The sequence below is a fragment of the Dipteris shenzhenensis genome, chromosome 1 (assembly GCF_047967505.1).
Source record: "Dipteris shenzhenensis isolate YYH24624 ecotype China chromosome 1, Dip_SZ_1.0, whole genome shotgun sequence".
In the NCBI taxonomy this organism is placed as follows: domain Eukaryota; kingdom Viridiplantae; phylum Streptophyta; class Polypodiopsida; order Gleicheniales; family Dipteridaceae; genus Dipteris; species Dipteris shenzhenensis.
In genome coordinates this window covers 16,127,752-16,185,343 of record NC_141596.1, presented here as the reverse complement: position 1 = coordinate 16,185,343, position 57,592 = coordinate 16,127,752, and the positions used below count along the sequence as shown (strand labels likewise).

Here is a 57,592-nt window from a genome sequence, read left to right as displayed (position 1 = left end):
CCCCATGGCATATGTGGCCTCACAAGGGGCCATAAGTGGGCCCGAAACCGTTCGAAGATAAAACCTTAACTACAACCAGTACTGAACTCGTGCTTTGCACGGGCAAAGATGCATGACCATCCTCAACCACTGCCCATCTGAAGGTGGATCTTTGATTCTTAAATTTTGGCTAAGTCTCTCACATCTCCTCCTTTCATTCCATGAACCTTCCATCTCCTCCATTGCATTGACCTTCGATCTCCTCCTTGCCCCTAAAGCTGCTTGTTGTCTTTCCACCTCCTCCCCTCTTCAAGCCTCCATCCAAGAGCACCTTCTTTGTGATACGTGGCAAGCTTTTCTCCTCCAAGCTGCCAGATGTCCTCTCCTTTTTTTTTTGGGTGTCCGTGGTTAATAGGTTAAAGATAAAAGCAGCCTTTCCAAAAGCAATGACTTTGTACACCACAAGTGCTCTAGCATGAGACTACTATCTCTACCTTACTCCTAATGCCATCCCCATCCTGCCTTTCCTGTCAGCATGAAGCCCCCCATCTACTCCATGCAAGATGTAGTCACTAGCAAACAAGGCCGACCTGCAAGGCTGAAATGATATTGCATTCTCACCACCCACTGCATCTTAGTTACACATCTTATGCTTTTCATCTTGCACTCAATGCTAGCCGGCATGGTAATATTACTATCTAGGAATATGAGTGTGAACTAAAAAAACTCAATTGCTTTTGAGCTTTTAGCGCCTCCCAAGGGAGATAAGGTATTTCCTCTTTCCTTCCTCCATTGCCCACATGAAAGCCCGAAAGCACCTTTCAATTTCTCCCCATTGGGATTTTTTGAAGTTCCATACAATTGCCACATTGGTCGTCGAAGCAGATAGGACATGCTTGACCACCAATGCTCTAGCATTCCAACCCAAGTCCAAACCATACCAATTCTTCAACTTGGATTTGATTTTCTCTTTAAACCATACACACCTTTTGCTGCACAATTAGCCCAAACCTAAGGTGGCACCCATATATCTGATTACCTCCCCACGAGGCATCCATTGGACCGGCATGTTCTTCAGGCTTGCAAGCAATGCATCTACTAATGTTCTCAACCCATAGGACTTTTGCCAACTACAAACTGGCATCCTTGCAGTCTTGCATAAATTGGGGTTTGGAGATATATTTTATCAGATGGTTGCCATGCTCTTTGGGAACACCTCTGCAACACTTTGCATTAATGATGGGGTGGTAGGGTGTTTCCAGCTGTTAACACATTCCATCCCACAAGACTGCCCAATTGCACCTTCATTATTAGCCATTGGTTCGGTCCTACTGCTTAATATGCTCAAGAAGGCTCAAATTCTTGGTGATTTGCATGGAGTAAACCTACCTTCAGGAAAGGCAGGTAAGTTCTCAAATGTTCATTGATGACCTTATGACGTTTTGCAACTTGTACAATGTATTGAACATGGTGATTGGTCTCCAATCCCCACTATCAATCTATTCTGCCTCTCGGGGAACAATTTAACCAAACCAGTATTGACATCTATTAAAGAATAGCCCTTGTTTACAGAGGCATTAGCCATTTCAACTAGATCCATTCCCATCAAATCCCAAAACCCAAGATAAAATTATGTAGTCAATCCATCAGAGCCAATCCTTTTTCATTACCTTGAGCACTGACTCCAGGTCCTCTAGGACAATCTTATGCATCTACGATTCAAAAACATGGGTCTAGAGACTATCTAATGCATCCAGCAAAGCATTAGACCAGGTGTCATCTTGACTAATAGGAGCACCCACCAAACCAATGAAATGATTCAAAAAAATAGATGCAATGTGCCAAAACTCAGTTTCAACCCTATCATCAGGGCCTTGAATTCTATCAATAGATTCTCTGTGGATCTTCCATATCAATGATTGGAAGAATAGCTTGGAGGGACAATCCCCTATCTCCAACCAAGTAATTCTAATCCTAATTTTGACCATTTCAGCTTCAGACATTTCTCTAGATTGTAGCTCTTGTTCAACCTCGAAAATTAGAGCGACTAAAACTAAATCATTTGGTGAATATCTCTCAATGAACCTCTAAGCATGGCTAGGTCCTCGAGCTTCCACTTAGATCCTGATTCTTTTGCCCAACCTTGTGATTCTTTTACCATTTTCCTAATTGTAGTGTCCCAATGAACATGGGGATCTTCAATTCCCCTTTGGGACAGTTGCCAAGCCTCTCTTATTCTTCTACAAAAGGCTTTTGACATCAAATACCTTTTGCTGAACTTAAATAAAGCATCATACAATCTGCCAGTAACACGAGGGATGTTGAACTGCCAAAAGACTAGAATATGATCATACACACAAGTTCTTACCACATACCCACCCTTCATAGGAGGGGACACCTAGGCTTTTGACATCAAATACCTTTTGCTGAACTTAAATGGAGCATCATACGATCTGCTAGTAACACGAGGGATGCTGAATTGCCAAAAGAATGGAATATGATCAAACATACTAGTTCTTACCACATACCCACCCTTCATAGGAGGGGACATATACCACCCTTCATCGGATGCTTAAACTCGATCTAACTAACCATCCCGGAAGTCTTCTCCCTTCCTACAATCGCACCATGAAAACCCCTCTAGACCCTTTGGATCAAGTTCTGCACAATCCATTAGGCCAAAGTCAAGGCATAGCTCATCCCATGCTCCCTGCTCAGACATCACAAACCTCACCGGATGAGATCTATTTTTGAAATCTTAAATAAAGTTATAGTCACCTCCCATAATCCACTTCTCTTCCAACAAGTTATCCCTCAAAAGTTGTCAAATCTGACGAAGAATTTGGAGCATATACACATTGACCACATTGAACACAAAGCTATCCTTATCGAAGTTGCAATAGACCAGCATTAAGGGTGCCTAAAGACTTCATGCCACACCAAATGGTCTTTTGAAACTATTGTTGAGCCTCCTTTTCATTGTTCAAGGCAATTGACTAACACTACATAACCCAAAGCACATAAAGAAAACCAAAACAGGCCTTCCTCCTTGCATTTTACTTCTTGCAATAGAAGAATATCAAATCCCATATGACTAATTACCGAGGTGCATCCTTTCTGCTTAATAGGAGAGCAGTTGTCCCTCAAATTGCAAAAGATAATACAAATAGATTGCACACAAGAGACCTCAGCACGACCCCTCACATCATTATCTCGACAAAACTTTACAGGCAACTTTGAGGAAATTAAACCTATTTTCTTCACCATGCCCAACATTGTGAGCCACATCTTTGAGTCTCTTTGAGATCTACCTTTGCGAAGTCTACCCTCCCTGTTGCTTACTCAAATCGATAATCTTTTTCTCTACCTGATGGCCTTCCAGGAGCCATTTGTGATGGTAGGCCTCCAATAACTCTTCATCGTTGGCTTTTCCTGCATGCCAATCTGCTTGGTCATCCAGTAAGATTTGCATGTCAGTGATTTCATAGCCATCCTACAAATGGATACCTTGTCGCATGTTGAGTTGCTTCTACTCTTTCCACATACGTCTGTTCGCAACCACAACATTATCATAACTGTTAGAACGGGGAGGTATGTTTTCCTATGAGATTTCTTTTGTCTTCCCTTTTTTTCGGATGACCTTCTATAGCCCATCATCTCATTTTGACCCAGAAGGTGCATCACCTATGGGAACAATCTTCTCGAGGGTAGGAGGAGTCCTCTTCTATTTTTATGTGCTACAGCTTTGCGCCTTCAGTTCCTTCATGTGATCCTTCCTCTAGAATAGGACCAATCTCAAACTGATCACCACATGCCAGTTGAGTATTACTTGTCCTCTTGGGACAATTCCATACAAAATGCATAGTATCACAGCAAATGTAGCACATGTTGGGGAAAGCCCCAAAATGCGCCTACGGTGCCACCATCAAGCCATCTAGTAGTTTGATATCCACGTATTTTCGTAGATCAAAACCCCAATCCCATAAGATCCATGCCCATCGAAGATTAGAAAGTGATTTAGACGAGGGGGAACCATAAGATCTTGGCCCAATAAAATAGCAATCCATTCCATAGAATCAGCCAAAAAAGTAGGAATATTCGTAGCTCAACCCATACTGGGCACTCGTGGTAGAGAAATTCATCAATATTGAACAAGGGAGACCACAATAGCCCTCGAAAATAGAAAGGATCTCCCCCCCATTTCATCACACAGAAGCTCTGTGACGATGTGACCCAATCTCCTCGCCAAGATTTCAACGAAAGAAGGAGGGGCCTGATCGGCTCCTACAAAGCGTCTAATCCCTTAGCATCAGAATATTGCTCTTTGGGAGAGGAGGAAATTCTTTGATCTTCTCACTAGTTTCACCACCTTTCCCCTTGAAATGCTCATCACTCTCACAACCTTTTACCTCTGACATGACCTCGCACTCGTCTATCTCATCACTCTAGTGTAATGCCCAAGACAATCTACACAGCTAGAAAGTCACCTACACTTGGGCATTAATTGATACCACCAATAATCTAATTCCAAGTTGTGATAGGCTTGAATGGAAAACCCATTCATGTTATAATTGGGAGCAACATGGCAATGTAGGCACAATATTTTATAAGGAGTGCACCCCTGCATCTAAATGTTATTAATTGCATTTTCTTTATTATGGTAAAATCGCATGCTACTTCAACCCCACAACTTGAATAATGCCCAAGGATTTACTCTGAATTCTATACTAACTAGATGCATCTCTATCTCTATATATCTTAAGGACAGGGTGGCTCGGGGGAGGCTCGATCTAGGCTCGGGGAGCTTTGGGAGGCTTGAGAGATTCCCAGCCGTTCGATCAACTAGCACTGTACCACGTGGCGCGAGTCCCAATCACAAGCGCGGGTTTTGGAGTCAAAGCTGGCATGTGTGGTGCGAGCTGTAGTCCAAGGTACCAACCATAGTCTGTGTGCAGGCTACAGTGCTGACACGTGGCAAACATCATCACTTGCACTCTGCTTTGGAATCTCCGCACACGAGCTGCACTACTGACTACCAACACGTGAGAGAAGCGGTGCAAAGCGTTCCAAACTGCACATTGTAGATAGCATAACGGTGATCAATCAAAGCCGTCTTCGATGATGTGGCATTATGTGATCGCCATGTGGTGCCCCAAGATTCCAGTGGACTATACTCCAGAGGCAACTGCTGCACAGCGTGGGTCCTAAAAACCCATGACGTGGCACAGCAGAGACCAATGACAGTGAGGGTTCGAGAGACCCGTGACGTGGCCCAATAGACGATCCATGATGTGGGGCACAGTCGGACCATAACAAATGACAGATGTGGCACGGCAAATATATTTATAATAAATATAGATATAAATATAAATATATTTATTTATATTTATATAAATTTAATGACTATATACATATATATATTTTTTATACATACACACACACACACACACACACACACACACACACACACACACACACACACACACACATATATATATGTATGTATTTATATTTATATATAATACATAAAATTAATAAATATGGACATGGATATAAATATATTTGCTCTGAATATTTATTTATCTTTATATATGACTATATAAACATATATATTTATAGGCACCGTGCGGCAAGGTGGAGAATAAGATAGAGAGAAAGAGAGAGAATTATGTGTATGTGTGTGTGTGTGTGTGTGTATGTGTGTGTGTGTGAGAGAGAGAGAGACAGAGAGAGAGAGAGAGAGAGAGAGAGAAGTGTGTATGTGTGTGTGTGTGAGAGAGCGAGAGAGAGGCCACACACACACACATATTGTCCTCTTTTTTCCTCTTGAACATACTAATTACTTTTCTTCTCTTTATAATCCCTTGTAAACCCTTGTATATTGCCTTTCCCCCCTTCTCCCTCTCTTTAGATTTTTTCCGTCACTCTCTCTCTATTCTTTTCTCTACTCTCTTTCTCTTAAACTCCCTTAAAACCTCTCAGTTTACCCCACTCTAGCACCTTTTCTCTTAATTTTTTCTATTCTCCCCTATTTTCCCCTAATACTTCCTATATTTTTTCCTAATTTCGCTAATTATTTCCTAATTCTCCCTATTATCTCAATTATTTTTAAATTTCTTTACTTTTTAATTTTTTCCTAGATAGTATTCTAAAATTTTCTTAATTTTTGCCAATTTTTTTCCTACATTCTCTCTCTCTCTCTCTACTTTTCTAAATTCTTCAAATAAAATTTTAATTATTTACCCCCTTCTTGTACCTTAGTTTTCCTTATTTTTCTCAAATTTCCTAAAAAATTGTTTAGTATATTTCTCTTATTTTTCTTTATTTGCCAAAAAATTTCCATTTTGGTTTCTTATTTTCCTAATTTATCACTACACCACCTAATTTTTCCTCATTTTCCCCTTTGCTTTCCACTAAATGTTCTCATTTTCTCTTTTGTCCTTGCAATTTACTTTTCTTTCCTTTGAAAAACCTTTTTTACCTTCCCCCCTCCCTCTCTTAAAAAATGTGTTCCCCCCTCCCCACCCTCTGTCTACTCTTCTTCCTCCTCTTTCCCCTAATTTCCCCTCCCTTTCCCAACCTATCCCCTCTCTTTTCCCTACTCTAGCTCCTTACATTCCCCTTAATTTCCTTAATTTTTTATAACTTTCTCCTAATTTTTTCTATTCTCCCTTATGTTTTCATAATTTTCTTTTATATGTTCATATTTTTTTATTTTTTTATAATTTCCTATTTCCCCTAATTATTTCCTAATTTTCCCTATTTGTTGGTATTTTTTCACTTATCTCCCTAACCTAATTTCTTTTTTATTTTTCCTTTTAATCCTTTTTAGTCTCCTTTCTTTTCCACCTTTAAAAAAAAAACCCTTCTTTTTTATGTTTTTCTTTTTTTTAAATTTCCTTTTTAGTTTCCTTTTGACTTCATTTTCCCAAAATTTTCCCTTAATGTTTTCCTTTTTTCCTTAATATTTTTCTTATTCCTATTTTTCTTACTATTTTCTTAATTCCCCTTACTAATTTTTCTTTTCTTGTTTGATTTTTCCAATTCTACTTAATTTCTCATGTATATATTTTTTATTTTTAAAAATTTCCTATCGTTAAGGACCCCCTCCCCGCGTTAACCATCGACCCACCTTTCTATACCCTCCCCGCGTTTACCATCGGCCCGTCCGCCATTCCGTATGCATGGCCTTTTATCTTCCCCGCACATTTCCCCCTCCCTAGCTCTCTATATTCCCCCGACTCCCCGGCTACCCTCACTCCTACCTATTTAATACCTACTCTCGTTCTATTCTACCCACCTATAAACTCATCGCCTCTTCTGGTCTACATAGCACCTCGCTTTTGGCACCTGCAAGCCCCCGTGTGTTCTCTGAACCTATCACCTCTGATCTTTTGCGCCTATAAAGTTTGCACGACTGCGGATACAATTGTTGCCCAGCTCCCGCATCATGACTTAGTGTACCCCCTCCACCTGTACACTTCTACATGCCTCGATACGAACCATCGGCTGCCTTCCATGCATTATTGGATGCACATGTTCTATTATATTTCATGTTTGTCAACCCCCATTTCACTATTTTCTATCTAGCTCTTAAATTTCGTACTCCTAATTATTAATCCTCATTTTACCTCATTGTTTTTCTAATTAAATAATTTCCTTGTCCTTGTTATTAATTCTCTATTTATAGTTCCTTATACTTGTTCTTTAAATTAAAAAAAAGGACTTATTTCTTTAAAGTCCTAATATCCTTTTCTTCCTACCTTCTTTTTATACCCATGTGCTTGTAACTATATCGACAATCCTTCCCCCCCCTCCCTTTTCTTACTTTCTACTCTAAAAACTTCCCTTTCTACTCTCTTCCCAATTATTTACTCTCCTTATTAAATCTCTATTTATAGTTGTTTTATTTAAAAGAATGAATTTATTTAAAGATTATTTTTTCCCCTCCAACCTTTTATTTATTAATTTTAATTTTCTAAACCTTACATACCTTCCCTTATGTTCTAATAATTAAAGTTGATTTTTTCTTTCATTAAATTCATCTCAATGATTACTTGGGAATGCTCATGTTAATTGTTCTATTCCAACCCCCCTTCTTTTTCTACATTAGAAAACTCTCACACACCTACTTATCTAACTTATAAACCCTTTTTCCATTTTTTACCCTCCCTTTAAAAAAATCCCCTCCATATTAACTCATTATATTCTACACCCTTTCCCTAAAAAGCTCATCCTCTTTCATTACCAAATTTACATTGAGCTATTTAAGTTTGTGACCCCGATAACAAGGGAGGGGTGTTTATGACACCTGTCTTCCCAACCAAGGTTGAAGCGGGTTCTCACCACGTTTTTCTTGTTGGATGGTGGTAGGTAAGCAGACTCCCCTCTTCAATAAAAGTTGCTTGCCCCCAGGACTTATCCAAGCTCAACTTCTATATAGTTTCCAGAAAGTCATTTCTACAAAATGGCCCACTGCTGGTTTCCTTCATAAACACGGATTCACCGACTTGTACAAACTTTCTGTTAATACAGTTAGTTCTATTCCATTGTCTAGCTTCGCTCTTTTGGCTTTTCACTATGCAAAGGGGTGTTGTCAAGTCTTCCCCCCCCCCCCCCCCCCCCCACACACACACACACGGAGAAGTGTGTGTGTGCGTGCGTGTGCACGCGCGCGAGAGAGAGAGAGAGAGAGAGAGAGAGAGAGAGAGAGAGAGAGAGAGAGAGAGAGAGAGAGAGAAGACACACACACACACACACACACACACACACAGAGGAACAACAAAGGGAAGATATACATATATACATAGAGAGAGAGAGAGATTCACAAAACTACCCAAAAAGGATCTCCAATGATAAATGATTACTAATTGCTCAAATGATGCCCGAGCCTTGGGCTTGATCTTTCATGGATTGAAGGAATTGTGCAGGTGAAGGGGATGATTACCACTGACAAAGACCAAAAGAAAGAAGGAAGGAGATCCTACAAAGGCGATGGGCACATCAAAAGAAAGTTTGGACCTTAGCAGATCCCAATAATGACTTAGAAATTATTAGTGAACAAGAAGATAGGAGGCAGACAGGCAAGTCACAAAAAGTGAGGGGGAAGTATATGCAACAATTAGGGAAGAGTCCATGCAAGAGAGGATGAGAGGCAACCCCATTCAAGCTTATAGTTTAATTGACTTTAATTTGCCATTATTTGCCCTTAAAATTATGTGCATATATTAGATGATCTCTAAAGTTTCAATGCAACTATAAGTTGATTCTTTTTCTAACCAAGGCTCTTCGAGTTAAGTTTGCAAGATCCAATGTCTATGTGCAAGAGGAGATATGATGTGAGAGATCTATTAAACAAGCCAAAGCTTGTGGACGTTCATTCTAAAGCTTGGACGCTAGGTGAGAAATATAAGATCTACCCATTTGGTGATCCTATATAGGTAGACTGTGGAGCAGCTCATTTTGTTCCTTAAAATTAAACATAACCTTGGATCCCAACCTTAAGACTGATTTCAAGGTAACCTTAGATCCCCATTTTCAAACCTAATGGAGGCAAGCTTCAATCTTGTCGTAGATGAGTCATGTAGCTTGTGTCAAGAAAGGGAGGGGGTGTTTGTTTCATATCCAAGGGGAATATGCTTACTTTTCAAGCAATACCTATATCCAAGGGGAATATGTTGGATTTTCAAATCCAAGGGGAATATGCTTGATTTTCAAGCAATACCTTTATATTTGAAAGGGACATCCCATATATAGGTTGCTTTTCTCTAAGGTCCAAGCATGCACGAACTAGGGTCACAGAGTGATTGAGCGAGAGAGAGAGAGAGAGAGAGAGAGAGAGAGAGAGAGAGGGGGGGGGGGGAGGCAGGGAGAGAGAGACAGAGAGAGCCTTTCATTTGGAGAGAGTAGATTTTCTTCGTGGTGTCTTGTTCCATAGTTTGCTAGTTTCTTGTTTGGGTTTTCCCTTTTATTTGGAATTCTTTTTTAGCTCTTTAGCTTCCAAGTGTGTTATTCATTTTAGTTTTTAATGTTCACTTTTTATATTATTACTATTATTATATATTTGTGTTTTTTCATTGCAATGCTGCTATTGTGGTTTTTCTTTAGGCCTTCGGAGGTTAGTTTTAACTTGTTTTGTTTCTTTTGATTAATTCATTTTTCATTGTCTTTTTGTAATTTGTCCACTCATTTTTTAGTTTTGTTTTAAGTTTTATTATTGTTTCTAGGAATTTTTCCTTTTTTATGTCTCTGTTATGTCTCAAAGTGGTTACTATTTTCAATTTCAACCTTCTTTCCTTGTCCTTTCTTTTTAGCTTAATTCAAGCTTTGAATTATTAAAAACCCACACCATTAAATTGCATAACTAAGCAAAAACATGTCCAGAGTATACAACTCTGATCTCCCATAGTGATGAGATTAATAGTATCAAATTTATAGTGGAGAGAATGACTTTGGATAATGTGCAATTGATGACTCATAAAGGTTAATAAAAAAGATGACCATAATACGTGACATATAAATTTGTAAAAATTGTTTAGCAAGTTGTGACAAGGGTAACAAGTGGGGAAGTGTGCTTTAAACCTTCCTACCCTATTGCTAAACAAACTGTTATGTCAATGGTATTCGGTTATCACTTCCCTTTCAACTTATGCGATTCATAGATACTCTTGGACTAATGGTATTTCTGAGTGTAGGCCTACATTTTTTGTAAAACTTAGAATACATCAAGTTTTTATTCACAACTAAATTTGTTTAGCGAGAAAGTAAGCATTGTATTACATTACTTTATCAAGCAATATCTTATATTATTAAGCAAAATTTTACAAAGTCTTTCATTTTGACACATACTTTAAGCTTTTAGACTTCATAGAGCTATCCTCAAATGGTCTTAAGACAAATCATGCTTTTGAAAAAGTCATAAAATCCCTCACACACTAATATGAAATGTCACATACACAATGCTATAGATGGCATGGAGAGCTAGTGTGCTTGGGATACCTCTACCAGCCCCTTCCACTACCATCAAGTCCTTCATGGTCATCATTAGCTATATATAAACTCTCAAGAAATTCTAACTTACAAGAAAGTTTAAGAGCTAAACTTAGACTCAATTAGGAATCATTACGAGCCTCCTCTACTGCTATTAACATAATAATAGAAGATTGGTACAAGTTATTGCACCTAAATCAAAAAGACAAAAAAGCAACAATGAATGAGCTTTCAAAAATACAAGATACACTCCAAGATCTAGTCATTCAACATGAAAAAATGTGAGAGCATTTTTATTCAACACACGCAAGATAGATTTTTTTTAATACAAGAGGTAGAGGAATACCCACAACACACAAAATATATGGAGACACACCATCAAGCACCTTAAACAACCATGACTTAATATTTCTTGAAGCATTTTCTCAAGAGGAGGCCAACCCTTACCCCTAGCCACCACTTCCAATCTAAATGCCGCGTTGTGTTCGGGTTGTGGGGTGATCACCTCTTCAAGGACTATCCAATAGGTGAGCCCCAAAAACGACCTCAGATCTTAAGACCAGCATTAACCTACTAAGCATCGAGAGGGGTAAAGTTTCTTCGGTATCGTTGAATGTGATCACTAGGGCACACGCTAGAGCCATGAGCAAGGAACTTAGAAACAAGCTCAATGAGATAAAGAGGCTTCGACCTAGTTAGGTGCAATCAAAATAGGGAAGGGATCAGATAAGGTTATCATCCACAGAGCGGGTCCGATGAGGACATCACCACCATATCCACTTCCATCTCATTGGAAGGCACCTAATTGGTGCTGGACCATGCCCACCCTTGGTTTGCATAAAAGGGTGATGTAAGAGGGGCACAGTCACATAGGCAAAACTTAAACTCAAGTGGGCATAGTGAATACCCCGACTCAGCAATCGAGAAGCAACACCTAGTAGAGGAACAACAATTGGTCCGTGATTGCCAAGAAAAATTTGAGGAAAGAATCAGGAGTAGCAAGGTCATGGATACCACACACCCAAGCTACCAGGCCCAAAACACAGCCCCTAAGGCTGCCCCTTCCTTCGAAAAGGTTGTTGGGGAAGGCTCAGAAGGAACTTTGGTAGAACGGTCGCTCCCAAGACACTCCTAAGACACAAGATGTTCGAGGAGGTCCCCAAATGGCACCAGGCTACAGAAGAGGACCCTATGTCCTTTTATGGTTTTGAAGAACCATAGTCATAAGGCCGAGAACCCATCACCCAACCTCGAGATGTGATAGGGCTCGCCGCATTCCTATCCACAAAGGTAAACATGCCTATAGTAGCCCTGTTAAGAGGGAACTGCATCCTATGAAGAGACCTCTCTCACTAGATGAATGGACAAATTGTCACTCCTGAGGAAGTGGCCATCCAAGTAATCGAGAGAATCTTTTAAAGCTTTTGATCAACAAACTAGGTCAATACTTTGAGAGCGATGATATAAATGCTATGCTTCCAATTACCTACCAAAGCAAGAATGCGATGGCAATCTTGGATGGAGAAACAGGTGTTAGCATTATCACTTACAATGTTGGACTAATTAGGGAAGGCCTGAGATTGAAGGCCCCAACCTGGTTGTCAAACTAGCTGATGGAGCAATGGCCCAAATGGTAGGGGTTTTAAGGGGCATTAAGATTAAAACCTTTGAGCTCACCTACCATGTCTGGTTTGCTATAATGGATTTCCATTGGTAGCCAGATGGGCACGATGTTATTTTGGGAAGACCCTTCATGTCTGCCATAGATGACTGCTCCTCAAATAGGATTTATTTGCGCAAGAATGAACAAATTGTGAGGGTTGACCTCTAGAAGTGAAAAGCCCACCCAATGACCTGCAACTTATTTTTTGTTGTTGCCGACTCAAATACTACACAAAGGACCACTTCTCTAAATGTATTCCAAGCATGCAATGAGGACATGGGAGAGTACCGAGATGAACACTAGTATGCTTCGTTGCGAGAACCCGATTCTCCCAAAACTGAATGCATGTTCTTGCGACCATAAATGGGGTCAAGAGGATAGAGATGAAGATGACGGCCTACAACACCAAGGTGCTTAAGAACATAGTTCCCTTAAACATGATTAATATCTCAAGGGCACTAGAAGATGGCCAGGGGTATGAAAGGTAAAGTCGAATCTTCACTGGTTGAGATATGTGTGTGCTGTTTCCGTACACCATGAGTTCTCGACAAATTGGGGAACTAGGTTGGATAGGATCTCTCAGGGTAGAGGAGCCCCCTCTAGCTACGACTACGGCCCCCCGATAGCTAATTCATCACAGAAGAGCAAGGCTCCAAAACCTAAAGCATGATGGTCCAACTAACGTCAAGGAAGTGGACCTTGCCTCAGATGGCGAAGACCCTAAAGCGGTCTATATAGTCGATGATCTCACCCTCGAGCAAGAAAAGGCTCTTACTACATTGCTTCACTTGGAAGCATACTAATATGAAGGGCGTGCCACCAGAGGTCATACAACACACCATCCACATGATGGATGACATTAGACCGGTGTGGCTAAGACCCTACCTGATGAATCCAAAGTATGCGAGGCTTGTATGGGAAGGCATATAGAAATTAATCGATGCAAGGTTCATCAATGAGATTAGCATACGGATTGGGTATCCCCCATTGTCATAGTGTTAAAAAAGAATGGCAAGATCAGAGTATGCATAGATCTCAAAAAGGTAGACGCTGCGACTCATAAACACCATTATCTGCTGCCCTTTATGGAACATGTTCTAGAGTTGCTAGCAAGGAAGCTTATAGCTTCCAAGATGGGTTCTCTCAATATAATCAAGTGTCTATAGCACCAGAGGCTCAACACAATTGTTTTGCCATAGGATGGGGATTTTACGCCTCCAAAATAGCACCGGAGGATATAATCAAGTGTCTTTAGCGTCAGAGGATTAGCACAAGATTGTGTTTGCCACAAGATGGGGATTTTAGGCCAAGGTGATGCTCTTTGGATTTGCTAATGCTCTCACAATATTCCAAAGGATGGTGATCATGGCTTTCAAGGAATATCTTAGGGATTTTCTAGAGGTTTCCTAGATGACCTATGTGTTCATTACAAATGGGATGATCACCTTAAGTACTTGAGACTTGTGTTTGAAAGATGTAGTCTCTACCGGATCTCCCTCAATCCTTTGAAATGCCAATTCTAAGTTAAACACCGAGTTATCCTTAGACATGTGGTGTCCAAAAATGGGATCTCCATGGATTATAATAAAATCAACTTATTTAGGAATTACCCCCACCTACCAATACAAAGGGCATACAAAGGTTCATTGGACACATGGCATCTATCATAGATCATCTACAACTATGTTGAGATTGCCCACTGATTGTACAAATTATTGATCATTTTCTATTGGACAAAGGAGTGCTAAACCTCCTATGAGACCCTCAAACTCATCCATGCTTCAGCCACAATTTTGTGAGCACCTAATTGGGACAATATTTCATGTCCACATTGATGCCTCTAAGTTTGCAATAGGGTGCGTATTGGCACAATCAGGTGAGTATAACGTAGATTACCCGATATATTTTCCACGCCGCCAACCAAATGATGCAAAAATGAACTATACCACGACTACGTGAGACGGACCTGCCATGGTATATGCCATAAAAAGACATTACTTGCTAGCAAACAGAATTGCCTTCTTTGTTGATCAATAGACCCTCCTCTATTTAGTCAATAAACCATGTATGATGGGACACATCACACGATGGATGCTCATCCTTTTAGAGTTTGATTTCACCACCTTGTTGTAAGGAAGGGATGTACGCACTTTATGGCTGATCATTGTCTTGCATTCCCAACGGAGACCTGGCGTGCAGTAGGAGTGGAAGATGATCTTCCAGATGCTGTGCTATTCCTTGTGGATCTAATCTTGGATTGGGCTCCGGAGATCGAATACTTCTTAGCCAATGGATTTCCTTAGGACAAGGCCCTTAATAAAGACCGGGCCACGAAACTTATTCAAGACGCAGTACCATATCAATTGATAATCAGCCAACTTTATCGCATGAGCAAGCATGGTATAATGCACTGCTATGTCCGTGAGAATGAATTTTTGGAGTTCTTGGATGAAGCCAATTTGCGCATCATAACTGGTCACTTCGCTAGAGAGCTTCTGACTCGTAAAGGATTATGGTGTCCACCTCTCTTTCCCGATGTGACCAAATTCATTAAGCACTGTGACCCCTTCCAATGAGCCTTCATCCCCGACAACCAAGACAATATGCCCCCAACAAGAGTCCTTACAAATCAATGCTTTGAAAAGTGGGGTATTGATTTTGTAGGACCCATTAACTCGACAACTAAAGTGATTCAAGCTTGATACATTATCGTGGCCACACATTATTTTACCAAGTGGACACAAGCCAACGCCACCAAGAAGGAGGATGCGAGGACAACCACTAAGTTCTTGTATAAGAACGTAATATCACGCTTTGGCCTCCCACTAAAAATTGCGAGTGAGCGAGGAACCCATTTTATTAATGATATAATTTGCATCCTAGAGAATTCCTCATCATTCATAGGACATCCACACCCTATTACCCTAGAGCAAATGGCCAAGCCAAGAGATTGAATAAGGCCTTGTGCTGCACAATGACATGCATAATAGAGGCCAGTTGTAATGACTAGGAACGTAAACTCACCGCAACACCTTGGGCTACCGAACGGCGTATAAGATCGCCACCAACTCCACGCTCTTTATGCCTGGCGTTTGGGGTTGAAGCAGTCATGCCTATAGTCCCAAGCCTCACAGTTGCAATTAGGGATAGATTATCCAAAGAGGCGATTCCAAAAAAGCTAATCAAGCTTGAAAAGCTTGATGAGATGAGGTTGAGAGTGGCAGATGACGTAAAGGTAAAAAAACTATGCCACAAAAGTGGTTTGACCGCAACCTTCGGGATAAGGAACTAAAAGAAGATGACCTTGCGCTACTTTCCTCCTTTAGCCTCCTATTAGTTTGCTTTCAGAAGGATAGACTACTGAGCCTTCAAGAAACTAAACAACACTCTAAAATCCGTGTGTTCTTCTATTCATGACAAGGTGAAGTTAATAAATCTCACAATCCATCGTTGCTTGACAAAGAGGTGGGCCCCATATCAAAGGTCTCTAAAAATCTATCAAGCTCCTTTAACCAGACATATCTCATTTCCCAAGCTCCTTTGACCAGACATATCTCATTTTCAGAAGTACAAATTTTTGAATCATTGTGATCTCCATTAAAAAAATGCAGACTGAGTTAGTGTGCCCTGACTAAGAAGTGGACACCTTACAATCAACCTATAAATGTGAAAATTTTCTCCACCTATAAGTGTCTCTTGTCTGATTGCCATAGATATGGAAAAGGGTTTAAATACATATAAGAACCCACCATTCCACAGCTGTTTCTTATCAACTTGCACATATGGGGTTCCCTTGAATAAGTAGTGCCAAGCTTTGAAGAGTGCTTGGGTTGAACATGGAGTTAGACTCTAACAAAATTGAAATTCATAGGAATGCTGCTCTTCATATGATCTGAGTCTCCAAAATAAGATGACTGAAGAAGGGATCTAATACTATTCTACAACATAAAGCCACAAAAAGTGAAGTTTATTGGCAAACGACCCTAAATCCCTCTACATAGGTGCTTGCATCTTCTTTCTGATCCAGTAAAACCCTGCCCAAAAAAGACGACAGAGATATTTTTAACATTTGCACAAGCAACAAACCTACTTTCCTATGAAGATAAATAGGAAAAAAAGTTTTGGAGAATAAGAATGTACAAAATCCCAATCAATCCAAGAAGTGGACCTGCCCACTGTAAAGCAATCTCTGTCCCGAATACAGTGTATGTCCTTTTAGGACTGAATGGGCACCTCCTCTGCCTTCAATTTCTGGTTTATAGATATATACACAAGTGTGGTCAGTGCACTTAAGTGTCTCTCTCTCTCTCTCGTGGGAACTTTCCATTTTTCAGATTCAAGTTGTTCCAATTTGTGTTCAGACCCAGTTGGTATCATAAATCTTAAAAATCTCTTACAGACATTAATAGAGTTGCAAAGATAGATATTTTGAAACATGTCAATGTTGCAAACTGGAGTTTGGGGTTTTTCAATAATTTACTGCAACATTAAGAGATCGCTAAAAACAGACGGCATTGAAGAAATGATGTTATCAAATACACATCCATTTGATGCCTCCACATAACATAGTCCACCGATAGAACAAAGCAGACAGAGTAAGGTAGTATCTTCATGACTGGTTTATAGCAACCTTGAGATAATGATCATGAAACACAATAGTGGACCGTATGGCAAAATATAATGTTCAAACTGAAAATAGAACCTTCTGTCATTCATAGTAAAAGGTCATTGTAGAAAGAAATGAAGTCAGCTATCTACTGGAACATTGACAAATTAGTAGTAGCCTCTAGGGAAAAAGCTGTTTTTTATGTATCTTAGTTTCAAATTTTGTATTTCCTGGTTTGACATTGGCTCACTGGGAGGTGCCGACTGCACTGTCTTCTAATAGTTCAAACCCTTTTCTAAAATTCACAGCTAAACTGAAGAGGTTCTTCACTAATCAACATTTCCATTTTGCACTTGTTCAATCTTTTTCTAGGAAGCTTCACACACGCCTTTTTCTGCAGTCTACCGCGTCAACTGAGGTAATCTTCGTTGCTCCAATATGTGATAGAATAAACTAAGTGGATTACATATTGCGACACTGCTTATCTAGTAGTAAATGAATATTAACTATATGAAACTTATTACCGTTTCTTAAACATGGCTTTATTTGTTTCCCATTGCCTCACTGTGAGATGAAAAATACACTCTCTTCTAGGAGTTGCAACTTGTAAGTCCCTTTTCTACATCTTTGTTCAATGATCAATCCTCTTCTAGGTAGCTGCCTTCTTTTTAAATTTCACATGGTAGTCCCTCTCCAATATGGTGCTTGCAGAAATCAACTACAGTTATTCCTATATTTTAAAGGTCATTTTGGGGGGCGTGCAAGACAGGGTGACAAGGGGAGGGAGGTGAGTGACATATGCCATTGTAGCACCCCCAACTGACCATGGTGGGGTTCAACTCCCAGCCGGAGTCCTCAAAACAGCGGGACAATCCCGCATAACAATCCATAGGGATTCAAGCTAGCAGCTCACCTCCCAGCTGTAGGCTTAGTACGTCGAGCCAACCCGAGCCTAAAGGTCTAGACCATTGCAAGAGCTAGCCAGCCTCACGGTCAATGCATGTGCCCATAACACGTGCCCCTTCATCTAGCTGGTACTCCCAAGCCAACAGGTCTACATCCAGAGGAGGCACAAACTCCTCGAACCCCAAATACTCAGCCCCTGGCTCATACTTATAGGCCTAGCCTTTAGCAGTCAGCCCTAACATTAGGTTTAATGCACAAAGAGCTTCACTTACTTAAAGCGGTGCTTTTACCTAATTAGCTCTGCTAATCCTAGAATGGTCATGCTTTCATGGCATCTAAACCTCATCCACGCTAGCTCTAGTCTCAACCCTAGGTTAATCCAAATCCAGGTTAGACTATGCCCTAACCCTAATCCAATCCAAGATCATAGGTTAGCTTGGCCGTGACCTTAAGTCAGGCCAGTCTTGGTTAGGCCCTAGTTAGTCCAGTTATCGACATAACAGCCCTGGTGGGAGAGGATGGGCCAAGCTGGTGGAAGGCTATGACTCCCAACCAACATTATCCTTTTATCTCTTCTCTTTTCCTTCGGCTGTCTTAGAGGTTTCTAGATTCTCATGCTTGAATTTCCATATGACATAATTGGCTCCTTCCAATTTGGCATTCTTCAGTAGGGGATATTCACTGGTTCGACTTATTGTGACTACCAAATGCATCATAGATGCATGTTGTGTGTGCTTTAACTAGAGAAACTCATTAATTGATTTATGTAATACACCTAAGATTAGATGTCTCTTGCAGGTTTTGCTTCTGCTAACTTTGATACCTGCACGAGTTTATTGCTTCCTTCAAAGGTCCCAACATTGGCACCTAGCTTTGATACCACAAAGAAAATAGGAGAAGCTCACTATAAAATGCATAGGTACAATCTCTCTCTCTCTCTCTCTCTCTCTCTCTCAGTCACACACACACAATGAACTGTTGCAAGAGAAATGCCAATAGCTAGCTACAATTCAAGAGCTAAAAAAATGCAGCAACTAAGCTGCTCACATGATGAATATCTGCAATAGAAATGACAATCACTACTACAATATGCAAGCTGAAAAATGCAGCAACCAAGTTGCTCACACTATGAATCCACAATATGTAACTAAACCCTAAACTAATGGGTGAGGAAGTGTGAGGGTGAAGCTACCTTGGCTTCATGTAAAAGCCAGGGCTTTAACCTGTCATAGGTTGTGCAATTAAATCTCTCGGTCTGTTAGGATGCCTTAGCTGCATACATTACTGCACTTCCACTTGAAGGAAAAAGGAGGTAGCTGAAACTACACAGAGGGAGTCTAATGTACGAACACGCATGCATGCATGAACTCTCATGCTGCCCTAGAGAGTGTGAGTGGTGAGTGCATCTCCACGTGACGTGGCAAAGCCACCTGAGACTGAACAATAGAATTGTGCGATGTGGCACCCCATCCGCTGCATCCATGGTGGATGTGTGTGAGGTATGACACTTCATTTGGGTGGTCTAGCCTATGCCCTAAGGTCTAACCTACCACTTTAGACATGAGATTCCTCAAAATGGTCATGCCATCTGCGTAATATAGCCAAGTGATTTGGTTGCCTTGCAAGTTATGATGAGGCAGGCCAACATACTCACACTCTCACAAACTTGCTACTAAAAATTACGTCATCCCTTGGCAAAATAATATTTGAAAGCATTACAAATTAGCTCTGAGGATGCAAGCATGCAAATTGCAATAGTTATAAAAAGACAGCTTAGCGATATAGTCTAGAAAGAAAGAAAGAAAGAAAGTTTATTAAAGTCTTCGGAAGACTGATGGGTCTATGAGACTGTGAAAATCCTGATACAACAAGCTGTGGTAGTGGAGCTACTAAACGAGCATCCATACCAATGCAAAATGCAAAAATGCAGAATAACAGTACTCAGTCCTAAGTACAACATAGTCATGTTGATGGTCGACTATATATCAGTCTCAGCATCGTCATCAATATCATCATCATCATTGGCAGCAGCAAGATATCAGGATGGATGGGGCAGTGGAGGCATGAAGTCAGTAATAGAGTGTTGTCGGCCACTTAGAGGTGCGGTCCTGGCACGTCTCTTGGTCGTAGCTCTGCATTTGACCAAGGCTACTGTGACCCCCGTTGGTCGGGCTCTAACTCTAAAGAAGGAGGGGATGCCCTTGAGTGTGATCTGTGTGTCGACCCTGCTGTCTGAGCTGTCGGGTCACAGGCTCCGGGTCACGGTCATGTCGAGGCCTCGTCTCGTGGGGGTCCATGTGATCTAGCTGAAAGAACTCCATGATAGAGCTCTGAGAGGTTTTGATTGTAAATGATAATTTAATCATTCAAAGACTTGCTAGATTACTCGACCATGCATCGCGAGAAGAGACCAACCTGAACTGATTCTTAACAGTTTATCCCATTCATAGGACAACTTACAAACTTAGTAATCGGAATGATACAATCCTAATACCAGAGAGTAGAAAGCAACATCAAAAGCCCAGATTCAGTCTCAAACCTGATTACAATAAGAATTTGAAATCGCAACATGATCGTAAAGGTCATCATGAATACACAACCAAAATGAAGGATCCTTGTTATAATGCTTCGTCACTTTCCTTTGCTCACTATGGTCAGCCTCAAGGGGCCGAGAGGTTCTCCTATGGGTATCACGGTAATCAAAGATACCTTTGATCCAGTCATTGAGCCATTCTCAATTAGGTGAGCTGGGGAAGCTGTCCGCAGCCCTCAAACTCGAAATCTTGCTCCGACTTGAACAGCCACATAAGCATTCCCCATGTCACCACCTCTAGAAAACTAATAAGGCAACTAGTCCACTTGAATGTCTAGTCAGGCATCCCATACCACATGCCCCTTTCTAGGCTGCTACACCTTGGCAAACAGGTCCATGTCCCTCCCTAGGAAATGCCTTTTCCTAGGACATCCCAAATATTAAGCCCCTAGCTTGTATTTATGAGCCAAGCATTACTATCTTTAGCATCCAACCCCTATTCTAGAAGCAATGTCCTACAAAGTTTCTTTCCATAAAGGCCCAGCCTTGGCTTACCTAAAATAACTCTATCCAAAACAAAGTAACTAGGCAATTTACAAAGAAGGGAAGCGGTGAAAAAAGATAGTAAATAATACTAGGTTAATGATGTAATTTGTAAAGAGATGCTACACACTCCTTTCTAGATTTTGATCTATATAGTTTATTTTCATAGACTCATAGACATCCTCGTCCATGGACGAGGATTTGACACCACTACAGATTGAGGAGCAACGAGTTCTTTTGCAGCAGCGGGATGTTGCTCGCAAGGAGGGGAAATGGGCCGTGGTCCGAGATGGTAGGTTGTTGACCGGCACCCGTCGGGCTCCCACCGGTACCCCCTAGGGGGACGGGGCCTATAAGACTTAGGTTTCTGAGACCCTAGATTGCACCATTTGGAACTGTAATGGTACCTTATGGTCAGACCCAGGGAACTTCTCGGAGTCTTATACAGGACGAGACATAGTCTTTTACACGGAGACACATCAGAGCCCAGAGCATCCACTACCGATAGTCAGTGGCTACACATGGGAGTCAGCCTTCAGGGATGAGACGAGGGATACAGGAGGAGTTCAAGGATCAGGCGGGGTCGCAGTATTGTACAGGTCTTCCCTCGTTGGAGCCATCTCCATTGAGAGGAAGGATGCACACTCCCGATTCATGTGGATCTGGATCCGACGCACAGACACCCGTGACCTTTTCATAGCAATATGCTACTTCCCGCCAGACACATCCCACTTCGCCAAAGTGGCACGAGAGGTGGGTGAGACATTGCCATATGCACCCTTACATCAGGATATCCCAGACATTTCAGCCCGCGGGGAAGTTCTCCTTGTGGGGGACTTCAACGTCAGGACGAGCACACGCCAGGCACCACTCCTGGACTTCTGAGACGACTCTATCATGCTACCAGACCTGGACCTAGACAGAGCAGGTATGACCAAGACCTCATTGGACCGACACGGGCCTGTTACACCATATGGACACACGCTCCTTGATCTGGGCAGGATGCATGATCTCATCATCTACAACGGGCTTGACCTATGGCCCTCCTCAGGTGGCTTTACTTGCTTCCCACACGGGGGGGGCACTAGTGTAGTAGATTACATCATGGGATCCCCTACCTTCACTTCATGTATCACCAAATTCATTGTAGCACCACTCCCTCCAGGAGCTGATCAGACATACCTATTCTTCACTATCGCCACCCCACGCTTAGCCACACCACACACACCACATAGGAAGACGACACCTACCACGACATACACTTTGATCACAGCCTCTCATCGGCCTACTCTGGACGCCTAAACAGACTCCTAACCTACATCGATCACATACCACTCATAGAGGACCGTGCTGCCCTGATTAGTCGCACACTCCACGAGGCTGCCCTCCAAATCTTTCCCCATACCCCACAGTCCACTAGACCACCACCTCTTGGTTTTGTACCCTGCAACGATTGGGCAACAATTGGTACGATGCGGAGTGCAAGGCTTATCGCCGACAGCTCTGACTTGGAACCAAATGTCACCTCCCAAACACACCATACAGGATACGCAAGTACCGACATCTCGTACGTCAGAAGAAGCAGGCATTTCTTCGTCGAAATGAGGAGGAGCTGCTGCACATCTTGTACAACAACAACTCTAAGGATTTTTGGCGGAGATTCCTTGAGTGTAGGTCTCCATCACCCCTCACCGACACGAGAGTCTGGCACACGTCTGCACACCATCTTTATGATGTCCCACACCAGCCCACTCCAGATCTCACACACACATCGCCCCACCACTTGCTCGTTGTTCACCAGAGGGGAGTCAAGGATGTGACATTGAAACTGCACAATGGCCGAGCTAAGGATCACGAGGGGCTATGCATTGAGTTTATTGCATATGGGATTGACATGTTAGCCCCGATCCTAGCAAAGCTATTCAATGACGATGTTTGCCTTGGCTTCCCCCGCACCTAGACACTCAACACCATCACCCCCATCCACAAGGCAGGGGATCCCATGGACCCGAGTAACTACAGGACTATCATGATTGGACATGTGATGTCCAAGATCTATGCAGCTGTATTGGATGCGTCGGTTAGCCTGTTCGCAGAAATGAGAGGGCTCAGAGCAGAGGGTCGGGCCGGTTTCAAGCGAGACCATGGGACTATGGATCACATACTCACACTCGGGAGTGTCATTGAGGAGGCTAGATCACGGAAGGAGAGGATATATTGCTGCTTTGTGGATTTCCGCAAAGCCTTTAACACAATACCTCGAGCTCGTCTCATCACACGCCTACAGACACTGGGATTTGATCAGGAGATCATCTGGGCAGTCATGGCATTGTATGAGAGAGTCTCAGGCCGAGTTCGGACGGGTGCAGGTTGGACAGATGAGATCTTGAGTACCATAGGAGTCAAACAGGGTTGTCCCTTATCACCGACCCTGTTTGGCCGCTACATCGATGAGCTTGAGACTTTCATGGGGGCGTTCGGAGGGACCAGTTGCTCACTTGCCGGGATCATCATTAGCATTCTTCTTTATGCAGATGACATGGCGCTCTTGTAGTCCATACCCAAGGGGCTCCAGCGACACCTGGATGCATTGCAGGCTTTTTGTTTATACCATGATTCGGAGGTCAACCTTGGCAAGACCAAGGTCATGATCTTTAACACCTCTCGAGCAAACATGCAACGAAAGCAGTTTACTTTTACTTTCGGTGAGTCACCAGTTGAGATCGTATCCTCATACACTTACTTGGGGGTCATCTTCTCCGGCCTGATCTTCACAATGAGACCAGCGATGTAGGCCAGACTGAGCAGGGGATACGCCTCACTAGCTCGGCTAGAGAGACAATGCTTCCACTCCCACTTCCAAGACCCTTGGACCAAGGCTCTTCTCTTCGACTCCTTGGTCCGACCAGCCGGTATGTATGGCAGCCCTTGTTGGGAGCCTGACATGTCAGAGATAGAGTGGACACAGGTGGAGCGCCTACAGATCCTCATGCTCTCACGGATGATTCGAGGAAAACCGTCTGTACCACATCACATCATTCAGGCCGAGTTTGGTGCTTCTCCATTCCAGCTAGATGTAGCCTTGCAGACCATTATATATCTACACTAGGTTAGATCACATGGGGACTACACATCAGGGAGACAGAGGTTGCCATGGTTGGCTCTCGATTTCTCCATGAGGTTGGCAACAGAGGGAGACGAGCGATGCTGGTATGCATGGACTCACAGATGGTTGTGAGACTAGGATTCCACATCGATAGGAGACCTCCTTTTTAGTATAGTTTAGAGGCCCCTCCGGTACTCCCACCCACCATCCCGATCGGGCCACACACCAACTAGGTCATTCGTGAGGATCTCCTGTAGCTACACATCTTCAGATCTGGTTGGAGCCGAGGGAGCTTCCAGTGAAGCTGAGTTTCTACAGAGATTACCTATTTCGTATTTCGGAGGAGGGATTCATCACACCACCGGGGTACACTGAGCTTCATATGCCTCACTTACTACGGATCTCCATCGGACAGTTTTGGGTATCATCACACCACCTTCGTATAGAGAGCGGCAGAGCAGAGGGGATTCCTAGGGAGCATCGCTTATGCATATTGTGCGATTGTCGAGAGGTCGAGTCGGAGGAGCATTTTATTTTCAGGTGCCCATTGTACTACGAGATCCAAGGTCACTACCACTACCTCTTCAGAGACAGCTCCGGGCTCCTTTCCAGATTCCTCGCCTACCCAGATCAGAGATGCCTCGCGGCCTTCATTCACGAGGGGGTCCAACACAGAGAGTACTTACTCAGGCGACGGGGCTTGGCCACATCATCAGGCACCTCTCAGAGCAGGATCACAGAGTTCTTCCCATCGAGTGACATTGATCGTCTAGTCTCTAGCCACAGATGTGACAGAGACCCTGACCCGGCGACCGCAGCACGACACACGAGACATCGAGGGGACACACAGATCACTCTGGGGGACCTCCCGTCATCGTTTAGACTCGAGATACGTCCCACGGGAGTCACGATGGCTCTGGTCTTGCGTCGAGCCTCGTCTAGGAGACCGAGACGTACATCACCCCTTGACGCGCACCAACGTCCCATCACCGGCTATGCATCAGCTAGGGTGACATGACATACGGAGGATTCCGCTCCGCTCCAGCCCTTTTCTTTTCATTGTTACATCTAGATGTATTTGATTTGATTATGTATGATCAGACTTAGGATTCAGCATGGGTGATGATGCTCGTTTCAGTAGCTCCATCCTTACTGTGATTTGTATCAAGTTTCCTTTCAGTCTCATAGACCCATCGGTCTTCCTAAGACTCTAATAAAATTTCTTTCTTTCTTTCTGTCTCTCTCTCTCTCTCATCATTTAAGAGAGGGCAAAAACAGAAGTACGACAAGCAGGAGAAGGGGACAGCACATGATGGTGTCTGAACAATGGGACAAGTATGCAAAACAAACTGAAGATGGCAGTATGGAATTGTAATGGCACCGTTTGGTCCGACCAAGGAGGGTTCTTGGAGACATACAGTAATAGAGATATGGTCTTCTACACCGAGACACACGAGAGCCCAGAGAGAGGGCTGCCCACTGTGATAGGATACACATGGGAGTTTTCCCATAGGAGGGAATTGAGGAGGGATAGTGGAGTACGAGGTTCTTGGGGTGTGGCTGTCCTCTTCAAATCAAAACTGAGGCCACTCCTTTCAGTGGTTAGGGAAGAGGAACATGCACGGCACATGTGGATTAGAGTTAAGATACCAGAGGCACGGCCAATCTTCATTGCGGTGTGCTACTTTCCTCCGGATACATCATCCTATGCACGTGAGGTTGCCACAGAAGGGAACAGCCCGTATGAGAGTATACATGATGATATCACAGAGTTCTCTAGACACGGTGACACCCTCCTCCTTGGTAACTTCAATGCACGCACAGGGGACAACCAGGTGGGACTACAAGACTTTGCATCCAATTCCCTCATAGTACCAGAGTTAGATGCAGCTGAGCTCGGGATAGTGAGACACTCAGCAAATGCTCCACACGTGACAGGGTATGGGCGGCACCTACTTGTGATGGGAATAGTGTATGATCTGATCATATACAATGGCCTCCAGAGATGGCCATCATCCGGTGGACTCACTTGTTTTCTTACATGGAGGGGGGGCTATTGCAGATCACGGGAGCAGCACCATGAATAACCTCCTAGCCAGATCTTGCTGAGGCTGACGAGCAGACAGAGATATTCCGTTCGAAATCATACGTGAATAATTTCCTTCTCTTCTCTCTCTAGAATCAACAAGCCCCAATTCCCTAGATAGATCTAGATGCCACATGTCATCCATATAGGGCCTTCCTAATGCAACATTTCACCCCTCTCTTGGGATGCATTAAATTCTTTGCCCCTAGGCACAACCTTTGCATTAGGCCCTTGGCCTTAGATCTACCTAGTCTGGTGCTATCAGCCCTCACCTAGGACCTTGACATTAATTCCCTCCCGAACATTTACATGAAGCGCAAACAAATATATTACAAAGATAGATCCTTTAAGGGAAATGTCGACTGATTCTTCTGAGGTCATGCTACCTCGGCTAGAGCGCTGTTCCTAGAAACCCATGCAAGTGGCATTGCGGTAGGAGCAGTCCTCCTTCAAGAGGGAAGGCCAGTAGCCTTTGAAAGCAAGAAGCTTTCTCCCTCTCAAAGGAATTGGCCAACTCATGAATTGGAGTTGTATGCTGTTATCCATGCTTTGAAAACATGGAGGCATTATTTGTACGGTTCAGAGTTTTATGTGGATGTGGATCATGATACTCTGAAACATTTTTGTAAACAGCCTGAATTGAGGGGCCGCCAAGCTAGGTGAGCAGAGCTCATGCAAGAGTTTAATTTAACGATTCGGTACCGAAGAGGAAAAGATAATAAGGTGGCTGATGCGTTGTCTCGCATTATGCACAACCTGAGTTTTACGGTATTAGAGAGTGCTCTAATGACCGAGATTAGAGAAACTCAAAAAGTGGACGAGTTTGTCCAGAGCTTATGGCCTAAAGCTCATGTGTTAAAACCCGGGGAAAATGAAAAGGATGACCTGGCATCCAGAAAAGGCCAAACTTATGCAAGATATACCATAAGTGATGGTATGCTGAAAAGAAATGGCAAGGTTGTAGTACCTAGTCAGAATGATCTCAGGCAGAGAGTCATTCGACAGTGCCATGATAGCCCGTGTGCGGGACATCCAGGAGTCGAGAAGACATATGATCTCGTGAAGCGAGATTTCTTTTGGCCAAAGATGAAAAAGCATATTCATGAATATGTGACACGGTGTTTCTCGTGTTAGGTAAGCAAGGCCGAGCGAGTGAAGCCACCCGGACTTTTACAGCCCTCGAAAATACCACTAAGTAAGTCGGAGAGCATTTCCATGGACTTTATTGTAGGGCTGCCAACGACGCAAGGAAGGTATGATTCTATCCTTGTGGTGGTTGATCGTCTAACCAAGATGGCTCACTTCATTCTGACTAGGGAGTCTGTTAGTGCCCCGCAAGTGGCGGATTTGTTCATCAGACATATATTTCGTCTGCATGGATTGCCTAGATCCATAGTGTCAGACAGAGATGTTAGATTTACCGGTCATTTTTGGACAGCGGTATTTGAGACACTAAGAACTGAGTTGGGAATGAGTAGTGGGGATCATCCTGAGACGGATGGTCAAACGGAGAGAGTCAACCAGACTTTAGAGGATATGCTGAGGGCATATGTGTCATTGAGGCAACATACATGGGATAAGTGGTTGCCATTGTTGGAGTTTGCCTACAATGATAGAAAACATTCCTCTACAGGGTTCAGTCCATTTGAGCTGAACTATGGTTATAGACCAGCAAATCCAACTATAGTTGGAGTACCTCAGAAAGTGCCTAGTGCCGCGAACTTTGTGGTTCAGATGCGGGAGATGCTAGCACTTGCGAGAGCTAATATCCGCCAGGCTATGGATAGAGCCAAGGTGTATGCGGATGAAAACCGGTCTATAAGAGTATTTAAGGAAGGAGAAAAAGTTTTTCTCAGAATTCCTTCGCATTCGAAGTCATTGACTTCAGGAGAGTGTGCTAAGTTATCACCTCAATACTGTGGGCCGTGGTTAATTCTAAAGAGAATAGGCAGTGTAGCCTATAAATTAGAATTGCCATAGGGGTGTAAGGTGCACCTGGTTTTTCATGTTTCGCGCTTAAAGAAATTTTTACATATAGGTGACTCACTAATCGAAGGTGTGGTTTTGTTTCAGGAGATAGAGGATATTGCAAGGCGCAAACCAACAAGAATCCTGGACCGAGGAACAATGCAAATACGAAATCGGAAGATACCCACGGTGTTGGTTGCATGGCATGGTCAGCCTCTATCCGAAGCTACCTAGGAATCCGTATATCACTTGCGGAGAGTGTTCCCAGACTTTATCATCGAGGACGCTGATGTCTGAAGAGGGAAGGAATGTTACGCTCTAGCCGAGGTAGCATGACCTCAGAAGAATCAGTCGACATTTCCCTTAAAGGATATATCTTTGTAATATATTTGTTTGCGCTTCATGTAAATGATCGGGAGGGAATTAATGTCAAGGTCCTAGCTGAGGGTTGATAGCACTAGACTAGGTAGATCTAAGGCCAAGGGCCTAATGCAAAGGTTGTGCCTAGGGGCAAAGAATTTAATGCATCCCAAGAGAGGGGTGAAATGTTGCATTAGGAAGGCCCTATATGGATGACATGTGGCATCTAGATCTATCTAGGGAATTGGGGCTTGTTGAGGCTAGAGAGAGAAGAGAAGGAAATTATTCACGTATGATTTCGAACGGAATATCTCTGTATGCTCGTCAGCCTCAACAAGATTTGGCTGGGAGGTTATTCATGGTGCTCCCGTGATCTGCAGTAGAAATTAGATAAGAGTGCTTTACATTAAGTACAGTGGACTACCTGATGGGCTCCCTTGCCTTCGCATCTCAGAATCACGACTTTGCAGTACCCCCTCCCCCACTCGGTGCAGATCACTCATACCTGACATTCTGTATTTCCACCACCAGGCCAGTCACAGAGAGAGTCCTCCGTGTGCCTACTCAGACCCATGTTCACTTTGACCGGACTCTCGATCTAGTCTACGCGAGTCACTTAGCTCGAGAGCTTCTGACCCTACACGGAGCAGAGGTAGACCTTGCTCAAGTTTCAGCCACTTTGGTTTCAATGATACACAACCCACACATGCCCAGCCTCGGAAGATGCCTCGGAACCCCTGGTATGATGATAAGTGCAAGGAGATGCGAGCTCACCTCACACGCGAGCAGTCCCTGGGACACATGACCTCATCATCTCACGTTGGACGACACGACGTAAGAAGCGGAATTTTCTCACTCGCAAGATTGATGAGGTGGTCGCATCCTTTCGAGAGGGAGACCCAACTATCGGCTTGGGAGTCCTATCAGAGGGGAAACGGCCCATTCCCATCACAGACCCAGAGATTTGGCACAGATATACATGCTCCTTATACGATATCCCAGGTCAAATGCCACCAAATTTGTCCTCTATGCCCAAACCCACTACTTGTCACTTGTTCACTGCGCAGAACATAAGGAATGCCCTCCTTCGTCTGCACAACCGGAGAGCACCAGACCATGAGGGGCTACGCACAGAGCACTTTGCACATGGACAAGAGGTCTTGGCCCCGGTTCTAGCACAGTTGTTCAACCATGCAGTATGTCACGGATTCCCACCTACTTGGAGCACTACCACCATTGTACCAATACATAAGGCAGGGGACCCCATGGATACTGGGAACTACCGCACTCTTATGGCCACACTTTGGCTAAGATTTATGGATCGATATTGGAGAGGGCGATCAACAGTTATACAGAGGACCATGGACAACGGGCTCTTGGGCAGCAGGCAGGCTTCCGGAGGCAGCATTCCACACTGGACCATATTTTTACCCTGAGAACCATCATCGAGGAGGCTAAGTCGAGACACCAGAAGGTCTACACTTGTTTCGTGGACTTTCGGAAGGCTTTCGACACTGTCCCTCGCTCTCGCCTGATCAGGCGACTATAGGAGTTGCATCTCCCAGAGGTCATGATCTAGGAAGTGATGAGTCTATACGAGTCCGTCAAAGGGTGAGCCCGCACTCTTGGGGGGGTTTTAGATTGGGTTGAGAGCACCATAGGGGTGAAGCAAGGATACCCCCTTTCACTGACTCTCTTCAAACTATACAGTGATGAGATCACATCGTTTATTGATCGCTTAGGAGGAGAGGGCTCCCTATTGGCTGATTTGATGGTACAGATACTACTTTATGCAGATGACATAGTCCTCATTTCGTCCTCAGCAGAGGGTTTGTAGAAACACTTGGAGGCCTTGGAGATGTTCTATAGAGAGAGGGACCTGATAGTCAACCTTGGAAAAACCAAGCTTATGATCTTCAACTCTTTCCAAGCAATGCTTCATCAACATCGACGTCGACATAGTTTCACTTACCGTGGAGAGCCACTGGAGATAGTGCAGTCCTACACGTACCTAGGGGCAGTATTCATGGGACCAGGCTTCACTATGACCCATGCCGCCAGAGCACGACTCACACAAGGAAAGGGAGCCCTGGCCCGATTAGAGAGATAGTGTTTCCAGGCCCATTTCCAGGATCCACCGATGAAGAGCTGGTTTTTTTACACTCTCGTGAGACCAATTGCCATGTTTGTAGCACCTTTTTGGGGGAATGACCTTTCAGCTATTGACTAGAAGGGATTTGAGAGGCTACAGGTGATCATGGGGTCTAGGATGATCGGAGTGAGCCTTCAGTCCCCCATCAGATCATGCAGGCAGAGTTCACCATGACACCTTTCCAGGTGGACGCCCTCTTCCAAACCGTGACGTTTCTCCACAAAGTTTGGGCCCTACCTCAATGGAGATTACCGAGACTGGCATTGGAGTCATCCTGACACGTGGCAGAGAGAGGCTTTGATACAGCATGGTATGCGTGGGTGTCCAATTGGTTTGATAGCCACGGTATCCAAATGGATAGGCTCCCCCCCTTTCGGTACAGCATGGATGCACTACAAGAGCTCCTTCCACATAATGAGATTAACCGTATCATACCGTTAGACCTTCTCTAGCTTCACACTTCTCGGGCTTGGGGGGGGGGGGGGGTCAGGAGTTTCCCACTAAGACCAAGTTCTTTCATGACCACTTTCTGAGGATATCGGACCATGGTCTCATCATCAGGCCCCAGTACATCGAGGATAGGAGAGTCTCACACGCCTTGCAGATTGCTATCAGACAAATACGAGTCTCATCCCACCAACTGCGGATTGAGGCTGGGAGAGCGGCTGGCATACCTAGAGAGCAACAGGTTTGCAGACTATGCACGATGGGGGAAGTCGAGACAGAGGAGCATTTTCTATGTGTTTGTTGGGCCTACTATGAGATCCGAGGGCGATACCATTGTCTCTTTCAGGAGGGGCTCGGTTTCGGACCACTCACTCGACTGATACATTTCCCCAACCAGGTTTGCATTGGGCTCTATCTGATTGCGATGCGGAGACACAGAGATTCCCTTGTGCGGCAGGCCAGAGATCAGCTACAATCGATGCCTCAGGACACCAAGCTAGACCGAGCACAAACACGCGTCACCGATTTTTATGCGTCTGAGTCAGCACTAGATGAGATTGTGGGGGAGGAGCTCGAGGAGATGAGAGCACTATGGATCAGCAGTGAGGCCTGTCACCACGATGTGGCTCGACGAGAGACACGGAGACCACACACGACACGTGGGACGACCAAAGTACGCACGATTGAGGTTCGACCTATCTCACCCTCCTCAAAGGAGACCGCCAGACACGAGGCATTACTCTCGATGTAGCCCATCGGATACAGATATCCAAGAGAGCGCGCCCCCGCCACCGCAGGACACAACCCAACAAACACATATACATGAGCTCTTTGCATCACATCAGAGGACCACCAGGGAGCCGGGTTATATGCCTCCACATGTACTTGGAGCTTTGGTTCTTAGCAGTTGACTACTCCTGTTTTTTCCTACTATAATTTGTACTAGCTTTTCGCACATTTGCAATTTAGCATTTTAGCACTTAGTACTCAGCAAGGGCCTTAGTCAGCGCCCACAATGGCTTGTATGGGTTACATATATCTTGCATCTTGTCTCATAGACCTGCGAGGTCTTCTGAAGACGTTAATACACCCCCCCCCCCTCTCTCTCTCTCTGTGTGCGAGGTCACCGTTTTGAGACCGCCATCGTTATGCTCATTGTACTAGTTATCTTTGGTCTCATAGACCTTCACGGTCTCCCGAAGACTTTTATAAAATTTCTTTCTTTCTTTCTTTCTCTCTCTCTCTCTCTCTCTCTCTCTGTGCTTTAGCTTACCATAGCACCCTTTGCTTCAGCCCCTCGAGGCTTGTATAAGTTATTTTTGTTTGATGTACTTTGTCCCATAGGCCTGCGAGGCCTCTCTCTCTCTCTCTCTCTCTCTCTCTCTCTCTCACACACACACACGCGCGCACGCACGGATGCATGCGAACAAGAAAAAAGGTTTTTGTGAGACAAAAATTACCTGTGAAAGTTGGATCCATGCATCAAGAACCTTCAAACCTTTCCCTGATCGGTGAGTCTCTCTCGCTTGATGTATCCCTTGTGCTAAATCTCTCACCATGCCAGAGGCCATCAGCCCTGCTGCAGAGTTTAAGATCTACAATCCACGCTTAGAAAAGGCATTAGTACTTTGCAGCATATACTTGTGCAAGCTCACTTGTCATGTCAAATATGATCTTCTATAAATTCTTATCAAATGCCAACGCTCAAGTATTTTACAACTTTACCCTATCTTAGAGACTAATTTAAGGCCCCCTTCCTCACCTAAACTAGCACATTTCATTTTAAACCAAACATTCCAATACCACATATGTTGGCATTTACAAAGCAAGTTTAGCACTCAAGAGACTCTTGCATACTAGTCCCTCATGTTGTGGCTTGCTTTCGACCAATGCATTCCTTATCAGCTACCTTTTCTAGGTCTTTTGTTCATGATTGTTGACTTGGTGAGACGGAAATAAGATACTTAGCTTCACAAGAGGTTCCAGCTTGCACAAAGACAATGTGGACTAAGATTTTATATGCGTTAATCAGGAATGAGCCTACTCTGCAACACCAAGGTTGATGCTCGATCATTGAATGACATGATATTCGGATTAGGTTTGATTGTTTTGAAGTTTCAAATTTCAGTTGGATCTTTATGAGCTTCATCATTTCTGCAGCATATGTAATAAAGACTAATGTTTTCAAGGATAACTACATTTCAAATTCTGAATTTCACATTTCAAATATGTTTTACATAAATTAAATTTTGTATCTTGTATGAGCACCAAAAGAAAAAGAAAAACACCCGGGGAAAGAGGAACGGGGGGGGGGCAGTGGTTATTTCTTGGATGTTCACAAGGGCCTATCAAATCCTTCAAATGCTAAAAACAACTACACATACACGAATCAACTATGCGTACTGCATTGCAATTTGAACTCTTGGCACTCGAAAACAAACATCCATGCTAATATATGCATCATATGTTGCTGAATTGCATCTCATTGTATGCCTAGGTGCTTTTATGTGTGTATAAAGGTAGCGTGTAATGGATGACCTAGGTCATGCCTCTAAAGACTAAGGAAACTGAAATTTACCAGAGCATCTGCAATCGGCCCCTCCTTTCCTCCAAGAACATCACGAAGAATTTTTGCGTTGAGAGGTGGATCACCACCTTGCAAATCTTCTAATTTGCATCGTGGGATTTGGTAATCCACTAGCAAACGAGTTGCCAGAGTTAGAAACAGATTGCAATCATTCATAAAGTCCCATCAGCAAGAGACTGCACAACTCCAAATTTCAGATTCATGAAAAATATGAGTAGGGAAGAACTACCAACTTGGCAGTATGCATCCATCCTTAAACAACCATTACTTGCAAGAAAGTACCCATAAAAACTTACACAAAAGCAGAAAACATGACATTGAAACAGACGCTTGAGAAGGAAGAGTATATTCCAACTAACAAAAGGAAAAACGAGAGACCTTACATGGATCTATCTTGAGTTCAGTAATTTTGTCAGGAGTAACCTCCAAAATAAAGCCAGGACCTACATAAATAGTGCCAACAAGTTATGAACGCTTTCAAGCCTCTTTCTTAGGACATGCTACCAATGATAAATGACAAAATAAACATAGACTACTAGTTCTCGCATTCCTCATCAATGTAGAGAAAAACACAATACATTTCTAGATGAATCTAGGAACATATAGAAAGTTCTCTACCAAAAAGAAGGCTGATAAAAAACTACTCTACATCTCTCATCCAAGCTACAACTGTCTATGAAAGACAGTACTACATTTTGATCGCTTCCAAAAGGCTTGGAGAGAGTCAACTGGTGATGATCGCTTACAATTAACATGAGTTACCACAATGTCCGCAGACTGTAACTTGGAAAACTTCAGAAGGTAAATTTTGTACGTCTGCTAATACAGCAAGCATATATCTAGATGAATCCAGGGACCAGGACCATTTCCAAACAGAATGTGTGCATTATGTGGAAGATATCGTTATCCCAGTTTCCATACTAGCTACTTTTGGATTGTGCCATCCAAGCTTGCAGGCTATATCAAAATTTGACTTTCACAGTATCCCATACAATAGTTTCCTCTTTTAGATCACTTTTTATGTACATGCAGAAGATAGTTTAGATAAGGACAAAATCCACATTAATGCTAAATTTATAACAATTCGTTTTGATACACACTGCTTCATGAATATGCAGAAGGTAGTTTAGATAAGCACAAAATCCTACCGAGTGGACTCATCTCATCCAATCCTTCGGAGTGCACAACAAGAGCCCTTTTAATTCCAAACAGTTGAAGAGCCTTTGCCATTTTTAAAACCTTTGCAGAAATTTTTTTGAGTCAGTAATCCTTCTAGCTCTTCAGAGTCCATCATACCGATCATGACATAAATGAAGTACTTAAATGCAGAATTTATGAGAGAACTCACAAGGTTGGCATTGTAGACACCGACAACGGCGAATGGCACACGAGCAGGATTGAGCATGGGACCCAAGATATTAAATACAGTCTTAACTTTCAGTGACCGTCTTACTGGGGCAACCACTCTCATGGCAGGATGGAACTTGGTTGCCATCATAAAACCAACACCTACCTCCCTCACACATCTAGCTACTCCCTACATCAAAGCACACTTTATTAGCATGAGCAAATGTTGATGTATGCCACACAAACTAATTACTCATATTAAAGAGAGAACATATTGGAAGAATACAAAATGCAAGTATGGGGTCCTGGGAGGGTCTCAAGACATAGAAAATAAAAGACAATTGGGAACAGAGGATCTGGAATTTGAAAAGCCACTCAAAATCTTAGGCTGCACTCTGGCTTTTTTGGAGCGTTTAAAGACTCTGGAGCTGCCTTTTATAACAACAAATGGACGAGAAACACAATGCAAGGATTCACCTCAGGTCCCAAATCAACTGCTACTCCAAGAGCCTCCAAAACATCTGCACTGCCACAAGCTGAAGAGCTAGAACGGTTGCCTTGCTGCAAGTTTCATACAAAGCCACAGTAAAATCTTGACTGGAAAACAGTTTGAGAAGAAAGCAAATCACTATACTGTTCAACAAGACACAAATATAGACCATCCTTTCAATCTTCACTTTCATCCAGACCCCATGAAACTTTCAAAGAAGACTCACAGAATGACCCTTCCACTCAAATGAACCCTTAAAGGCAAACTTGAAACCTCCTTTGGTATTAAAATTCCAATGGTTTTATTATATAGATGGCCCCATGCCATGACATCCTTCCATAGCCGCACTAGCACCTACATTACTGTGCTTGCAAATCCTCAATTGTGATGCTTGGATTGAGGAAGAAAGAAAGTCTATTAATGTCCATTGGAGACCAAAAGGTCTATGGGACAGCAAGAAACCCTCTAGTACATCTGCTTTAGGGAGCGCACATGGCAGCTCCCAAGGAGTGCAAAAAGAAACCCATATTATTTAGCTACGCCTTCACGGTAAACTGCCATTTTCCATCCTTTCTGGCATCCGTGACTTTAGCTAAGTCAGTCGCCTTAATCTTGAGTTGAGTTTGTGTAAGCTACTCTGCAATCCATACTTTGGTGCCCTTCAACTTGTAAGATTGTCGAAGAAGCTTGATCCGCATGTCTTTTGAGTTCAGTGTAAGGATTGCATGACCTTTATAGTGCGAAATAGAAGCTGGCCTGGAGTCGTAATCATCCTGCTCATCATCATCCACCCATTCAATGTTGGGCAAGCTTGCTTTGATCTTTGTCAATATTTCACTATGTGTCTTCCTCTTTGTACCAATCTTCTGGGAGTCCCCCTATTCTAATCTTCAGCGCATTATCACATCTAGCTTCGTGTTCTTTAATCTCTGTTTGAATATCAGACTTACTTGCTTTCTTGTCCACTTCCACAATCACTTCCTTCTTAGCAGTATGTACTTCAATGTGAACAAGATCTTTGACTGTAGAGACTGGCTGCAGGGTAGGGGGGGAATCCTTACAAGATTTTACAGCCTCATCAATTACTGCCTGCTTACCAGGCCCTTCCAGAATGTGAAGTCGGGTCTTTACTTCTGCCAGTTCCAATCGTAGCTCTCTAACTCCCTGCTACAGATAAAACATCTGATCCTGTTGCCTGAGGATGGGTCGTTTTAAGCCTTCTTGCTGGTAATTCCGTGCATATGGAGAGGGTGCCATGGCTGCAACTGTAGAGTATCGAGTCCTAATGGATGTTGAAGGAGTTGAGGGGAACTTGGAGGAGAGGGTAGGCCAGTCCATAATTGGCTGTCTGTTGAACCCCCTAGCTTAACCTAACCCCCGGGTTGGGTTGGGGGTTTAGCCCAACTCGGGGTTAGGGTTAGTTTGGCTGCTTCTAATGGGTACGGAGGGAGAGGTATGGTCGGAGAGGTACGGGCTGCTACTAATGGACTGTATGGTATGGGCTGTACGGACGGGGGGAGAGGTACGTACGAGAGGACTAGGTATGGGTGGGGGGTACAGAAAGGTGTTGACGAAGGGAAGTACGAAGGTACGGCTCCAGGCTGTGGTACGGACGACCATCTGAAGCAGTAAAATTGATAGCAGGGAACCCTATGAAGCCGGCTGCTCCTGTCTGCTCCAAATGATGAGATATGAGGGCACAAAGGCCCTCCTTATATAGGGCACAAGGCCCTCCAGAACCAACTGACCAGCCAGCCCTAATTGGGCCGACTGGCTGGTCTGTAGCAGCCCTAACCAACCAACCAGTTGGTTGGCTGGTTGGCTGCCTATCCAGCCCTTTGCTGGCCCTTTGTTCCATGCAGGGCCCAGCCCCTTAGACTGCTTACCCCGCCACCTGCCAGCCCTGTTTACAAGCCATAGACCTGCCCAATACCTGCTGCAACAGTGCGACTCCATGCTGCTACTGTTCCGCCTCTGTTCAGCCCTTGTCCGGATCCTGGCGCACTCTGCACACCTTCTTTATAATGCCCTGCAGCAGCCCATACTGATCCGTACAGTGGCTGTACCCTTGCTGATGTCATCCGCCATGTGGCACCATGTCCAGGTATGTCTTGAGCAGTGTTGCCCACATGACAGCCTTGCTGATGTCCATGTGGCAGCCATCTCCTCTCTTGGCTGTGAGGTGCTGCCCATGTGGCAGCCCCCTCCCTCTCTCTTTTCTTTTGCCCACATGGCAGCCATGCTGATGCTCATGTGTCAGTCTCTCAAACCCGAGGTTCACCCCCCCCATGCTCTCCTCATATGGGGGCTTACAGATGGGGAGGTGACCATTCCAACATTGGGTTCACTTGGAAATCCACAACAGTGGGAGAGGTGTCAATACTCCTCTCAACCTTTTGGTATGCAGTCCTTGCAACAGCAAGATCCATTGGGCGGGTATACACTGCCAAGGATTCATGCTCCCATTCCACCACCGATGAATACTTATAGCCATACACAGCCCATGCGTCAGAGTTTTGGCTCATCTCATCAGAGTGTTGACTATGAACAGCAGCCCGAGACTGATGATATGTTGCCCAAGGCATTGTGCTCTTATAGTGCTTTACCTGTGTCCATCCAAGAGGAGAGGCCATTTCATCATTACATGAACCTTAAGCGTGATGAGGCTCGTGCATTTGGGAGTAGCCAAAGTAGAAACAATGCAGCAAAAGATGTCAAGGATAAGCTCGCTGTGCACAAATTCAAGGGTGACATGCGCACTCCAAATGAGTTGGAAGAGTGGATCATGAAGCTAGAAGATTATCTCCGCTTCTATCCCAAGTCTGATGAGGATCGCATCATTTTTGCTAGCATGCATATGCATGATTATGCTCACATGCGGTGGCAGAAGCCAACCACCTAGATAGGATTCAAAGAACTCATGGTCACCACTTTTGTATCCTCGCTCATATTAGAGCAGTACTAAGCCGAGTTCTATGCATTATCACATACTGGAACGGTTCGGGAGTATTTGCAGCGTTTTTGGAGGCTTTCTTTGTTTGTGCAGGACATATCTGAAAATGGCAAGTTGCTGTGTTTTATACACGAACTGCGCCATCCTTTGGCTGTAGATGTGAGGGCACATAACCGTCAGACCATTGAGCAAGCTGCCCAGCTCGCAGAGCTCTTTGAGCCTAAGTATGCCAACAGATATAAGGATGCAATGGGCAGCTCTCATGGGACTGCGTATGATTCTGAAAAAAAACTTAAACGAGACAAGAAATCTGCAGCAGCACCATTCCCCAGATTTCCTATTGTATCAAGCGGCTCCAATCCCTAGGATTGATGACCTGTTCAATGAACTCAACGGTGCTCTATTTTTCACAAAGATAGATTTGAGATCTGGCTACCACAAATCAGGGTGAAAGAAGGAGATGAGCACAAGACGGCGGACTTGTATGAATTCAAGGTGATGCCTTTTGGATTGACGAATGCACGGGCCACCTTCCAGGCGCTGATGAACAAGATATTGCATCCACTTCTTTTCAGAATCGTGTTGGCTTTCTTGTTGGAAAGGTCACCTCCCCATCTGTAAGCCCCCATATGAGGAGAGTGTGGGGGAGGGAGACCTAGGGCAGAAGATGCCCAGAGAAGAGAGAGAGGGGGGGCTGCCACATGGGCAGCACCTCACAAGAGAAGAAGGCCGCAACAGATGGCGCCAATTACAGTGCAGATGGCGGGGCATCCAAGGGATGGAGGGGGCCTGCAAGAGGGCAGATCTGGTGCAGCAGGTGCACAGAGAATCCCGGGCCATAAGCGCCTGGGATGAGAAGGGCTATGAGCAGGTTAAAGGGCCTGCAAGAGGGCCTGGCACTGGGCAGCAGCACAATTGTTGCAGGGAAGGGAGGGGCTGCAGTGGGCAGCACCCTGCACTTATATAGGGCCAGAAACTGGTCGGCCACATAGGCCAGCCCACAGCCCCATGCATAGAGGGGAGTGGAAGGGGGCTGGCACACAAAGGAAGGGGGGCTGGGTCCCCCACTTAAAGGCAGGGAGCACACAGCCATAGAGATGTGCCCACAGCCCAACAAATAAGGGCCTGTGGGGTCGGTTTTATGGCAGACTGGTTGGCCATATTAGGGCAGGCCAGTCGGCCACTTCAAGGGGCCCTTTGGGCCTATAAAAGGAGGCATCCAGCCTCATTCTTCACATCCAGCAGGTCAGCCATCAGAGGAGCAGATAGGAGCAGCTTACCCTCATCCTTTGGCCAGGAGGTAAAGGAGTGCTGGAGGTGCTGCTGAAGACTTAGCTCACAAGGCTGAACCCTAGGCTGCCTACCAAGATAGCAGGGTGCTGAGATCTGGACAGTGAGTCTACATACACTCGAGGTGGAGCACGCGGGTTCGAGTTTAGAGATAGCTGGCAGATAGGAGAAGTACCTTGTGGTAAGATCAGAGGACCACACCATTGGTGGGACTCTGGATCTATCTTTTTTGTATTGTGTCCATAGCTTTGGACGGAAATATATTATTTTGGTGGTTTGTATATCTGGCTGGTTCATTGTCTATTGATGAGTCTGCACATCTATCTGATGCACATTAAGTTAAGAAGTTTGTGATTCCTCACCCCACACCACACTATGTGAGATCTTGGGCTATTCTATCAGTCTTCCGCTGTGTGTACCCTCTGTTGGTCGATTTCTAACATTTCTTTGATGACATCGTCATTTACAAGCAAGGATAGGCAGGAGCATATTAAGCATGTGAAGCAGGTGCTGGAAATTCTAAAGATGCATCAGCTTTATGCAAAGGCCAGCAAATGCACTTTTATGGCAGAGGAGGTTGAGTACCTAGGCATATTGTGAGTAGACATGACATTCAGGTGGATCCCGCAAACGTGAAATGCATTAAAGATTGGCCACAGCCACAGAACCCCACCCAGTTGAGAGGATTGCTTCCTTCACAAGCACTTTATTCGCAAATTTGCCACAAGGGCAGCTCCTCTTACTGACCTCTTGAAGAAGGATACTTTTCTGTCGTCAAAGGAAGCACAACACAGTTTCAAAGATCTAAAATTTGCTCACTCATGCACGGTGCACCTGTCTTGGTATGCCCTGATTTTTCATGTCCTTTCATTGTGGAGTCAGATGCCAATGGCAAAGGATTGGGGGTTGTTCTGAGGCAGGAACACAGGGTAATAGCTTTTCAAAGCAGGAAGTTTGATGCCAAGGAACTCCATTACCATATTTATGATTAGGAGGTGTTGGCTATCTTGCACGCTCTCAAGAAATGGCACCACTATCCGTAGATCATAGGACACTCAGATTCTTCCTCACTCAAATTTGTCATATAAGCAAAAGAGGTGATTGGCTGCAGTTCAATCCTATTTTTGACATTGAGTACAGAGGAGAAGGAAAATGTGGTTGTAGATGCCTTGTCCAGGATCTGCTGAGCTTGCAATTTGTCTGCTATACCATATATCAGGAGTGGATTCATGGCATTTAGGAAGAGCATATGCATAATTCTAAGGCAGCTCCCATATTTTCAGATTTGCAAAAGCATTCTAGCCAGGGTCATCCAGAGTTCAAATTGCATAATGGGCTATTGTGGTGCAAGGACGGGATTTATTTAGTGCCAGGCTCACAATATAGATAGCCGGTTTTGCAAGAAATGCACTCCTCTCCCATGGCTGGACATGCAGGTGTCACTAAGACATATGAGATAATCAAACAAAGCTTTAATCCGGTGGCTCGGTAGGTACAGTGAGATCCGAAGTAATATCGATATGACATGTTCAAATAGGTGTTTCTAGACATGTCTCAGGCTGTTGACTATCTGGACCTGCCCTCTTCATGTCCAAGGCCACTAGACACAGACACATACTTAAGAGACCTATTACCAGAGAAAGACCTCAACAACAATCATAGACTTCTTCATGTTGGACCCGAAGTGGCCACTGCAAAGCATAAGACCCCAAGCCCACCCTAGAGAGACGTCGGACGAGCGGGAGGTTGGCTATAACATCAATGTGGCACTCACCCCTATGAAGCAAAGTAGAGGACACCAAAGACTGATCTCCAACATGCTTCATAGATGTCAACATAGTTAGAATAAAATGCATGCACGCAGTTGCCACGCACATGGGCATGCATGCACGCACGCATATGTATGTATATGTATATGTGTGTCCGAGTTCGTGTGTGCATGTGCATGTGTGTGTAGGGGGGGGGATCCTTCTGCTTCTAAGCCAGTATACACATCAGGATGCTTTGATCATGCAAGTGGACATTGAGAAAGCCTTTGACACTATCACATGGGATTTTATTGCAGCCACTCTGAGGCAGTTGGGCTTTGGGCCCCGGATGTAAAATGTGGTTTATTAGCTTTATCAAGATGGTACTGATTCTACATACATATGTGGTTTATTAGCTTTATCAAGATGGTACCGATTCTAAACCTTCGCAAAATGGCCTAGCGTGTCACAATAGAAGCACTTCTTCTTCTGCTGCTTCTTGGAAGTGTCCTCGTTCTCAAAGTCATCCTTCTTGGACTTACTACCGTTAGGCTTGCCCTTCCCTTTGCCAGCGCAATCCTTTGCCAGCAACGCCTTGTCATCTTTGTCGTTGTTGTAGAGCTTCTCCCTAGCTTCTTCCTGGAGCAGTAATGGTGGACCCAACTCCTCAAAAGTCAGAGGTTTGGTCCTCTATCCTGCTGTCACAGTCATAACGAAGCTTTTGAAACTCCGAGGTAGCCTCCTCATTACCATCAAGGGATCCTTCTTATGAACTTTCTTGGCTGATCATCCTCCCCCGCCAGAAGGCTCCTGTGAATGCCCCTCCCCTCCCCCGCTCCCGTCTACCCCCCCTTGCGCTGCGCGACCCGTCTCCCCTCCCCCTCCTCTCTCTTCATCGCCTCCCGCCGCGCCCCTCCGTCCCCCTCTCTTCCTTCTCCGCCCGCCATCCCCCCCCCTCCTCCCTTCTCCGCCCCTCCGTCCTCTCCCCACCTCCCCCCCCTCGCGTTGTGCTACCACCCCCCCCGCCCCTTCCTCCCCTCCCCGCTGCTGCGCAACGCTGCCCCCCCTTCCCTTCCTTCCTCGCCTTTCCTCCCCGCCCCCTCTCGCGCTGCGCTGCCACACCCCCCCCTTTTCCTTCCTCCTCTTCCCCGCCCTGTGCTACGTTGCCCCCCCCCTCCCTCCTCCTTTCCCCCTCCACCACTCGCTCCCTCTCCACCCCCTCTCCCCCCCCCCCGCTTCTCCGTACTTCTCCATCCCTCCCTCTTTCCTTCCCCCGCCTTTTGGAGCGTTCGCAGTTTGTCGGTTCGGTATGGTGGCCGTGAGCCCGGAACCGGTGGCCCAGACGGGCCCCCCCCCTCCATCAGCCTACCGGATAACACTAATAGAGCATCACATCTCCTTGGTGAAGCAGGCCGCCACGGACGTCTCCCAGACATCCGCTTATGGGAGTCATTGGCTACGCCCCTTCACGAGCAGACATCAGGGACTGGTTGCAGTCACCCTCTGCCTTAAGGACAGCCACATTGAGGAGGTTGCACTCATGGGTTGTGGTATCTTCTGGCTCAAGCTCTCCTCAGCACAGGCTACGAGCGATATGGTCAGACGGTCCCCTACTTCTGTGGGTGGGAAGATCATCCTTATGGTCCCATGGTATAGGGGTTTCAGTGTAGCGGACTTCGATGCCCGCGTCCGCATTCCTCGCCATCCAGTTACCCTCATTTTCCCAGGCCTCGCAATCGAGCTTCGCCCGATCATCAAGGACCTGAGGGCGCACTTTGGCTGGCTCATGCAGGACACCTTCGTTGATGCGGCGGTAGCCCAAGGGGTGCCACGTGTCAAAGTGGTAGTCCTAGATCCGCAGAGTATTCCCTCGGAGTTCGAGATTGAGACGGACACAGGTGTGGTGACGCAACGCATTATGGTCACTGGTTGCCCAGATCAGTGTCTGAGATGCCACGGCTTCGGGCACCAGGCGCGCTCCTGCCCTCGCTTCACGAGGACAAAACCTCAGATGGCCGCCATCCAGGCAACTCACGATCCCCCCCGCCAGGCATCGACACCCCCTCCCGAAGGGGAAGGCTGGACTGAGGTCAAAAGAAAACGGAAAGGAAACAAAACAGGACCAAAAAAGCCTTCCCATCTACACCAAAAGCCCCCTGTGGTCACCAATCAGCAGCAGCCCAGTAAGGGGAAGGAGAAAGGGAAGGAGAAGATCAGCCAGCCTCCCCCTCCTCCTCGGTCCCCCTACCTCCCCCCCCTCCAGGATCCCCCCCAGCACCTTTGGTTTCAGCCCCCCTCTCTCCCTCGAGCATGATCTCGAGGGAACCCCCCCCTCCGCCTGCGCCGCTTGCGGCCTCGAAGCCAGCACAGACCTCCCCCGCGCCTACCCCTCCTGGCCCGGTGGAGGGGAGAGGCCCTTCCTTGCAGATGGCCAGTACCACTCGTGACTCCAGCTTGTTCGACAGCCAGCACCCCTCTCTCTAGTTCAGACTCCTCATCCTCATCCCCACACCCAAGGGCTGCTCCTAGAGCTCTACCTTTGGAGTTTTACCGAGCAGAACCTTGGGATTATTTGGATGCAGCTCCTTCCCTGCATGCCTAGACATCAGCATCTTCTTCCTCCGAAAGGGGGCGGAGGGTAAGGTGTCCGTCCTTGCCCCCCACGATGGTCCTAGCTATTCCTTCACTATCACCAGTGACGGGAATGAGCAATGGACGAATGAAAATGTTTGGGAGATGATTCGAGATCAGTCCCAGGAGCAGGTGCAGGACTGGATCGGTAGCAGAGCAGCGGAGCTTCTTCAATAGCAACGGAAGGAGGGTGACGTTTGTCTGAGATGGCGCCACAGCGCCAAACGATTCCGCCTTTTGGTCATTATTCGACCGCCTCTGGAGTGGATCTACGCGAAAGGGCTCCGCCTGTGGAGGACCTCAGAGGGAGCGGGCTTCTACAATATTTCCCTAGCGGAGGCGTCGAGTTGGTTAGAGAGAGCTTACCACCATGGGACGAAGGGCCTCTCCCCTCTGTTGAAGGTTTTAGAGGATGGGTCCGATGATCCGGCCTCTCCTTCGAAACCCTCATAAAAGCACCTTCGTCTGCACACTGGACATCCTCCGACCACCTCGACATCGACCGCAAGCAGACAGCTGTTTGTGGCCCATCTCCCCTCTTCATGAGTATATGCATTATCTCTTGGAACGTCAACAGGTTCTCATCAGGAACCCACGGCCCCAGGAAGATGGTGCTCAGACAGGAGCTCTAGCCAGCCTTGGTGGGAAGGGTAGATGTGCTCCTATTGCAGGAACACAAGCTTTCGGCGTCTCAGACCAGTAAGTGTGGGAAGGTCCTCACAGGACGCTCCCACACCTACTGGGAACCTTCTATTGGCGAGCAGGGGAGGAGCGGGGGTGTCTGTACCTCCATCAACGCTTCTCTAGTTCATCATGTGTGTGGTTTTGGCACCCTGATCCCAGGACGAGCGCTTTGGGTGGGCATGAATATTGAGGGATCCCGCATCGGCATCCTCAATATCTATGCCCCGACTGACCTCAAACGGAGAGCCGCTTTCTGGAGCTCTTTGTCAAACTTATTGCCAGAGATGGATTCTTGGATTGTAGGAGGGGACTTCAATAACCTTGAGACCTTAGAGGATCAGCAGGGACGGGGCCCAGAGTTGCTCAGGAGGAGCAGGCAGATTGGGACTCCTTGTTCGCTGTGGGAGGTCGAGACAGCTAGAGGGAGCCTTCCTTTCGTAGATGGATAGGGAGTCTGGACTTCTCTTGGGGTTACAGGAGGGAGGGAGGCAGACTCCTGGAGCGGTTGGACCGTTTCTATGTCAGCGATTGGGTGCTAGGCAGAGGTGGAGAGTCAGGAGTGGTTCCAGGGATGACCCTCTTTGACCATGCCCCAGTCATCCTAGTCCTGGACTCAGCCTCTCACTCCTTACCTCCACGCTCGTGCCGGATCCCAGACTCCATCTACTCCAGAGCAGCGGTTCGCAGCAAGATAGTGGACCTGTGGGAGCAGGATTGGGACCCCATGGGGGATATGGCAGCTCAGGTAGCTCAGGCAAGTCTAGTCTCATCTGTTAGCAGGAGGCGATTCAGGTCAGGCAGCAGTGGTGGGCAAAGGAGAGGGGTCTCAGACGAGATCTTGCCTCGATACAGCAAATGCAGCAATCTTCTCCAGGCTCTGAGGAGCTCAGACGGCAGGAGGTTAGAGCCTGAGCCATGCTAGAGGAGATCACACAATGACACTCAGAGTTCTCATTTCATGCTTCCAAGTCCTTTTGGGCTAGGAAAGGCGATAGGATGTGCAGAGAGTTCTTCAGGACCCATGGCCAGAGGTCAGCAGGGGAACAGCTCCGATCTCTTAGAGCACAGGATGGTAGTGTCAGGACAGATCCAGACGAGGTCCGGGACTTGGCGACAGATTTCTACAGATCCCTGTTCTAGCAGGAGCCCCCAGACCCTCGTGCCCGCCGTTGCAAGGAGGAGGTATGGAGGTATACACCGTCGCTCGTGCGGCCTAGCATGAGTGAAACCCTTCTCGCCCCTTTCACCGTGGCAGAGATGCAAGATGCGGTGAGCGCTATTGATGGGTGGAAATGCCCAGGTGAGGATGGGCTTTCTAGAGCTTTCTTCACCACCTTCTGAGAGCAAGTCCACCAGCCCTTGCTCGTAGCCTTCCAGCATATCTTCTCCAGCGGACAGATGCCAAAGAGCCTTGTGACAGGCTTGATCTGCCTCATCTCCAAAGGGAGGGACCGTCAGGAGATCAGACAGTGGCGCCCTATCACCCTCCTCCCGACTGCCTACAAAATCCTCGCCAAGATGATCAGTAGCCACATCCACCCCCTGCTACATGACTTGATCCATGACACCCAGACTGGTTTTGTCCAAGATCGCAGCATTTTGGACAACATTTTCACGTTCTCAGAGGCGACGGAGTGGGCCCAGCACAGTGGCCAGCACCTTGCCATACTCCTTCTTGACTTTGAGAAGGCGTACGACAGGGTAGACTGGTCCTTCTTCGAAGGTACACTCTCTCGGTTCGGTTTCCCGGACGAGTGGATCAGAGGTATTGCTAGCCTCTATGGGTCGGCCACCAGCCGGGTTATCATCAGCGGCAAGATGGGGGAGAGATTCACCCTCGAGCGCTCGGTGCGTCAGGGCTGCCTGCTTGCGCCCTACCTCTTCCTATTTTTTGCGGAGGCCATGACTCACTTCCTACGAGCCCACACCACTGGTCTTAGAGGGATGCGCCTCCCTATTCAAGACGATGCAGAACTTCTGGACTCCGAGTATGCAGACGACACAGCCCTGTATGTGCAGGATGATATTGAGTCACTGGAGCGAGTGAGACTGTCCTTAGAGGTTTTTTGCCTAGCCGCTGGGGCGAAAATCAACTGGCATAAGTCAGTTGGTTTTCTTACGGATCCGGGAGCCAGCTCACAGTGGGGTATTTTCCTGGGGTTTCGCTGGATCCCTAGAGGACAGAAGACACGTTATTTAGGATTCCAGGTCGGCCTGGATATCACACCGGCTCAGCAGTTCTTACCGGTCCTAGTCTCCATACAACGGAAGCTAGATCCTTGGCAAGCAGGGCCCTTGTGGTCAACCATGTCCTTCTTGCCACCGCTTGGTACATGGCATCTTGCTGGTGTTTCTCGAGATCGTGTGTAGCCCAGCTGAGGAGACTGGTGCGGAACTTTCTTTGGTCTGACTCAGATGGTTCCGACACCACCAGAGCCCGGGTCGCCTGGCAGACGGTCATTCTCCCCCAGACAGAGGGCGGTCTTGGCATCATAGATCCAGAACTGCAGAGTCAGGCATTACTTGGCAAGTTAGTCATCCGCGGGTTGACCCCAGGAGGGCAGACGTGGAAGCTCTTGCTTCAGCATGGTCTCAACGCGTGTACCCCCCAGAGAGGGGGTGATTGGCAGCCGTCTATCCGGTGGATTTTCACTTCTGCCCCACTGACTCAGCCCTGTTCCCCCTTCCTCCGTAGCCTCGTCTTGGTCTGGAGGAAGCTGCGACACAGCCTCTCTCAGGTTCCCCCTAGCTACCGAGAGGAGATAGACAGACAGCCCTTGATCTAGAGTAGCGAGGTGACAGATGATACAGGTCGCCAACTTGGAGAGAGATCCCATATCCCTTGGGCGCTCTGGGCGCATGGGCCCACGCGCTCGCTCCGGGTTTGGAGGGACGTCTATAGCTAGCTGAGCCCAGGCGATCTGGGGCAGCAGCAGTAGGTACGGCACGTGGGATCCAGGCTCGACGAGTGGAGAATGATGCTGCCATTCCTGCAGGTTGGAGGATTCCCATGATCACCAAATAGCTCCTCCCGGGAGATGAGAGGTGGCTAGGGCAGTTCACACCCCGTGGCATTCCTTTGGTGGTCGCAGGCCTTTTCTCGGACTCCTCGATTCACTTCTCCGTCGCCGATGATAGCCATCTCCAGAGCAGAGAGGCCATGATCGACCCCCAGCTCCCCTAGCAGCGCCTTCGCATCATAGGGCTGCAAGGGAAAACGTGGCATATAGACCCCTTGATTATGCAGGACCAGGACTGGAGACTCTGGATTTGGGAGGGCTGCTCCTTGACAGAGGTGGAGTGGGACCCAGGGGAGTGGCGCTGGCCACTACTGGAGACCTCAAAGAACCCTACCCCTTTCTTCTCATACAGTGTGCGTATTGGTAGGCGTGCTCTTGGGGCTCTCCAACGCGGGCTACCCACACAGGCACATAGTTGGTATGCCCAAGGGATATCTCTGGTCTTTCTTCGGACATTCTGGAAGACTCTTTGGGCAAGCTGGCGGCCGAGGACAATCTCTTTCTTTCTTTGGATGGTGGCCCACAAGGGGCTACCAGTTGGCAGCTGGCTCAGGCAGATGGGGCAGGAGGGGCACTGCCAGATGTGTTTTCAAGAGGAGTCGTCCCTGAAGCACTGCCTTTGGAGCTGCTCGCATGCTCAGACAGTGTGGAAGGGAATCATGGGGATCTTAGCGAGGGCTGCACCCGAGCTAGGACCGGTCACTTGGGGAGCCGTTTGCTGGTGCAGCACCAAGATGGGACATCACTTGGCTTATGAGTTCTCTAGGCAGGATCCAGTTTTCTTCATCACGCAGGCCACCTGGGCATACATGGACAGCTTCCCTTGGCATCTGACAGAGACAGATGCAGGAGCGATGACTCAGCACCCAGTTTGGGAGATCATAGGGAGTATTGCAGGTTGGCACATCTGGACTTCCAGATGCGCGCAGACCTTAGGAGATCAGGTTTCTTCTGCTACCCAGACCCTAGCGAACATTTGGAGCACGATCATTCACACGCTCAAGGGTCAGTGGGATCAGATTCAGGGGGTGTCCCGGGAAGGGAAGGAGAAGAGACGGTGCTTCCTTCGCGACTGGGACCATCGAGAGCTATTCTTCCAGCACTCTGCTCAGAGTCTTCAGTGGCACTACTCCCCCCCACCATGGCTGTTTGTTCCACACTCCGATGATTATGCCTTGAGAGGCTTGTAATTAGTATTTATTACCACGGGCTGTAGCCGTTTTGTGATTACAGCCCGCTGGCCTTTGGGCCCTCTTGTACTCTCGTTTTCAAGCAATATAACTAGCACTACTTTTTGCGCAAAAAAAAAATTTACCATCAAGGCCAACTGGCACGAGTCCACCTTCTAACCAACCGATGCTAGTTGATCCCTTACCACCTTGACCTTCATCAAGTATGTACCGAATCTCCTTTATGCATATCCAAGTTGTAGAGCTGATGCTGAAGAAGCAAGATCCGTGATGTGTTATTTGTCTTGTACAGATCCTTCAAAATCGCCCGCGCCTCTATTGACGTGTCAGCCATCTAGATGTGAGGAAGCACAGAGTCCCCCGTAGTCCCTATGATCAACGCCAGGGTATGGGCATCTCTATCTTCGCAAGCTTCGAGTTCCTCTCCATCTACTAGTACGTGATGTGTTATTTGTCTTGTACAGATCCTTCAAAATCGCCCGCGCCTCTATTGACGTGTCAGCCATCTAGATGCGAGGAAGCACAGAGTCCCCCGTAGTCCCTATGATCAACGCCAGGGCATGGGCATCTCTATCTTCCCAAGCTTCGAGTTCCTCTCCATCTACTAGTATGAGTATCTCACTTGTGCAGATACTCCATAGCAGAATGCAAGAGCTGAAAGGAAGAATGGTACTTTAGCAGATAGTGCTAGAGTAATGCTTAGTGAAAAGCATCTTCCGAATTAGTATTGGGCAGAAGCAATAGCCACTGCAAACTATTTGCTTAAGCGGCTTCCTACCGAACCGATTCAAGGTATGACACCTTATGAAGCATTCACTGGACATAAGCCACACATTGGGCATCTCCGCATATTTGGTTGCATAGTATATGCCCACATACATGATGATCATCTGTTTAATTGTCGTGATGCTCAATCCCCCCGTCATCATATGGTTTCCCTTTCAATAACAACACCGACCTCTAAATTACTTCTGTTGACATTTGTTTCCATCACACCCGAGCATTTTTGCATGTACAGCTCACTAAGGAATACAAGAGAGAGCATCTTCATTCAATCATCGCGTAGATTGGGTTATGGGTTCATTGGCACTAAATACCATGCACCCGTAAGTTAAACAACAGGGAATGAGCAAATCAGACCATCAACAAATGGTCCAAGAAACTAGGACACCATTAGGTGCCGCATCATAGCCTTCGGCTTCGCATCGGCTCCCGTAGTCAGTTTCCACAGCTTTCGAGCGCCACTAAATGACTACGGATCTTCACCTTCCACATAGGGTAATTTGTCCCATTCAGTTTCCCAGACTCTCCAAAGTTAGGGATGGTGAAAGAAAGAAATCTGGGAGAGAAGGAAGGGAGAGAAGGGGCTAAAGAGGCTTCTGACATCGACATCTATGCTGCTACACCACACAGCAAAGTTGAACAAACTCAACCTTCCGTAGGAACTCCTTACGCAACTGATTGAACCTGAGTCACCCTCCTTCTCGCAAGGGCACTGTCCTCCAGTCATGGGAAGTTGATTCCCAGGAGCTTCTGAATCAGGGTCGTCCTTCAACAAGGTTGCCTTCAGGCTCCCACACCTGTGAGCCTCCTACTTGGGCTCTGATACCATATTAGAAATCGACCAACAGAGGGTACGCACAGCGGAAGACTGATAGAATAGCCCAGAGCTCACATAGTGTGTGTGTGTGGGAGTGGAATCACAAACTTCTTTACTTAATGTGCATCACATAGATGTGTGACTCATCAATAGACAATGATCCAGCCAGATATAGAAGCTACCAAAAGAATATATATTTCCGTCCAAATCTATGGAGACAATACAAAAGAGAGAGATCCAAAGTCCCACCAGAGCGTGGTCCTTTAATCTTTGTACAAGGTACTTCTACTATCTGCCGAATATCTCTAGACTCCAGCCCGCATGGTCGACTTCGAGCGTATGTGGACTCTCCCTCCAGATCACAACACCTTGCTGCCCTAGAAGACAGCCAAGGTCCAGCCCCTAGGGAGATCAGTCTGCAGCACACCTTCAACTCTCCTTCACCGATGAGGCCCAAGGGAATGTCTTCAGGCTGCTCCTGTCTGCTCCTCTTTCTGCTGAGCTGTTGGATGCAAAATGAGGCCCGGGGCCTCTCTTTTTATAGGCTCCAAGAGCCCTCAAACTGACCGACCAGCCAGCCCTAAATGGGCTGGCCGACTTGGTTGGCTCAGCCCTATATAAGGGCAAGGGGCCAGCCCCCCCTTGCTCCTTTCTTGTGCTGCTGCCAGGGCCTTTTGCAGCCCTTCTGCTGCTCCTCCATGTCCTCCATGCAGGCGCCTCCAAGACCTGCTGGTTCCGCCTTCTGCTAGGCCATGTCCACGCATCCAAGGACCTGCACCAGTTCCGTACAGCCAAGTGTACTCACTTGTACTAGAGGCGCTGCTGTTCCATACTGTTCCTTAAGGGATCCTCCACCTCAGCACTTTGGTCTTTGTGCTGTCCACATAACAGCCTGTTTGCTGTCCATGTGGCAGCCCCTTTTCTGCTCTCTTGGCTGTGAGGTGCTGCCCATGTGGCAGCCCCCTCCCTCTCTCTTTTCTTGTCTGAGCCCTGCCCTCATGGCAGCCATGATGCCGCCCATGTGGCTCTCTCTTAGACACCAGGTTCAGCCCCCCATGCTCTCCTCATATGGGGGCTTACAGATGGGGAGGTGACCTTTCCCACAATATCTCCTTGCCGCAAGAGAGATTTTGAGTTTTGCAAAAACTTTTTCAAAAGCTGGATTATTGGAAATTATCAACTTGGCCGCTGCATGTTTGTCTTTGAATTGTGCAGTCCATTCTTATAGCATATGTCCAGTTTTATCTGCCACTCATTTGCTGGTCCTCTGCAGATATTCAGAAATTTATTACTAGGATTATTGGAATGCCTTTGGCATACCAAACATGACCATAGGCCTCTCCAGCTTCTCAAATACAATTATATTCATGCGGCTTTGAATGTTCTCAATATTCACATTTGCATGTTGGCACGCAAGTTTTATTGGCCTCCTTTTTAGAGCAAAAGCAGCCTTGGGCCCTTATGCTTGCTTGTATGGTTGGTTCTCTACGTACAGATGCATTCGGCCATTGGGTTCCTACACTCTCTGATGTTATCTTTGGTCACTTCCATGGTCGCATTCCTGGTTGTCCTTTTTCCACTAGGCTGATTCATGATTGGCAGCAGCTTCTGCAATATTTACACTGGTCGGGACATCCTCCGGACACAAGGAACCCCCTTCGACTCCAAAGCATCCATGGGAATCATGTATTTATTGCTCCTTTAGCTTTTCTTCAGCCTCGTAAGGCATATTTCCTGCATCGTTTGGGTATTTCTACGGTGGCCGATGTGGTGGATGACCGAGGTGCCACTCTTTCTTTTCCTCAGGCCAGGAGACAGTTTTGTATGGGTATGCATCACCGGCCTATTTGGCGCATCCTCACCACAATGTTGCATCCTTTCAGCCTGTTCCCCCTCTCATTTCAGCTGATCCTTTGATGGATTGGAAATTTGACCGGGGCCTTCCTAGATATTCTGCCTTTTCTTTTGATGACCTTTCTGCTAAGAAAGCTTATCAGCTATTACTCCCAGTGTCATGGATTTAGGAACATTAAATCATTTTTGGCACCTTAATAAATCTCTCAATTGGTAGTAAGGTACCATTACGACAGTGACTCTTCCTGTGGCGCTGTTAGGTAGTTCCTTATTCACTGCTCGGCGTATAGCTTCTTCGGTTTGTCCCACATGCTCGCATCAGAGGGAGACTGAGACTCGGGGGATATCTTCATGCTTGATTCCCAAGATCTCTTTTGGCAGGCAGCTCTGGCTGTTTGGCAGATATACTCCTATGCCGGACTATGGTCACTTTTTCTCATGGTGTCGTTATTGGTTATTGTGGTCTTTATATCATGCACGTAACACTGGACTGTACGGGCCAGCTTTAGTACGTGTTTATCATTTCTTTCATTCCTCTTTGTATCGGTCACTTCAAGATGCACATTCCCTTGGAGACCTTCCTTTGGCCAGTTAGAAGTTTTTCATTACTACTTTAAGTTTGAGTAATAGCTGCTTCACTCCGGAGCAGCTATGAACGTAAATTCCTACTGAATGGCATTTCACTTTTACCCCCCAAAAAAAAGTGTGTTCTGCTTCAGTTTGCATAATATCTTTAAGGATATGTTGGAGATCTCTAATTTCTCTAAAAAGGGGGTTTATCAGATAATGTCTTACTTGTTGATCTCATAGGCTTCTTTGGCCTTTCGAAGACATTAGTAACCCCTCCACACACACCCATTGATAATGGAATTTTGTACTCCTTTACTAAGTTTACAGACCTTCAATTTGCTAATAGGAGCCTTTGACCAGTGTACAGCAACACGATAACCGTAAGCCAACAAGAGATACTCCATAGTTTGTTAGTAAAGCATAGTTTGTTAATCCTCATCAATCACAATGTCTTTCACGGTCCGTGTTGTGGGACATCACGTGTAGCCTTTGTAGTTATACTCTATACTTCAGCTCAGAAGTGCTGGTCTCCCATTCAGATTTGGAGAATGGTTGGACATGAAGTTCTTTTTGGGTCCCATAGATCTCATGTCAAACACTTTGAGCGTTCAATACATCCTCTCCCATGCATGCTACAACACATAGTCTGTCTGAAAATCAGAAAGAAAGACGTCAGCCTGCTTACATATAAACCATACCTTAGCTACTTTAGCACCACATGCAGCAGCTAGAATGCAAGCTGCGGTTGAGATATTGACTGTGTTGGCCCCATCTCCACCTGTTCCAACAATATCGAAAGCATCACCCACACCATTGACTGGCACGCATTGACTTATCATGGCTCGAGCAAGGCCACTGATCTGCATCATAAATCATAATAAGGCAAAACCAAGTAAAAGAGCATCTCCAGTATCTTGAAATCCCTTTTAAGACGTTGCTCAGGAATTTACAAATACTCCGGATAAATTGCTGATGTTTATTAGACATATCACGACAACATTCACTGTTGGACAATCCACCACATCGCTTGATTTTATTTGTGGCACGTCACGATTTGTATGTTGCAGGTCAAGAGAGCCAACCGTACCTCCTCAAAGGTTTCGCCCTTCGCTCGGAGGAGCACCAGAAAGGCACTGATTTGTGCTGGATCGCCATTGCCTAACAAATTTTGCATGGAGACTTCGGTTTCCCTTTCTGTCAAATTCCTTTTGTTTAAGAGTGCTTCAATCAGCTGAAACTCCTCCGATTCACAGGCTCCCAGTAAGATAAAAACTCAAGACATGCCCTGCTCTAAAACAGATACACGTTTACAAATTTCTCACGGACCCACCTCGGGCATTGTCGATAGCGCTGATGGTGCAGTGACGCTGGTTGCATATAGCCTACGATTAGAGACAGAGGCATGCAGAGAGACCAAATTCATCCTTCCAGAGGCAGAGAACCTTGCCCTTCGGAGTTGTTTGTTGGCAGCATGAAACCCAGAACTGGAAAATTCATGCCAGCCCACTGCATTTGAAGAGGGTGACAGCAGAAGGGTGGAAGCCATCGGGGGTGCAGATACAACAAAGGAGGAGAGGAGCGAGAAGGATCAAAAACCTTCTGAAGGCACAGATGTGCCTCACTTGTGCAGCTACAACATCTAAGGCCGAGTCGAACCAGTAGGATCGAAATACAATAAGTCTGAGAACCTTATGAAAGCACAGGTGTGAGGGGTGAACTGTCACTGGACACTAAAGTCTCTATTCTTCGATTGAGTCACAGTCAAAAGGAGGAGTTCGCTAGACTTAAACTTCTGAGTGGGCACGCTATTCATGCGAAACGATAGAGAAGGCCGCAGGGGTCAATCTTGGACCTTGACCATCTCCTCGGAGATGATCGATCGCCTTCCACGAGATACGTGACAATCCTCATGGCAATCAAGCTTGTGTCCCTTTTGGATTTGCTAGTTTTAGTCCCATGTGTATTAAGTGTTGCAATTTGCAAATGCAAGAACATTTATCATTACGGCAGAGGGATGTTTTGTCTTTCTTGAGCTCTCATTAAAACAAGTGTCCTCTTAGATGTTGATCTTGAAAAAGATCTAATGGTCTATATTCTCCTTGAATTTTGGGTGTGGATTGCTTTTCGATTTGACCCTCTCTCTCTCTCTCTCTTTGCTTAACCCCACCTAAGAATCTTGCTCCTCCTCTTCGCAGCTCCACCACCCTTTTCATTGATCGACTGCATTCCCATGATGGGCACCACACCTTGCTTGTCACCAACGGCCTCAATACCACTCCTCCCACAGCACTTCTCTGTTTTATGATGAATTATGCCAAGGTTTTGCACATTGAATTCTACTCGTGATTCTATGAAACACCGGAGGTTCCATTCCATCGAGGGCTTTCGTTACATCTTCTGCGATTATGGGTTTTGTCATCCTCGAGATTTTCCATTTGGTTTCCCACTTGTGTTCAACGCCTCATCCCTGACTCAATGTGCTACATCCTCATCGAGAGTCCTGTCATGAGGCATATAGTAAGTGAAGGCTACGTCCTCACCGAGAGTCCTGTCACGAGGCATGTAGTAAGTAAAGGTTGTTATTGTTGTGGGATTGGTTTCTTAATCAAATTTTCAAAAGACAAAAAGTGTTGACTATCTGACCTGAACTACATGGCACCGATTCTAGGGAAAACAATATTAAACAACACTGAGATGAGTACAAAAACGATGTACCTAGCCATGACAAATTTAGATTGTGAATCATCTGCACCATTTTCGTCGAATTCATAGCCAAGGTCCTTGCCCTGGTCATCCTCCTCATCGGTGGGGGTAAGATCGTTCCACAAAGGGCATCATGCATATCGTCCTCGAAGTCCAATAAGAATGATTTGCAAATGATTGTCCACCTCAAAAGAGCACAATTTGGGATTCTTGGAGGGGCAAATGCGGATCAAGGCAATGGATATAAGGACCAGGGACTAGGAACAAGCAAAGAAACAGGCATCAAGCATAGAGAAACATGTGTTTCTAGTTTATCCCTTCCCCTCCTGACATATTTGAAGCTCTTGAGCCCTCAAATTTTCGATCCTAGCTTCCTCATAATTCTACAACTTCGTTTCCAGGCCAATACGGACAATAGGAGCTTTTATAGAAATCAACAAAACCATGGTTGAGTGCAATCCTAGGTTGTAGTGTTCACGAAGATTCTAGAAAGCGAACTAGATTGCTTTTGAATAGCTCAGTTGTTGGCTAGCCAAGGGCGAGGGGGCGTAGCAATTCAGCATAGCGAATTGCATATGTGCGCACCCAGCTTGGAATTGCTCAATTTTTTGTATTGAGTAGAGAGCGTTCGTTTGTTCATAGTTGTCAAGGGTTCGGTTTGACATGCTAACCTCAGACTCCTTCTAGATGCCTAGGAGTCTTCGCTGATACTCTGGCTCTCCTCAACCGCCACCTAAGCATTTTTCAAAGGTTCTCTAAGCTCAACGCTTACGAATCCGTCTCAGCCGTGTTTCAATTGTGATTAGTCGTACAGAGACTCGTCTGAGAAGGAGAAGCGCTGGGGCTAAGTTTGACCAAATTGCACAATCTATTAATGAAAAGATTGGGCTACAGCAGTTGGCCAATTCTAAGCACGCATTGACCTGGGAATTTTGTGCTTTTTGGATGAAAGAGTAGTGTCTAAAGTAGCGGATTGGTCGCTGCAAAAAATTTGGAGTGCGGCTCTTCCTTTCAATATGTGTAAACATGCTTCAACACCTTAGGACAGGAGTGTCCATGGTCTTAAGAACGAACGGCTTGCACAAATATATCCCTCGTTACTGTTCGAACTAATGGAGACCACTAGCTGAGGCTTGTAGAAACCTTCATCACGTCGGCATCCTACGGAAGAATAGCATAACCTCCGCTTTAATCTTTCTTACGAAGACAGCATCAGCGCCACGTTGAGAAGCAACCGCGGCAGGAATATGATCATGTCTTTGTGGTGAGGAGACGGAGGATGGCTTCAAATGTATCAGCGTCACAGATGAGATGGTGGTCACAACTGTGGAAGTAACGGACTCCTTCTGCGATTTGGAGCTAATAACAACAAAAGTAAGCACCTCGCATCTCTCCGGATTTCTTAAGGTAAACGTATCCGATGGTGTGCAGTGGGGGATTCGTGGCAAGAAGCAAGGATATGTCAGACTCAGCGCAGAGCCCTCACAGCAGGTCGATCTAAAATTATGTGGGAAACTTGGGCGGCCATTCCTCGATCCCATGTCTGTTGCCTATGCCTTGCGTTGCGAGCCCGTGCCTTTGCGTATC

General features: G+C 45.9%; 1 protein-coding gene across 2 annotated transcripts; it reads right to left on the bottom strand.

Annotated features, from left to right (window-relative positions):
• Positions 1-16,290: 16,290 nt before the first annotated feature.
• On the bottom strand, positions 16,291-55,201 carry TRP1 (tryptophan biosynthesis 1). Of its 2 annotated transcripts, XM_087380031.1 has the most exons (11): positions 54,633-55,196; positions 54,390-54,533; positions 54,001-54,162; positions 35,750-35,833; positions 35,274-35,462; positions 35,074-35,164; positions 34,309-34,368; positions 33,917-34,035; positions 32,799-32,933; positions 16,800-16,882; positions 16,291-16,665 (listed from the first exon to the last, which is right to left on the bottom strand). In XM_087380031.1, the coding sequence occupies exons 1-10, from the start codon at positions 54,846-54,848 to the stop codon at positions 16,847-16,849; spliced, it is 1,236 nt and encodes a 411-aa protein (XP_087236157.1). In that variant the 5' UTR covers positions 54,849-55,196; the 3' UTR covers positions 16,291-16,665; positions 16,800-16,846. The 2 variants fall into 2 exon arrangements, with proteins under 2 accessions (XP_087236157.1, XP_087236162.1); XM_087380036.1 differs by lacking the exon at positions 32,799-32,933 and having other exon boundaries at positions 54,633-55,201.
• Between the last annotated feature and the right edge of the window lie 2,391 nt (positions 55,202-57,592).

Excerpts from the sequence above, each read along its gene's own strand:
- TRP1 (XM_087380031.1), bottom strand. The coding sequence starts at position 54,848 with ATGGCTTCCACCCTTCTGCTGTCACCCTCTTCAAATGCAGTGGGCTGG. Across the intron at positions 35,834-54,000 it reads GTGGTGCTAAAGTAGCTAAG|CAAGGCAACCGTTCTAGCTC; the intron begins GTATGGTTTATA and ends TGAAACTTGCAG. Across the intron at positions 34,369-35,073 it reads GGATGAGATGAGTCCACTCG|GTCCTGGCTTTATTTTGGAG; the intron begins GTAGGATTTTGT and ends CTATTTATGTAG.